The sequence below is a fragment of the Phaenicophaeus curvirostris genome, chromosome 6, assembly GCF_032191515.1.
Source record: "Phaenicophaeus curvirostris isolate KB17595 chromosome 6, BPBGC_Pcur_1.0, whole genome shotgun sequence".
Lineage (NCBI taxonomy): Eukaryota > Metazoa > Chordata > Aves > Cuculiformes > Cuculidae > Phaenicophaeus > Phaenicophaeus curvirostris.
The window spans coordinates 4,736,335-4,807,327 of record NC_091397.1 but is presented as its reverse complement, the minus strand read 5'-3'; the positions used below and the strand labels follow the sequence as shown (position 1 = coordinate 4,807,327).

General features: G+C 46.6%; 1 protein-coding gene across 1 annotated transcript; it reads left to right on the top strand.

Moving 5' to 3' along the window:
* Positions 1-26,859: 26,859 nt before the first annotated feature.
* Positions 26,860-58,233, top strand: GARS1 (glycyl-tRNA synthetase 1). The gene is made up of 17 exons (XM_069859234.1): positions 26,860-27,062; positions 31,840-31,941; positions 36,121-36,223; positions 37,190-37,331; positions 38,341-38,429; positions 39,648-39,724; positions 41,750-41,895; positions 43,182-43,331; positions 44,912-45,074; positions 45,274-45,438; positions 48,550-48,657; positions 49,700-49,845; positions 51,578-51,663; positions 53,333-53,442; positions 54,829-54,922; positions 55,825-56,015; positions 57,893-58,233. The coding sequence occupies exons 1-17, from the start codon at positions 26,892-26,894 to the stop codon at positions 58,016-58,018; spliced, it is 2,169 nt and encodes a 722-aa protein (XP_069715335.1). The 5' UTR covers positions 26,860-26,891; the 3' UTR covers positions 58,019-58,233.
* The last annotated feature ends 12,760 nt before the right edge of the window (positions 58,234-70,993 follow it).

Here is a 70,993-nt window from a genome sequence, read left to right as displayed (position 1 = left end):
CTTTATGCAACCATTCCCCAGCACTGCTTATGTTCAAGGTTTTATCAGATTCCCTCGGAAGTCGTTTGAATGCATTCCAAGTGATTACCTGAGGTTCTCCAGCCTCCTACATCAAATCTGGTACAAGTGAGCTGAGAGTGTTAGCATCACTAGCTCCAGGTCTCCTCCTCCATGTCATTGCTCCCTGAGCAATGGGACGGGAAGCAGAATGAACCCCCCACAATCCAAAGTGAAATGGTTGGCAAACCGTTAAACCACTTAGACACACACAGGTCTACGGAACCAGGGGGAATCCACCCCAGGGTAGTGAGGGAACTGGCAGAAGCGTTCACCAAGCCACTTTCAGTTATTTATCAACACTCCTCGCTAAAAAGGAAGAGTCTAGGACAATTCTCTGCAGCCAGATCTCCATGGGACAACTCTAACCCTAACCTTAATCTTAACCCTAACTGTAATAGCTCCCTGCAGAGAGTTGTAACGACACAGAGTTGGCCCTCAGAAGAGTTGGCCGTGGTGAATTGTCCTTCCCAAACCTGGGAGGTTACACTTGACTGGAAGTTAGCAAAGGTGAGACCCATCTAGAAGAAAGGCAGGAAGGAGGACACGGAACTTCGGTCCTGTCAGCCTGACCTCGGAACTGGGAAAGGTTATAGAGTAGATTATCTTGAGTGCCATCACATGGCATGAACAGGACAACTAGGTGAATAGACCCAGTCCATACAGGTTTAGGAAAGGCAGGTTCTGCCAAACTCATCTGATCTCTATCATAAGGTGACCTACCTAGCGGATGAGGGAAAGGCTACCCAGACTTTAGTAAGGCCTTTAACATCATTTCTCCCAGCATTCTCCTGGAGAAACTGGCTGGTCATGGCTTGGACAGGCATACTCTTGTGTTCAGTTTTGGACCCCTCACCAGAAGAAAGACATTGAGGTGTTGGAGAGTGTTCAGGGAATGACAGTTGAGCTGTTGAATGGTCTGGAGCACAAGCATTATGAGCAGCAGCTGAAGAAACTGGGGCTGTTTAGTCTGGAGAAAAGGAGGCTGAGAGGACACCTTATGACTTCTCTACAACTACCTGAAAGGAGGTTGTAGCAAAGTGGATGCTGGTCTCTTTTCCTAGTCAACAAGTGATAGGACCAGAGGAAATGGGCTCAACCTGAATTGGTTGTCAAATATTGTAACAAGCTTCCCAGGGCAGTGATTGAGTCACCATCCCTGGAGATATTCAAAAGACATGTGGATGTGGTGCTTGGGGACACGATTCAGTGGTGAAGTTGGCAGTGCTAGGTTAAGGGTTGGACTTCATGATCTTATAGGTCTTTTCCAACCTGATTCAATTATCCTATAGGTCTTTTCCAACCCGATTCTATGATCCTATATACCCTAGGTCCTCTGATGGCCAGGTTAGTATTTGAGCACTCCAAAGGAGGGCTAGAAGCCTAATTGTGATTTGAAACAAAATGATGCTAGCCATGCAAGTCTCCTTGCAAATCTGGAAAGTTTATTTGCTAGCCATATAGTTTTTTTCCTGGATCAACTAACAGCACAAACCTCATTGATTCCTGTATGCATTGCTGCGTGTCTATGGCTCTGAAATACTTAGGGAGGAAAAAGCTCAATCGTTGTCACTTTTGGGTTTAGGAAGAGGAAGTCAGTGTGAAAAATAAAAAATGAGAGCGCTACTATTTTTGTTATGGGCTCATGATGCTGTGCTGTTTTCCTTCTCTCTAGTAAAGCTGAACAGATTTCCCAATACACAAGTGGTATGAGGACCAGCAGCTTGCCAGCTGACTTCTTCTCATCAGAGAAACCTCTGGATGGCAGCAAGTCCGTCGTATCTCCTAAGTGAGCTCAGAGGGGCTGGAGCCTGAGGCCTGGGAAGCAGGGGGCTGCAGTTTTGTGGAAAACAAGACAGCAACAGAATACACGACTTTACAGAATCAATCTGAAGGTCCTTCCTGCCTGATGGAGGAAGCACTAGTGCGAGTTTTCTGTCCAGCAGTGACTGTAGACAGGGAAGTGTTTGGTCTCTTGCTCCCTTGAAGTGAAAGGAAATGTCATGCTTGGTATGGAGAACAAGCACAGATTTTTAGCTTATGCCTGAATATTTGGGGGGCTGTCTTTTAGGATGCTCCTCATACCTCAGAGTCACAGTCCAGGCACTGGGGTTTGGGAATTACTGGTTTAATGGAGATGATTTCAGAAACTGAAACAGAAAGTTAGGATGCACAGCATTACACAGTAATGAACTTGGTTAGTTACTGTAGATCAGCTGATATTCCTCAGTTTGTTGTCAGGTAATCTGACCTTAAATGTAAGCCTGTGGATGCAACCATGGAAAGAGTGCTTCCAAGAATAGGCTATTTATCCTATAGCTGTGCATGGATCTACAGCAAGATAATAGCTCTGGGCTGTGCTTTATTTCCCTCTTGTTGCTATGCCTTTTGGGTGCTCAAAGGAAGGCTTTTTATTTTCCTTTTTTTAAATTATTTTTTAATTCTAATGTTGGCATTCTCCTACTTGCTGACTCCAAGAGTTTCAGCTTTAAAATGAAGAAAGCTAATGAAACTGGAAATATATTAGTGCTGTCTCAGTGGTAAAGGCACCTGCCAACATCTCAGCCCTGGTTTGTTCCTAGTACCCAAATCTTATCTTCTGCCTTTGCTGATGGACTGCTGGGACTGACAGTTCATCATACAGCAGAAGCGCTGTGTATATAACCCACTGACTACAAAAAATAGGTACTGCTCTGATACAGCTGGCTGGATGTAGAGATGCTTTATTTCAGCATGCGATGGGAACACTGAAGCAGTCCCCTGCCAGGGTCTGGGGGGCTTGATTCCGATCATAGTCAAGTTCCCCACAGACACTCATAGTCTGTTATCTGTACCAGTGTCGTGCTACTGAAAAACCCAAGTACCCAATAATCAACATATAAGCAAGCACAGACATCAGCCCACCAGACAGCTCCTTACTTGTTTACATTCAACGCGTATTTAGAAATAGGCAAAATTAAAATACCATGAATGGGTAGCACTCTTGAAGACCACTTGTATTTCATAACATAACCTAATGCCACATTCAGAACTTGCCTGCAAACCTGGGAAAGGTATTTGCAAGACTAGTGAAACTTAAAGAATAGCTCCATCTGAGGGCTCTTTCTTCCTTGGGTTTTCCAGGCAGGGCTTACATAGTTGACATAGAGATCATATTTTTGAGGAAAGAGTTTCAAGGAGGAAAATGGTGGATACTGAAAGCAGTTTTGCATCCTGCCACTAGGACCCAGGCAGGATCCCTGGGTCCCTATGCAAAAATACCAGGAACCTATTGCATCTTCCTGATCACAGGGACAGTCAAGAGACAACTCTCAGCTATTCAGAGCCTGCAAAAGTGATGCTGAGGGATGCTGTCATGGGCTGCCTGCTGCTCCACCAGGCCAGCAGATGAGGGAGGAGGAGCTGGAGAAGAGGAGCAGGACAGGTCTGCTCCGCCAGGCAGAAGACATCAGGTAAGTCTCCATGCCTTGGTGACTCTCTCCTTAGTAATGGAAAAAAAACCCCAAACAAACATGCAATCCATTTTAGAACTATTAATGAAATTTATTGCTCTCTTTCATTCCAGCAGAGATGGAAGAGGGGATCTGCACAGCCCCTCAGAGCATATATATCCACTATACCTTTAAGTGCAATACTTGCAGCTGTCTTGCACATGGCCTTTTTAGTGTCCTTTTCCTCTGCAACAGGCATCTGGCTACCCTCCAGGGTGTTCCCCTTGTATGCCTCCAGCTGATGCTGGGGAGAAAGTTCCACAGCCCATCTTTGCATCTCTCACACGGTTCCAGGAGCCATGATGGAAAGATTCAGAAGAGCATCTGAGACCTGCTCTGTGCCGTTCTTGTAGCTCAGCATCCCACTCTTTATGACCCTATTTGGTTTCCAGCCTTCATATCAGGGCTTATGTTAATCTTATATGACTCTCACACCAAGAAAAGCTTTCCTTATGGCTCCCGTATGGCACATAGACTGTCCTATCAGGTCCACAGCAGGAAGAAATGTCCACAACCTCCTCACCTGATTTGTGCCTCTCCAGCTACATTAAAATAATGTCTTTTACTCACACTGACTTTCTAGCTGCCTCCACAGTGCACATGTTGGTGTAGAAGCATGAAAAATTGGGATTTTGCCATGGACTGTTACAAGAAACATACCCAAAGTATCCATCACCACCTTGGGAGCGTGCTGGCTTTTTAACAACCATTGCAGTAGTCCCTGGCATTTTTGGCAGGAAATCAGGCAGATGTGATCTAGTTATTTCTCTGTCTGCCTCCTCTTCACTGCTTGCAGACCAGGTTTCCAACCTTGCTTGATGGTTACTTTTTCAGTCTCGGAGAACTGAATCCTATGAGGTTTGCGCAAACAGGCAGCTGGGAAGAGAGGGGAGGGGGCAAGAGAAAGAGAGAGAGAGAGAAAGGGATATTTATAATTCTTTTGGCACAACAACCCCTCCAGGGGTGCAACATGAAATCTTACATCCAGGGAAGACCAGGTCACTTATCAAATGTCACATGATTTCCCAGGGAACAAGAGGGTTTCATAGAATCATAGAATAACCGGGTTGGAAGAGACCCACCGGATCATCGAGTCCAACCATTCCTATGGTAGGTTTGTTACCTACTCCAGTGTTTCCACTCACTGTACAATCTGAGGCTGATTTGAACTGGGAATAAGACCTGGACAAGAGCCTCTCCGGCTTAAACTCGGTCCTCATCAGAATCCTTGCAGGCTGGATGGATGAGAATAGCAGCTACACTCCTACACAGACAAGATAACTGAGATGTTAGGGACCACTGGCAGTGATTTAAAGACTACTGACTTCAGCTCCTGGAAAATGTATGCATGCACATGTGTAGGTGTCTGTGGGTGCACAAGCTGCTTCTCAACCAGCCTCTGTCCCTGGCACATCAATCTTCGAGTGGTGCACTTTGTTTTCACATAGAACAGCTTGTCCACCCAGGTGAGAGCATGGTTAGGTGCCAAGCCAGGCTGCAGGTACCAAGGGGGTGGGAAGGAGCAGCTGTGGGCAAGCAGCAAGCATTCAACTCAGACCATCTGCTGCTGTTGTATTAATCTCTATCCTGTGCTCTCAGATGGCCAAGGGAAACTTGTTAGGCTGAATTTATGTCTCTAGCTTCAAGTTACAGCCTGGCATGTTAAAAGAAACCAGCATTGATCATGGGTTAACTTAAAAAGACGGGCTGTAGGTTAGAGATGGAGAAGAAATCATAGAGAGGGGCTGTACACAATCACCAGTGTAGGCAGAAAGAGAAAATCTCATGCTGCCAACAGCTTCAGCATGGCCTCGGCACCTCCCCAAGAAAAAGAAAAGGATGGAAAGCTTCAAAATGAAAAGGTGACTGAAAAGAGACTTGGACCCATCAGCAAAGAAGCTATCCTTCTGTTCTGTGATTGAACGTTGTGCTCTGAAGAAGGAAATTTGAACCATTGTTTCTCTTGTTACCATTGTTTCTTGTTACTATTGTTTGTCTTGTTTTCTCTTGCAAACCATCTTCTGTCAGAGGAGTCATAATCCTGAAAACTTGGAAGCATCATAGAGGAAGGAGGAGAATTATTCTTCTAAAAATTCCCTTTTTTAAAATGTGGAATTAAAAAAAAAAATCAGATTTTTTCACTGCCATGGAATGGTGAGGACAGAAACAGAGGAGAAATGTCTGGAGAAAAGAAAAAGTTTCTCCTAGCTTTGCCAAATGCTGGAGCAGAAGCAGGCAGATGAAAAGTACTAATAAGAAAAAGTAAGTTTGAGGAGTGGACTTGAAGATGGTCGAAGAGCTTATCTGATACCTCTGCAAACCAGGCTGGCAGTCTCACAGGATGGTTTCAGGTAGCATCCAACTGAGTCTCCCAACTCACACATGTGTGAGTTTTGAGTGTATTTGAGCTGAGCTAAACCTGCCAGTCACATAAAGTTTCCTTTTACATACACAGAGGAGAGCTGGGCTGGTTGGACTGAGTGTTACAAAGCCTCTTTCTAGGAAAGAAGCTTTGCGCAACAGAAGGAAAAATAGGTCGTTGTCAAGGTTTAGGGCATTTGCAAAAGAAAGTAAACAAGTGGCACGGCACGGCTGGGAGAGATGGGAGGTCAGCCCCGTGCTGAGCAAGATCTGGCCCCTGTTTGAGACAAGGCTGTACTTGCAGGAGGGTTTGGCTTTTCCTGGTAGGAAAACCAGCCTTATGGCAGCGAGCCTCAGAGCATTACCCTGCCCACATGATCCGTGCAAGTCATTTAATCCCAGTGCCCTGTGCTGGTATGGTTACGACCCAAATAAAGGAAATTAGGGGGTTGTAACAGGGCACAGGGAGGAATCACCACCACATAACGCCCAAGGCTTTGGGTGCCAAGCTCTGTGGGGCACAGCTTACACCTGGGCATAGAATCATAGAATCATAGAATAACCAGGTTGGAAGAGACCCACCGGATCATCGAGTCCAACCATTCCTATCAAACACTAAACCATGCCCCTCAGCACCTCATCCACCCGTGCCTTAAACACCTCCAGGGAAGGTGAATCAACCACCTCCCTGGGCAGCCTGTTCCAGTTTCCAATGACCCTTTCTGTGAAAATTTTTTTCCTAATGTTCAGCCTAAACCTCCCCTGGTGGAGCTTGAGGCCATTCCCTCTTGTCCTGTCCCCTGTCACTTGGGAGAAGAGGCCAGATCCCTCCTCTCTACAACCCAGAGCAAATGGGGTCATTGGAATTGCTGTGGAGCTGCTGATAGGAGTGGGGGGCTATCAGGGGTGGGAGGCTGGTGCCAGAGTATCTGTACCAGCTATAGCCAAGTCAGTCCCAGGACAGAGCCTGCCCCAGAGAGACCCAGATGCAGAAAGAAACAAAAACAAGGCAAAAAATAACAACCATCAACCAACCACAAAAGCACTGCAAGTCCTTAAAAACACCCTTAGGCATTCACCAAGCGAAAACCCAGTGGATCTCAGCTGCCTCCTTGGATGATACTGAAGCACAGCAAGTTACCTCCTCCTTGCCCCATTTTCCGAGGCGCAGGGCTCAGTAGGAGGCTGGGGCGCACACCCGCGTATCGCCTGGTACAAGAGGCAATGGATATGCTTGTCCTCACAGCCAGGGCTGTGGTTTTGCCCTCCCAGGGAGGGCACGGGCTGTGCTGGAGCAGGGCTGTGGCACCCAGGGGGCTGCTCAGAGGCTCTGGAGCACATCTGCCAGCCGCCTGGCCCCCGCAGCCTGCCCGCGAGTACATCTTGTTTGTGTTTTTCTGCGGAGCACACTCCCAGCGGGTTATGTCAGAGGTGAGGAATGCAGGGCCACCCTGTGTCATGAGATCAGTCTTACATTTTTAGGCTGAGCGCTTACCGTATTTGCTGGGAAGCAGCATGCAGGCGGCACGCGGGGCCCCAGAGGGGTGGGAGATACCCCTTCGCCTCCATCCCTCTTCTCCAGCCCTTGCTCCAGCAGAGCCGGGTGGAGCGGATGGGGCCCGTCTGCTGGAACAAGCTCTCCCTCTGTTCCTTGCACGAAGCAAGAAAGGAAACGCAGTGAATTAACGCGAATGAAAAGGCAGCAGTGAAAGGCGTCCGGGAGCCATGCCAAGTGCTCGGAAAATGCTAGCAGAGAGAAGTGGTGGCGAGCTGCTCTCTGCCGCCACTGAAAGCATCGGCACCCTGGATTGTCCCACAGGGGCAACTCATCCAGGCACGAGTACCCACAAAATATCACTCTCCCAGGGTCCAAAACCATGAGGAGAGACGCGGGCCCATCCAGGGCCATCAAAAAAGCTGGGAAAGCTGGACTGGGAGCTCTTGACAAGAAAGACGTTAACAGGGTTAACCCAAAGCACTGCTCAGATCAGTGACCTTCCTTCAGTTTCATTGCTGGGAGCCAACTGTTCCATCCAACCTTTCTAAAATTTCTTGACTCCTTTGCAGGAGCCCTTCTGCTCGAGGAAATCTGGTGCAAAATAACTCGGCTGATGTCTTGCAGGGTTGCTGTGCTGCCCCTTCCCTAGTTTTCCCACTTAGAACTCAGAGGCTCCTCTGCACCGCTGCTTCCCATCTAGGGCAGAAAGAAGGGAGCCACTTTGTGCCCAAAGCCACCACATGGAAAGCCCACTGAGGCAGGGTTGGACTGTGGTGTGTGGAAAGGCTCCCTTTCTCTGCTCTGGTGTGGATTTTTTTCCCCCTTTTTTTTTTCTTTTCCCTTTCCTGAAATAGCTGCTGTAGTAGGCATCCTGAGATTAAAAAGCCAAAAAGCAGGAAGAAACTCTTCCACAGACCATGTCCAAACTGAATGCCACTGTTAGTTGTTTTTGGGGATTTTTTGTTCTATTTTGCCTTATGGAGGGTTTTGACACAGTGGTGTTTTTTTCTGTGTCAGAAGGAAAACAAACCCTGAAATACCAAATTCTTTCACACAATGGACTTTCCTTTCTCTAAACATCCCTGTGAGATGGGCCTCTTGCAGCTCTCTCCTCTTCCCAGAACAAGAGAACAAATACTAGGAAATTTGGAGAGATGAACTGCATGGAACTGGCTGCAGCGGAGTGCACTCAAGCCCCGCATTACTCAACGTCTCCACTGCTGGCTGGTCCTCACCCAGAGAGGGCAGGTGAACCTCCAGCAAGCATTTATGGTCCCCGTGCCACTGACAATTTTCTGCTGTGCACCTGAGACTCCTTTTTGTGTCCCTGCAGGTGGTTACAGGGTACAATTTCAGGTCCTGGATCATCTGTCAACTACTACAACCCCATCTCACCTCCATGTGCAGCCCCAAACCCCGTTTGTCACTATACCATAGTTCCAAGAGGTTATTTGGGAAATTCCTCCTTTCATAGCAAATCCTGTTTTGGGGCTTCTCTCTAGGCTTGCGGTCCTATGGAGGCACCAGAGAGAGTCCTGTGGAGATCAGAAAGGTGACTAGTAGGGACAGGAGGGACTAGGAAAGAGGAGGAACTCCAAGGAGACCTTCAGACCCAGCACTCTCACCGAGGCAAAGGGGTGGAGGTCCCACCAAAATGTGAAGGTGATGTGTTGACAGGAAGGGGCTGGTTGCTGGCTCATGAAAAGAAGGAAGGAGAGGCTATCGCACGAGATCCTGGGGAAAACAGGGCTTCATTTTCACTTTTTTTACTCTCCTTTTTCTGTCTTTCCTTTCATAAAGTTCTGCTTTCACAAGACTTTCTGTTACCATTTGGAGACTAGGAAGAAGTCAGGACAGTCTGAGAATGGGTTTTGTTTTCCCTGGATTTGGAGAGGCAGGAAAAGGAATCTTGAGGCAATAATTAGCAACAGCCCTGGACACTGAAGCAGGACCAGACAAGACCTGGAGAGGGGGTTGCAGGTCTACCTTGGCTAATCCAAAAGTCTTCTGCAAGATAAATGGCATGAAGAAAGAATCCTGGCTTTCATGATATCTTTCAGGTGCCTAGCATGCTTTGAGGAACAGAAACAATGATTAGCAATGATTATATATATATATTCAGACTTGATGTAAGTTCAGTTCAACAGCAGTGAATTTATTCGCTTCTGTTACACTCCTCCAATTTGAGGGAAATGCACTTGATTCTGCTTAGCAACCTTTAATCCTTTTAGCAGAGAACAATAATTTGGGAAGACTCTAGTTTGTATCTGTTACCCTGCCCCAGAAAGTTACTTGATCTCCCAATTAATAAGTTATCTGGCCTTGACATTTGCTTCTAATCAGCATTATTTTCTGAATTGCAACTAAGCGTCCTGAAATCACAGAATCATAAAATATATCTCAAGTTGGAAGGGACCCATAAAGATATTGGATCCAACTCCCTGCTCCTTGCAGGACTACTGTAAATATGTATTGTTCAACTTTACTATTGGATTATTACTTGTTCTGCACTGTGGCAGTGGACCATGCTGTCTTGGACAAATCCAATAATATAAGGCTGTAATATCTCCATCTGACCCTGGCAAGCAGTTGCCAGTTTGACTCGATGCTGCTCAGCAGTGGGATGTGCTATCCCTGCCAAAGCAGATACTGTAGGTTCTTTATTTCCTAATTGCCTTTTTTTTTTCTATAACTCCTTCAAACAGAAACAAGGAGCACGGAAAGAACAGTGCTTCCCCTGTCAGGGATAGAGCGGAAAAGACAGAAAAAAACCTAAAAGAAGAATGCGGTGAAAGGCATCACCACATCCAGAAGCCTAACTCTGATCTCACTTGAAGCGGTGTGAACGAGCAGGTTACAAAACCTAGGAGGTCTGACTGACGCTGGCACCACAAAAATAAGGAAAATGTATTTTAGACCAATTATGCTGCAGAACATAAGTGAAATTTTCCAAGCAGGTAAAGCCACCATCATCAAACAGTACAGTCATTTGAGTTTTAGGGCCACACCACAACCACAACAACCAGATCTCTAAACTCATATAAAAAACCTCTGGTTTGCTGTTTCTAGAGATTTTGTATAGTTTGGAAGATTCCCTACCACAAGATCTCTCCACTGCTCTGCTAACTTCCCAGCTAGCCCAGACACACTTCCTCCAAGCTTTCTACCAATCTTTCCGCTCTCTGTATTCCAGAGCTCCAGATAACTCTGTCATTCCCTGCAAACTGACTTGGGTTTGCCCTTTCCTGCTGGATATTCACCCAACCTTTCATGATCTATTGCCATATTTTGGCTACTTTTTGTGTAACCATCAGCTAAGATAAAGCTCTCTGATCATATTCAGGACAGGACTGCCCTTGTCTGTGCCCTACAGGGTAGATGTAGAGACTTGGAGGAGCACATAGTCACAACCGATCTGTCTGAAGACCAAGGACACTAGACAATATGCTGCCAAGGATTCCCTGGAACATCGCTTTATTTGGGGGCATCTGGTACCCCACAGTCCCATGAACAAGCAGACTGCCATGCCTCATGATTCATCCTTCCTGGTCCCCATAGAACAGAGAGAGAGCCACAGAAGCCCTTCGTGGTTTTGGTTCTCCCCAGCTGTGGTTCATTCCTCCAGTCCTTCTTGCTCTTGCTTCCTGCAGGGCAAAACAGAAAAGATCACAGTACAGAAACAACAGCCAATAATATAAAGGTCGGTCTTCATTTACAGTAACCAAACACATGCTCCATTGCTGTCCTACAGCTACCCAGGAGGAATGAGAAGGAATATGGGAGATACTCAAGTGTGCCTGTGTACTGCTGCACAAGCCACTCCAGAAAGAGGTACAGGGAAAGTTTCGACAACATCGTGGTGATTTAATCAACTTCAGCAGGCTTTTTGCCAGACGTATCCTGTCCAGCTTGTGTTGAACTGACTGGCAATGAGGCGAGTCAGTGGCAGCCAACTCCAAATGACCAAGACTAACCTCGTTTCAGAGCTTAGTAGCTGATTCATCATTTGTTCTTCAGCACCACCCAGTCTAGAGTAAGTTCAGCACGTCTCCCTGAGCTTTACTTTCCTGTTTTCAAAGCTCTCCCTCCTCCAGAGATCTTCCCACATTTGTGGCCCGGCCCTCTTCCACCAGTCCTCGCTGGTCTCCTGGACTGGACACCACGCAAGACACAAGCCAGCAGCTTGCTGGCTTTGATTCATCATCATCTAGGAAAAATGCTGGCTGATCCTGCCAGCTCCGCTTCCTCTTGCACCATCTGCTGTTCATGACAGTCATCCCCAGCACAAAGACTCAGTACGTATCTCCATCACTCCGTCTCCTGGAGAAGGCCACTTCTGGGGTTACTTCTCCTATATGACGGTGCTGAAGATGGCATCTGGGAAGTGGACCTGTGGAAATTACACCACGCCATGCTTTGGCAGTGTAATGGCATCCAGTCTCATTGCTTTTTACAAGGCTTCTGCTAAGGTAGTGACTCAGAAACATCAGCCTATCCTCAAATCGATGCCCTCCACAAACCTTTCCACCATGCAAGAGCACTCACCTGTTCTGGTATGGAGGGGAATGTGGTGACGCTGGCTGTGGTGGCCAGTAGTATGGACAGAGTGTGGACAGACTGCTGTGGACACTGCATCACATGCACTGGATTTGGGAAAAAAGCATGGCCATAGCATCATGGGAACACATTATATCCCACTAGTTTGCTAACCTCAATTAATGCTCGTTTGGTCTCAGTGACTTAGCTGCCTGTGGGGTGAGTTTAGAATCAAAGCCTGATGGTTTTCCATGGGACTCAGACTCCTGAATGATGTAAGCATTTGCGGTCCTTTTCCTTAAACAATTACAGAGTGGAGCCAAATGGGTTTTCTCTCCGACAGATGGGCTGCTGACAGGTGTTGTTGGAAGCTGAGAAATGGAAAATCAAAGAAGATGCCTTGATGTGGTCTGTCACTAGCTTGAAGAGAGAAGAGCAGGTGAGATCTGGTTTCCTTATTCTGCCAGGGTATTCACATGCTCTAGCAGTAGAAGAACACAAACATCTATTAACTTTTCATCTCTATTTTTTGGAAAATATTATTACCTTATGTTAAAGGCAGGACAATGGAATTTGTCTTAAAGATGAGAGGCTGAGGGTATGTCCTTTGGGACAATAGGGATCTGCTTACGTCACAGAGGCCCCAGAAGAACCAGGGTTGTGCCAGAATGGCATTCTGTAAAACAACAGAAAACAAAAGCTTTTCTTTCTCCATAAATAAGTCATTTCTGTGTTTCCTTTGTGGTTCACTTTTAAAGACTTGCTGAATTCAAGGAGGATGTGGTCACACTCATTGGAAACTCCAGATGCTACAATATATAAACACAAATCTGCACTAAATTCACAGTTCTTGTGAATTAAATCTCATGTGCTTTCACTCTATTTTTCTTGCAGGGTGATGGCAGGCTGCTATACTTTTCATGTCTGTTGAAGAGCATTTGTCCAATACCTCTGATATCTCCTACTTGATTTCTTTGACAGGATCCAGCCTTTTGTTATTTCCTGATGTCACTGTAGCCTAGGAGAGAAATCAACACAGTCATGAATTAGGAATTAGGGTCACAAAGATAATCAGGGGGCTGGAGCACCCCTGTAAGAGGAAAGGCTGAGAGAGTTGGGGTTGTTCAGCCTGGAGAAGAGAAGGCTCTGGGGAGATCTTACAGCAGCCTTCCAGTATTTAAAGGGGGCCAACAGGACAGACAGAGACAGACTTTTTAGCAGGGCCTGTTGTGACAGTGCAAGGCGTAATGGTTTTAAACTAAGGGAGGGTAGATTTAAGCTGGATATAAGGAAGAAATATTTTATGAGAAGGGTGGTGAAACACTGGCACAGGTTGCCTAGGGAGGTAGTGGAGCCCCCATCCCTGGAAACATTCAAGGTCAGTTTAGATGAGGCTCTGAGCAACCTGATTGAATTAAACATATCCCAGGTCATTGCAGGGGAGGCTGGACTAGATGACCTGTAAAGGTCCCTTCCAACCCAAAGCATTCTATGATTCTATGCCTGTAGGACACTCCACTCGGATGGCTGGAATTTTGCTTTCTCCCTGAACAACAAAACTCTGTGACTCCAAAGCAAAAGAGACTGAAGTCACTTCATTAGAAAATCACTTCAGGAGATGGTGTTATAGTGCTGTGATACAACAGCAAGGGAGGGGTGCCCTAAGCATACAGCCACCCTAGGGCATGATTAGAGGAGTCATTCAGACTTTTCCATCTGAATGCTCCATTTATTATAAATAACCACCATTTTTAATCATAATTCACTGCCTGCTGCAAGCCTTGCAGTACTGCTGTGTCATCTGCAAGCGCTGCAGCCTGGGGAGGAGAAAGAGGTAGGATGTGTTTAGTTATTTGATAGGCTCTTTCATGAGGGCTATGTTCAGATCTACCCATGTGCACAAGGAACCACAATTTGGTCAGTCTTTGGCAAGGTCTTCTTTGTACACCCAAACAGCAGCACTTCACAGGCTCCTCAAGACAAATGTGAGTGCACTCTTGCCTACCCCTGGAGTTTATAGCTCTGACTACTTGTTAAAATTCTGAGAGAATCAGGCAAACATGGAGACATTGAGTCTGAAGGATGCCTCCGCTTGGAGTTTGGACATTTAGCTTATGATTTTTAACTCCTTGACACCACATGTGCAAACCTTGCTTTGTAGTCTGATGAACCCCATGATCACCAGGCAAGTGTTTACCAGAGAGTCAAGCCCATTACTGCTTGACTCACAAGGTAAAAGCAACACCACCACCACCACCAAGCCTTAGAAACACAGCCTGGCTCAATTGCTCTGTAAAATGCCGTGATAGCACAATCAGATATGGAGCAGTATTTTTTACCAGCTGGGAGGAAAGGAGGCATAGACCCTTTTTGGATATAAAGTTAACTGGTGTTCTTTTCTAACAGATTCAGCCTAAAGAGACTTGGAGCTTACCTTCAAACTTTGGAGTTCTGTGCTGCCCTACAAGGAACTTCTCTGCTAGATGGAGTTGGTTCCATTTACGGAGCAAAGGGTTTGCATCATCTTCAGGAAAGTCCCTGTGAAGAGCAGGACAATGAAGATGGGGGCTCATCGCAGCTGTTGTCAAGAAATTGATTTTTGAGTTAACAAGATGAGGGGCTTTCTTTGTGGTGGGTGGGACAAGGAAGTCACCAAGACAGTAAAAATTGGAAAGGAATAAAATGAAAATGTAAAGAAAAAAATGCAGCATTTGGCAAAATATTTTTTGTTCATACCCTTCTATGGGGCAATGGTTGTTCACCACTTGAGCTGTGCTGCTGGTTGTGATTCCTCTCAGGATGTAAACACAAAGCACTGCTGTGTGATGGCCTGGACAGAAAACTCAGTCCCTGGGGAAGTGTTTAGTGACTAGTTGCTTTGACAAGACCTATAGGAAAACCATTCATGGTAAAGAGAAGCACTTTGGAACCCAGCTGGTTCACGTTTTATATGTAGCTGCAAAAACCCATATTATCATTTAACATCCAATCAGTAGATGGAGTAAGGTTTTAAAAAACAGAATCATGATAGGTCGTGGCCAGTCACTAATCTCTAGCTGTCACGGTCAGAGGCCCCATCCAATGCATGGGGGATTTTCCTGTCCTGCTCTGCTGCCACAAAGCAGGTGACAGCTTGGAAATCGGCTGCCACAGCCTGGTGACAGTCTTGGAGTCCCTCCTAGGCTCTGGACCCCTGCACAGGTGTGAAGGCACTGATTGACGTTCAGTGGCCTGTCCCACCAGAGACTGGATGGAAAGCGTTGATCCTTTAAGAGCTCAGAAGAGGAGTCACATTTACAGATGCAGTTGTCTCTCTCTTCACCAAACAGTGAGAGCAAGGGCTGCTGGGGCTCAAGCTTTCCGCACAGACATTGACCCCAGTGGGATGAGCACTGGATCCAATAGCACACCACCTGTATGGGGTCTTGCATTTATTGTGGGCTTGTCTCTGCTTGGAGGCAAAGGGAATACAAAGACAAACCCCCTCTCTTCCCATGTTGAAGGCTCCAGTCATGGAGCAGGGGGGTAATGCTGAAATAAGTCTCCATAACACGCAGGATCTTGTTCTTTTACACCAAAGCACAATGCAGAACCCTGTCTCCTATGCCAGCCGCCATGGGGTCAGCAAATATTAAATAAGCAGCTGTCTCCACCAAAATGACACATATTCATCCTTCTAGCCCCAAGATGCCATCTCCTGGTGCTGCTTCTAAAAAATGCCATGTCCTCTCTGCGGGATGTTTTCAAGCCAAGGTGCCCTTTCAGACCTGATCTTCAAGGCTAGGAACAAGTCACCTGGGATGAGATGTAGAGGCAAAAGAAAACATGACTAAGGAGGTATGGGCTGTTTAACCTTTTGACAGCAAAAGTGGCTCAGGTTTGTGTAGCACGTGTGTATGTATTGGTGCTGTCAGAATTGGGATGTAAGAGCATCGCTGGCACCAAGGTTCCACTGTTTTCTGAGTGCTAGCACGTGGGTGCATTTACTGCCCCACTGAGGGAGGTTATTAACCTTTCCCCTATGATTGCCTTGAACATTGGAGTGCTAAACACTTGTTCTGCAGAACCCTACACTTAAATCAGCAGCACCCAGAGAGGAAGTCAAAAGAAATGGCTCCTTGGAGGACAACCACACGCACCCACCTGAAGGACAGAAGCTCGTCTCTAGACTCCAGCCACAGTGCTACAGATACTTTGCAATTTGGGAACCTTGAGGTCAAAAGCCACTCCAGGGCACATAGCTGAAGGGGTACTTCATCTTCTCTGGCTGAAGGAATTTGTCTTCACTGAAGAGTTTCAATTAAAAGTCAAGACTGAATCACCGAAAAGTGCTGGAGACAAGAGTCATTAATACCAGAATGCGAGTTTTAAATTATTTTTAATATGCTCTGCAAGGCATCCATAAAAGGCCCTTAATCAATATGCATTTCTCTTCCCTGCATTAGGGCTTGCAGAATTTTAATTCACAGCAGTGGAAGGAGCAGAAAAGCAGCCTGAATTTCTATCAGAGATCCAAACCTCTGAGACTGCCTGGGTCCAAGATGTTGGGCCCACGTGACCAAATAGATTAGACTTTTTTAGTGGCCTGTGCCAAAATAAGCTGGAGGTCCCAGTCCCTGGAGAACCAATGTTGGGGCACATCATCAACATGGGGACAACTCTTGGAGTCCCTGAGGATGATGGCAACTGGGAGTTTTCTTGGTCATTTCAGCAGCTATCAAATACTCGTGTGCGCTATTGGCAATCCAGCTCTGGAGCCCTCAGCACAGGAAAGACAAGGAGCTCTGGTGGCTCCAGAGAAGGGCCACAAAAATGATCAAAGGGCTGGAACGTCTTCCATATGAAGACAGGCTGAGGGAGCTCGGGTTTTGCAGCCTGGAGAAGAGAAGACTCTGAGGAGATCTTACTGTGGCCTTTCAATACTTAAAAGAGGGCTTATAATAAAATTGGCGACAAACTTTTTAGCAGGACCTGTAGCAACAGGGCAAGAGGTAATGGTTTTAAACCAAAAGAGAAGAGGTTTAGACTTGATATCAGGAAGAAACGTTTTATGCTAAGGATGTTGAAACACTGGCACAGTTTGTCCAGAGAGGTGGCAGATGCCCCATCACCACAAAAGTTCAAGGTCAGGTTGGATGGGGCTCTGAGCAACCTGATGGAGTTGATGCCTCTGCTCGCTGCAGGAAGGTTGGACTAGATGACTTTCATGGTCCCTTCCAGTCCAAACTATTCTATCAGTCTATGAATTTAAGCATTACCTGATCATCTTCTGGCAAGAAGAGAGCAGAGCAGATGAGGTTGGGTTGAGCCACAGCCCTTAGCTCTCAGGACAGTGGGTGCTCATGCTCAGTGACCCCAGATCCTCACGTACAGCATTCACATGCCCTCATGGCATACACCATAGGTATACAGAGGTAACACTTTCCCTGCATAGAAACGGGGTTAATTTTGTGGCTGATCAGCCACAAAGCAAGCTGATGCTCCTGCCTGCCACTGCTGGCAGCAAGAGGGGAAGATCCATCAGCTCACATCAGGAGCACAGAGCAGCATGAGCTTTCCCAAGACAAGAAGCAACAAGGGGACACATCCAGGAAGACACATGCAGGACTTCAGGGAGCTACGCAGTTTGAATTTAAGCATACGCTTAAGCATTCGGCTGGATCAGAGCCAGGGGTGCAGAAAAGAAATTTCTGGCAAGGAGAAAGCTCTAGGAAGAACCAAACCCTAGAGGAAGCTCAGGGTGAGGTTTTAACTTCCTATTTCAGTCTTAAAAAAAGCCCAGTCTCAGGAAGGAGTGAGTTTCAGTAGCATCCAGTGTCCCAGTCCCCATGCCAGTCACCCAATTCTTTGTATCCAGGCTGGGGGGAGACAAAACCAAAGCATGTGGATGCCCCACAAAACAGATGCACCCTCACAGCATCCTTCCCTGCAAGTCAGCACCCTGGAGTCCAAGAGCAGCCCAGCATCACACTTTGAATAGGTCATAGGAGGAGGGACGCACTGAAAAGAGCAGAGGTGGTTGTTGCAGCTAACCTTACGCCCAGAGACAAAACCAGGGCCTGGGGATGGATTTTTCCCATGGTTATTTGCATGCCGCTTGCCACAGGTTTGGATGGGGCCAGCTATTTCTCTCCCCAGACAGCCCTCGGGGAAAACAGGAGCTGGGGATTGGAAGCAGCTGGTACCCTGGAAGCAGACTGGAGGCAGGCAGCCTATTTTAAAGGCTAAAAATTGCAGCCCAATATCGAAAAGCCAGGTTCAGCCACTTGGGCGCATGCCTCAGGCCCTGCTTAGTTAACTGCCAGCCTAGAAACCTGTCAGCGATGGGCAAATCATCTTGAACCATCTTAAACCATTGGAGACCTCACTGCTTTCTACAACTACCTGCAAGGAGGTTGTGGAGAGGAGGGAGCTGGTCTCTTCTCCCAAGTGACAGGGGACAGGACAAGGGGGAATGGCCTCAAGCTCCAACAGGGGAGGTTCAGGATAGATATCAGGAAAAAATATTTCACGGAAAGTGTCATTGGGCACTGGAACAGGCTGCCCAAGGAGGGGGTTGAGTCACCTTCCCTGGAGGGGTTTAAAGGGGTGGATGAGGTGCTGAGGGACATGGTTTAGTGATTGGTGGGAATGGTTGGACTGGATGATCCTGTGGGTTCTTTCCAACCTGGTGATTCTGTGATTCTGTGGCGTTTGCACATCGCTGCAGCTCAGCTTGTCTGATTTTGGTACCTTCGTGCTTAAAACGAGCTAGGGAAACACAGGCAGCGTTCTGGAGAGGGAGAGGGGGGGAAGAAAACTAAAAAAATAAATTGAAAGAAGCCAAAGGCGGGGGCGGGAGGGAAGGAAAAGGGAGGAGGCAGCCCCGAGGCGGCGGAGCCTGCGAGGACGGTCCTCGCCGTCTTCCCGCATTGCGAAAGAGCCGCTGGTTTGGGCTCGGGCGCCCCTCGGTTTTGCAAACCCTCCCGGCCCGGGCAGCCCGCCCCGCGCAGGCCCCAGCGAGCGCCGCGGGAGGCGGGAAGGAGCCGGGGGCCCCCGGCGGGGCCGCGCGGCGGGAGCGGCGCCCTCTGCCCCCTGGCGGCAGCGGGAGGAACTGCAGCCGCCCCCGGCCCCGCGGGTCGGATCCTGATCGGGGGAAAGGGGGGGATGTCAGCGGGGTCTGAGCAGCCGGGGGTAAGCGCAGTGGGGAGGAAAGGTGATTGTAAAGGGGGCGGGGAGGAGGGGAGATGGGGAGGAGGGTGGGGAGGTGGGGAGATGGGGAGGAGGATGAAGGAGAAGGGGAGATGGGGAGGAGGATGGGGAGAAGGGGAGGTGGGGAGGAGGATGCAGAGAAGGGGAGATAGGGAGGAGGGTGGGGAGATGGGGAGGAGGATGGGGAGAAGGGGAGATGGGGAGGAAGATGGGGAGATGGGGAGGAGGATGGGGAGATGGGGAGGAGGATGGGGAGAAGGGGAGATGGGGAGGAAGATGGGGAGATGGGGAGATGGGGAGGAGGATGGGGAGATGGGGAGGAGGATGGGGAGAAGGGGAGATGGGGAGGAAGATGGGGAGATGGGGAGATGGGGAGGAGGATGGGGAGGAGGATGGGGAGAAGGGGAGATGGGGAGGAGGATGCGGAGAAGGGGAGGTGGGGAGGAGGACTGGAGAAAAGACATGGGGAGGAGGATAGAGGGGAAGAGGAGATGGGGAGGAGGATAGGGGAAAAGGGAGGTGGGGAGGAGGATGGAGGAGAAGGGGAGATGGGGAGGAGGATGGAGTAAAGGGGAGATGAGGAGGAGGATGGAGGAGGAAGGGGAGATGGGGAGGAGGATGGAGTAAAGGGGAGATGAGGAGGAGGATGAGGGAGAAGGGGAGATTAGGGAGGAGGAAGGGGAGATGGGGAGGAGGATTGGAGAAAAGATATGGAGAGGAGGATAAAGGGGAAGGGGAGAGGAGGAGGAGGATGGGGTAAAAGGAAGGTGGGGAGGAAGATGGAGGAGAAGGAGAGATGGGGAGGAAGATGGGGAGAACGGGAGGGGGGGTAGAGGATGGGGAGAATGAGAGATGAGGAGGAGGATGAGGTAAAGCGGAGGTGGGGAGGAGGATGGGGTAAAGGGGAGATGGGGAGGAGGATGGGGTAAAGGGGAGATGGGGAGGAGGATAGGGAGAAGGGGAGATGGGAGGAGGATGGGAAGAAGAGGAGATGGGGAGGAGGATGGGGAGATGGGGAGGAGGATTGGAGAAAAGACATGGGGAGGAGGATAGAGGGGAAGAGGAGATGGGGAGGAGGATGCGGGAGAACAGGAGATGGAGTGGAGGATGTGGTAAAGGGAACATAAGAGAGAAGAGGAGATGGAGGATGGAGTGGGGATGGGGAGGAGGATGGGGCAGATGGAAGATGAGGAGGAGGATGGGGGAAAAGAAGACATGGGGAGGAGGATGGAGGTGAAAAGGAGATGGGAAGGAGGATGGGGTAAAGGGGAGGTGGGGAGGAGGATGGAGGAGGAGGAAAGATAGGGAGGAGGTTGGGAAGAAGAGGAGGAGGATGAGAAGGGGAGAAGAAGGGATGGTGGTGAAGGGGAGACAGGGATGAGGATGGGGAGATGAGGAGGGCTATGAGAGAGAAAGGGAGATGAGGAGATGGAATGGGTGATGGGGAAAGCGCATGTGTGAGGTGCTGGTCTTAAATATAGTTTTATGCATCTGGTATTTGAATTCTCCTTCATGAAGGGCTTTAATGGGAAATTCTGTGCTCTGTGGTACTGGTGCTTGTCACAGCTTGTCTTTTGGACAGGGGGTTGTCTGTCCTTCCTCTTAGGGAAGACTCCCTACAGCCGTGGTTGCAGAGGAAAGCAGGATTTGGCCTAAATCCAGCCCTGGAGCTCCAGCAGTAGGGGTGCTGCCCACCCCAGCACAGTCCCCAGGCAGCAGAGGGAAGACCATGGATCAGTGACAAGCCAAACATCACAGAGCCAGGAAAATGCACTGAGATGTAAGCGCAGTGGAGCATAAATGTATTTGCAATTTGACGAGCCAGGCTGAACCGGGGGGCCATGTACTCCTGCGTGCATATTGTTTTTCTTCCTCCTTATGCCTCTGCAAAGGATTCTTTTCTTCTTTTTCCCTCCCGCAGAAAAAATCACCCACAGCCAGAGCAGGGCTCTCCCCTCCCCTTCTCTCCATCCCTTCCCGAGTCCTGCAGCCTCCCTTCTGCCTCCTATTTTGTGGCCTCACCAATCTCACCCTGCTGCTGGCCCTGCTGGGGACCAGATGAAGACACAGCTATGTGTTTGTTCTCCCTTTGGTGACCTATATCTTCTTAACACCCCTCGACCTTTCAGGGGGTGTGGGTACCTCTTTGTTTCTGCAGTCAAAAGTTTGCAAGCTGAAGCTGGGGGCGGAATGCCTGACCCCCCTCTCCCTTTGGCTCTTCCTGCAAATTCCCTCATGCAGTATTTATTGCCCCCCTCATTTTACTGGGTGCTCCCCTGTTTCACGGGGCTGATACGTGCCGTTTCACCCCTACAGCATAGCCTCCCACGCAGGGAAGGAAATGGAAATGGCTTTTCAAAGGCCACCCCAGAAGAGGATGGAATAATACTCTCCCTACAATCTCGAGAGGATGCAGTAACACTCTCCCTATGATCTCGTCCTGCCACACAGACCTCCAGAGTCCTTTTTAGGGGCTGCAGAGCACAGACTCAACATGGGCATCCTCAGTGCCCCCCAGGTGCTTATCAAATGCAGTGCTACAGACTAGGAGAAGTCTGTCTAGAAAGCTGCCTGGAGGAGAGGGACCTGGGGGTGTTGGTTGACAGCGACTGAACATGATCCAGCAGTGGCCCAGGTGGCCAAGAAGGCCAATGGCATCTTGGGTTGGATCAGAAACAGCGTGACCAGCAGGTCCAGGGAGGTTATTCTCCCTCTGTACTCAGCACTGGTGAGACCGCTCCTCGAATCCTGTGTTCAGTTGTGGGCCCCTCACCACAAGAAGGATGTTGAGGCTCTGGAGCGAGTCCAGAGAAGAGCAACAAAGCTGGTGAGGGGGCTGGAGAGCAGGTCTTATGAAGAACAGCTGAGAGAGCTGGGGTTGTTTAGCCTGGAGGAGGCTGAGGGGAGACCTCATTGCTCTCTATAACTACCTGAAAGGAGGTTGTAGAGAGGAGGGTGCTGGCCTCTTCTCCCAAGTGACAGGGGACAGGATAAGAGGCCTCAAGCTCCGCCAGGGGAGATTTAGGCTGGACATTAGGAAAAAATTCTTCACAGAAAGGGTCATTGGGCACTGGAACAGGCTGCCCAGGGAGGGGGTTGAGTCACCTTCCCTGGAAGTGTTTAATGTACAGGTGGATGAGGTGCTGAGGGGCATGGTTTAGTGTTTGATAGGAACGGTTGGACTCAATGATCCGGTGGGTCTCTTCCAACCTGGTTATTCTATGATTCTATGATTCGATGAAATGCAAAGATGCACAGAGTTGAGCTGAGATTTAAAGGCAGAGTAAAAGCTGGGCTCTGGACATTCATGAGACATTAACCAGTGGTGTGTGCGGGAGCGCTGGGAGTTCACCAACCCACAGGGGTGCCGAAAAAGCAGCCAGCACTTGGTCTTCCTAGCAAATCAGTATGAGGCACAGGGCTCTCTGCTGCATCACAGCAACAGAGATCCTCTGGGCTGGAGAGGGCCTGAGCAGTTCGGCAGCTCCGTGGGGACCCAAGAGGATGGGGAAGGTGGTACGTACTGGTTCTGTGCCCTCAGACACTGACAATCCACCAGCAGTGGATGCACAAAGCCTTTCCATGCGGCCCCACACTGATATAAAGCTTTATTTTTAGCTCCAATATTAGCTTCTTGATAATTCCCAGAAATACATAGCCCTTCCCACTGAAATTGCCTTGGAGCTGGGGTCCAGCTGACCCTGGTGTTTCCAAGTTCTGTGTGTCCAGTTTGCTCGCTGCCTTTTGTTTGCAGCTATGGTTTGGTGCAAATCACTGCTCACTCTTGCTCCCTTCCTGAACAACCTAACAGGAATCCAGCAGTGTCCCCTAAGCCTGAGGACCCTAAATCACGCCGACAGCCTTCAGCAGAACGAGCAGTCAGGGTTTCCATGCGTGCTCCCTACCCACCCTCCTCCAACCTTGCTCAGGAAATGTGTCCACCTTCCCTGTTCTTCCTTTTTTTCCTCTGTTATTGCTTTGTTCCTTTATCTAAAACCCCAACATGACTCTAGAAGTTCAAGCTGACTGTACAGTCCAGTCTTTGTGTGAAGACAATCAAATGCATTGTGAATGATTTATTGAAAAGGTCAGGTCACAGAGTCATAGAATCATTAAGGTTGGAAAAGATGTCTAAGATCACGAATTCCTACTAAAACATGCCACAAAGTGCAATGTCTTCATGTTTTTCAAACACCTTCAGGGAAGGAGACTCCACCGCTGCCCTGAGCAGTCTGTTCCAATGCTTCACCACTCTTTCAGTAAATAATTTTTCCCTATATCCAATCTAAACCTCCCCTAATGCAACTTGAGTCTTTCCTCTCATCCTATCATGTCCTATAGCTTGGTGCTGCTCCATAGGTGCTTTTTGGTCCCTGTGTTGAAGTTGTCCCATACCAGCTGGCCATAGCACTGGAAACCAGTCCCAGGCACGTTTTGTTTGCAAGGAGAGACATTGCTGGGGTCAGCAGTGTGTGTGAAGAAGGATTTTATAGACGGGGAAGAGGCTCAAGGCACCAGACTGGCCTGTCCCCATCCTTGCCTGCAGCTCCGTGGTGCTGCCCTGGGGATCGAGCCCACTTTGCTGCAGAGAAAAATCTTTCAGAAGAGGGAAAAAAAGACATTTGAAGGAGTGTTGCTACCTGATCCTCCAGGTTCAGCACAAGAGAATCAAGCTGCTCCTAGTCCTAGCCACTGGGGTTTCCCATCTCTTGGGTCCTGCTCACTTTTCCTCTGCACTCCTGGCTGGTTTGCCCTCTGCTGATTTCTTCACGCGTGTCAGTTTCTTCTGGGGCCGATTCCACTGTCTTCACATCTTAGATTGTTGTGATAAGCTGGAAGAGGGATGCAGCATCCTTACATTTGTATCAGGATTGGATTAATTAAAAAGAAATAATCAGGAACAGAGAAAACCTCAGCATTAACCTGGCACTAGAACAGCTTCCAAGTAGGTGCGCCAGCGACATAAAAACAGCAATTTGCAACCCAATAAAAATAACAATTAAGCATTTGAAATACAAATATACCATTCAGAACAAGCAGATAAATGTTCAGACGCGTTCATTGCGAGGCTGAGGCTGTCTCTCAAATAAACCGACAGGTACAAAATAGCAGCCTGAATACTCCAGTTACACCAACAACATCACATCAGCACTGATGTTCCCAGCCCTGGGCAGCAGGAGGGCGTGAAGAGGGTTTGGGGAGAAGGATGGGGGAGGGAGGAGAGGAGATGGGGAAGAGGATGGGGAGGTGGGGAGAACTGGGGTGAAAGGGAAATGGGGAGGAGGAAAGGGAGATACGGAGGAAGATGGGGCAAAGGGGAAAACACATGTGGAAAGCGTTTGTTTGGTTTTTAAATTGGTCTTAATTTTTTTTTAATGGAACCAGTGTTTGGATTCTCCTTCAAGGAGGGCTTCCATAGGAAGTTCTCCTGTGGTACCAGTGCTCCTCATGGCTCTTTTTTCCACCATGGGGTTGTCCTTCCTTCCAGGGAAGACACCCCCCACCCCTCCCCAGCTCGTGTCTGCAGAGGAAAGCAGGATTTGGCCTGAACTCAGCCCAAGGTCTCCGGCAGCGGGATGCTGCCCACCCCAGCACAGTCCCCGGGCAGCAGAGGGAAGACTGTGGATCAGTGACAAGACAAACACCACTAAGCCCAAAACCGACAAAGCTTTTGGAGCTCAAATGCTGCAGTTGAGTGAAAAAATAACACACAACCCCCTCAGCCCCCAGCGTTTCCCTGCCCCTCGGCAGGGGGACACGTGCTGGGGACCCGGCTCAGTGGCAAGGGGACGTCGTGCCAGGTGGGTGCTGGTGTTGCAGAGCCTGGTGCGGTGTCCGGGATGCTCAGAGGTGATGGAGGTGCACCCCCCATGGCATCTACACTTCTGGGTGTGACAGGTGTCACCTGGGCAGGCAGAGATGTGGCCACAACCCCATGCACACCTGAGGCGGTAGCAGGTATCATCGCAGCCCCCCCCCCCAAACACAAAGGGGGCGGCAGGTATCACCCCCACCGCAAAAACACCTAGGGGGCAGCAGGTAACACCTCCAGCCCCCAAACACCTGGGGGCCAGCAGGCACCACTCCTACACTACGCACACCTGGTGGGGCAGCAGGCGTCGCACCTACCCACACACACGTGGCGGGGGGGGGGCTTCAGGACCCCGGGGGGACAGGAGGTATCGCCCCTACCCCACGCACACCCTGATGAGCATTAGGACTCATGGGGGGCAGGTGTCGCCTCAACCCCATATACACCCGAGGGGGCATTAGGACCCGGGGGGGCAGCAGGTATTGCCCCACGCAAACTCGTGGGGGGAGGGCACTAGGACCTGGTGGGGCACAGCGGGTACCGCCTCCTCGCACGCATCTATGGTCAGGAGGGCATTAGGACCCAGGGGAGCAGCAGGAATTGCCCCCCACCCACATGGGCAGGGGGAGACATTAGGACCCGAGGAAGGCGTTAGGACCCGGGGGTCAGCGGGTATTGCCCCACGCACACCCACGGGCGGGGGAGCATTAGGACCCGGGGGAGGAGCAAGCATCGCGTCCACACGTATGTGCGGGGTGGGGGGCATTAGGACCCGGGGGGGCAGCAGGAATTGTCCCCACACCCATAGGCGGGGGGGGGACATTAGGACCCGGGGCGGGGCAGCAGGTGTCGCCCCCACACTCATATGCGGGGGCGGGGGCAGGGCGGGACATTAGTACCCGGGAGGGCAGCGGGTACGGCCCCACCCGCACACAGGGGCGGGGGAGCATTAGGACCCGGGGGAGGAGCAGGCATAGCCTCCACACCTACGTACGGGGGAGGGCGTTAGCACCCGGGGGGGCAGCAGGAATTGCCCCCACACCCATACGCGGGGTGGGGGGGGGGGGTGGACATTAGGACCCGGGGTGGGCCAGCAGGTATCGCCTCCATACCCATGTGCGGGGTGGCATTAGGACCCGGGGGGGGGGGGTAGCGGGTATGGCCTCCCCCACACACACGGGCAGGGGAGCATTAGGACCCGGGGAGGCCGCAGGCATCGCCCCCACACCCATACGCGGGGGGCACTAGGACCCGGGGGTGGGGGGGTGGGGGCAGCAGGAATTGTCCCCACACCCATGTGCGGGGGGGGGGGGCGCATTAGGACCCGGGTGGGGGGCAGTGGATATCGCCCCCAAACCCATATGCGGGGGTGGGGCATTAGGACCCGGGAGGGCAGCAGGAATTTCCCCCACAACAATATGCGGGGGCGGGGTGGGGCATTAGGACCCGGGAGGGCAGCAGGAATTTCCCCGCAAGCATATGCGGGGGGCGGGGTGGGGCATTAGGACCCGGGAGGGCAGCAGCAATTTCCCCCACGACCATATGCGGGGGCGGGGTGGGGCATTAGGACCCGGGAGGGCAGCAGGAATTTCCCCCACGACCATATGCGGGGGCGGGGTGGGGCATTAGGTCCCGGGAGGGCAGCAGCAATTTCCCCCGCGACCGTATGCGGGGGGGGTGGGGTGAGGCAGCAGGTATCGCGCCCACACCCATATGCAGGGGCGGGGTGGGGCATTAGGACCCGGGGGGGCAGCAGGTGCCAACCCACTGCCGGCGGAGTGCGCTCCCGCGCGCCCCCTACCGGCGTCCTCCTCCCCTTTCCCTCTCCGTGTCGAATCTGCTGCGCGGGCGCGTCGGCGCGGCGAAAGTGCGGCGTCGGACGCCGGCGCCGCGTTTACCCCCGCGGGGGGTATTTCATCATGCGGGGGGGGGCCGCGCGCTGCCCATGCCGCTGCCTCCCGGTAGCGCTCTGCCCGCCCTGCTGCGCCGCCTCCGCCGCCTCGCCGGCCCCGCCGCCGCCGCCACCCGCTCCCGACACGCCCCGGCCGCCACCCCCATGGACGGACCGCAAGCCGAGGCGCTGCTGGCGCCGCTGCGGCAGGCGGTGCGGCACCAGGTAACCCGCGGGGGGAGGGAGGGTGGGTGGGTGGGGAGGGGGCCTTGGCTGGGAAGGAGGGTCCCACAGGACAGGGGGTCCCAGCAGAGAAAGGGAGGTTTTGGCTGGGGAGGGAGAGGTCTCACAGGAGCAGAGGAGGAGAAAGGGGGGGCTTCTGGCTTGGGGGTGATGGTGATGAGGATGCCACTGGGGGGGCCTCCTGGCTAGGGAGGGGGTCTTGGCTAAGGAGGGGGTCCCACCGGAGAAAAGAAGGGCTTGGTTGGGAAGGGAGGGGATCCCACCGGAGACGAGGACCCCATCAGGGAAAGGGAGGTCATGGCTGGGGAGGGCGATGTCACTGGGAAGTGAGGGTTCCTGGCTGGGAAGGGGAGGGGGTCCCACAGGAACAGGGGAGGAGAAAGGGGTGGCTTCTGGCTAGGGGTGGGGAGGGGTGCGGATGCTATGGGGAGGGGGATGTCCTGGCTAGGGAGGGGGTCCCAGCGCCAGAGAAAGGGAGGGCTTGGTTGGGAAGGGAGGGGATCCCACCGGAGACGGGGGTCCAAGCAGGGAAAGGGAGGTCGTGGCTGGGGAGGGCGATGTCACTGGGAAGGGAGGGTTCCTGGCTGGGAAGGGGAGTGGGTCCCCCAGGAGCGGGGGAGGATAAAGGGGTGGCTTCTGGCTGGGGGGTGGGGGTTGAGGATGCTCTTGGGAGGGGGGTGTACTGCCTAGGGAAGGGGTCCCACCGGAGAAGAGAAGGGCTTGGTTGGAAAGGGAGGGGTTCTGGCTGGGAAGGGGAGGGGAACTCACCGCGGAGGAGGGGGTCCTGGTTGGGGCAGGGGAGTGAGGGTCCTATTGGGGTGGGAGTTCCTGCCGGGGAGGGGTGTCCCGTCGGAGAAAAGGAGGTCTTGGCTTGGGAGGGTGATGTCACCGGAGAGGGGGGCGTCTTGGCTGGGGAGGGAGGGGTCCTGGCTGGGATGGAGAGGGGGTCTCCCAGGAGAGGAGGGGCTCCTGGTTGGGATGGGGGTTGAGGATCCCATCGGGGCGGGAAGGGGGGTCCCACCAGAGAAAGGGAGGCTTCCTGGCTGGGAAGGGAGGGTTTCTGGCTCGGAAGGTGTCCTGGCTGGGAAGGGGGGGTCCCACTGGGGACAGGAATCCCACCAGAGAAAGGGATGTCTTGGCTGGGGAGGGCAATCTCACCAGAGAAGAGGGATCTTGGCTGGGGAGGGGTATCCTACCGGGAAGGGAATTGGGGGTGGTCCTGACTGGAGAGGGTAGGGACCTTGTTGGGGAAGGGGTGTCCTGGCTGGTGGAAGGGGATCCCAGTGGAGAAAAGGTGGTCTTGGCCAGGGTGGGTGATGTCACCAAAGTGGGGGTCATCCTGGCTGGGGAGGGTGGGGTCCTGGCTGGGAAGGGGATGGGGTCTCACTGCAGAGGGTGGGATCTTGTCTGGGAAGGGGGTTCTGCAGGGTGGGGGGGCCTGGCTGGGGAACGAAGTTCTCGCTGTGTGAAAGCCTGGGCTCAGGTCCCCAGTGTATTCTCTTCTCCATCCTTGTATGAGGTGCTCTCTCTGGGTGTGTTCATTCTCCCTGCGGAGGAGTGTGGGTCCCTGTTTGCTGCCCTCTCACCTGCAACTGAGGGTAGCATGGGTTTGGGGGTTCCCTTGGGTTGCAAGGTCCACAGGCTTCTTCCCTTGGGGGTTCCCTGCTCTGGCAGTGGGTATGGGCACCCGGTGGTATGCCCTGTCCTTTCTGGAGCCATGGGCTGTGTCGGAGCTGGATCCATGTGTCAGGTTGCCTGGTTTCCTTCTCTTGGGCTCCGTGTGCCTCCTGTGCCCAGGTTAGGGCTGACCTAGTCACGCTCCTTGGGCCTCAGCTCCTCATCTCTGTGGGGAACAGCACAGGTTTCCTTATCCCATAGGAACACAGGACGATTTCCCTTTAGAGCAGAGTTTGTGCTGTGATTTGAAGGTAAACAGTATTCTTTAGAGCTGCATATTTGTCTGATGCAGTAAGGAAGATTAATTTCTTTGCATATTTTCCATTTTACATTCCTATTTATCTGAATATGTAGCTGTCTCTGATTAGTTGGGACTGCATCGTATTCTCTTTCCATCTGCTTCACAGATGAAGCTGTTATCCTACCTGAGAAGGATATCTTCTTATTTCCTAAGTGAATCTTGGTCTTGGCACCATCACTGTGTGTGTTCATGGCAGTTGGAGCCTCCTTGCAGCACGTGGAAGTTTCCCCTTCCTCCCCACTTTCACAGCGAGACCTGTGCGGGTGGGTTCCCCACATGTCCCCTTGCAGCATCTGAATCAGTCATCTTCTGCTTAGCTTCACGCATAGCTAGTTGTGTAATCCATGTATTTGTAGATTTGTGCATATCTTTTTTTCCCATTAAACGAGTGGATTTATGGGCCCTGTAATTATACCAATACCAGCACTTCAATGGGGTTTTATTATGAATGATTATACAGCACAATGCCTTGGCAAGAGACCTCCTTGTAAATAGAATGATCATCGCTAGAACTAGCCAATTTATTAATTTTAAAATCCTGTATCTTGGATGCTGTTATTTGCCTTTGAAACATTAACGCATCCTTTTTTCTGGGTGCCTGTGGGATTGAAACAGGAATGTGGGGTGCCAAATAAAGGGTTACTGGGTGTATTTGTATAGCTGGGACCGTGGATATTGTGTCGTAGAGCGGACAACATTAATGGATGGAGGTGTTCCCAGAAGAGGAAAGGGAGGGAATAATGAGGAGTGGGGTGGTTGATGTCTTACGATGCCTCAGTGTCTGTCAGCTCATGGGGAAGAGCTGTATTTCAACCTAAGGGGCTCTTAACCTATGGAGAGGAAAGTGAGCAGCGTCTCTTCCTGCAGCAGTGCCTGATGCAATAAGCTGCCGTGATCCAGGGGTGGATCCTTCTCTGTTTTACTGGTCTGTGGGACGAAGCTGCAGCAGAATTTGCCACATCGAGTGCTGCTGTGCACTCCTCCTCTGGGTTGGGCTCATGCTCATAGCTTTAATTAGATTGAGCCCTGTCAGCAAACATAATTATTTGCTTCAGTTGTGGTATTTTTTTTTCTTTCTCCTTATATATATCTGAATACTCTTGTGCTTATAGATCAGGACAAAGAGTTGCTGTGTGCTTTTTAGATGCTCAGCAAGGAGCAGGGTGATAACTCTGCTGAGTCAGCAGTAGCTGCTTTGCTCTTGCCTTGATGTTTTTTTTTCCACTGTCGACCCCAGGCTCAACAAAGGCAATTTGGACTTATTACTTTGAAAGGGGAGGTAGGGGGGGAAAGAGATGAGATCCCTCCCTCTGCCACGTTTCCCAGGCAGTTGAAGTCCTCAGCCCTGGAGTAAAACTTCCACATTTAGGTAGAACTGGTTAATGGGAAGGAAACAGCGGATTTGTTCCATTCTTGTAGCCAGCAGGGTATGGGAGCCTGACAGGATTCTTGCTTGTCTTTGTTTTCTTTGTGTGTTTTTGTTTTAATGCAGTCTTTTGAGTCTTCCTTCTTCCATTAATAAAATTAGCCTTTGAACCCCTTAGTCTCTGAAGCCCTTTTAGCTTTTCTAATCTGATTGCTCGGTGGCAGTCTGTGTATTCTATTCTCTTTGGATTCTCAGTTGCCTGTATCATTAATGTCAGAAAAGCTTAGAATTCATGAAAAAGCTGGTATTTTGAAAATGTACTTGTATCTTTGGATTGTTTTTTTTCCTTTTTGTTTTAATGGAGAAGTGCAAGGAAAAAATCTGAACTTAGAGCATCGCATTCTTAGAACATCCCATTTGAGAAGGCTTTGGCACCTCTGTGCTTTTTCCTCCTGGGTCAGCTCCTTTGTCCTTCCCACTAACTCAAGATAGAACTTGATTTTGGCTGAAGAAGAGTGAACTGTAAGGAAGACATGCAATTAGTTTATCTCCAAGCACAAGCTAGGCAGGACTCCTGAGGATCCTGTTCAGCAAAACATGCTGTTGGGTGTTTAGGCATTGAGCACTTCCCTGGGGTGAAGAGGGAGTTGTCCCCATAGGGCAAAGAGACCTTTGTGGAACCCTAACAACTGATGGTTTGAATTGGGCCAAGACCTCGATGTGAGCCCACTGCAGCGTTTTGCTGCCCTTATATATTTAGGCATTGGTGTTTTTTTTCCCTCCCATCCCAAAGTTAATGAACAAGTTTTAAATGTTGTTAAACAGTTTTTACAGATAAGGCAAAGCCTTCTCTGCTCAGCTTAGGCTACAAATGCCTGTCTTCTGTGAGACCTTCTAAAAATGTGTGTGCTTCCTAGCCAATTGTGAATAGATTTGACAGAGGAAAAGAGGTCTGAAATGGTCATAAATTTTGAAGAAAAGGGAAGGGGTAGAATGTTGAGAAGCCTTATTTCAGAGAAAGAGAACACAAACTGAGTATTAATCTGAGAATCCACTTGGTTTATCCTCCAAGTCAGAAACCTATGATTCATGGATATCTGTTGAGAAGCAGTGCATGCAGGAGACTATTTGCACACTGGAATTTAATAACAGGTTTGAGGTTTCACAGGAGTATGTGGGAAGGTGAATTTCCCTAATGATGTCCAGTTCTGGTAACTCTCAAATGCACGAGTGTTTGTTTCTCGCTTCTAGCGATTGAAGCAGCCTCTTGAGACCTGCGTAGAGAGTGAAGAGGCAGGGCAAACCCCTCATTTTGGATTGCCAGGGAGCTGAAAGGAAGAGAGATTTTGTCTATGATATTCAAATGATATTCTGTGATATACAGTACATCTTGTATTTTATCTCTTTTCTTCTAGGGAGAACTGGTAAGGAAGCTGAAGGAAGAGAAAGCTCCCCAGGTAGATATAGACAAAGCTGTAGCAGAGCTCAAAGCTCGGAAGAGGATCCTAGAAGCGAAGGTGAGTCTGGAAATTAAACTTGAGTTCCACAGTTTTGCCTGAAAAGCCTTTAAATCTCGACGTAATGCTTTTTTACAGTATTGATTTGGGCTAAACACTCATAGGAGGGTAGACTGCCTGAATCACTTCTGAAGTAGCTTGTGAGTTTCCAGGTAGTGACAATGTCATTCTTTCTCTGTTATGGTACTATCTGTTAGCGTTAAATCACAGTGTGTGAATGAAGAAGAGTTCTGGTTGTTCATAGTCAGAGCTGAAATTCATTGTGTTTGTTTCTAGTCACAGAATCATAGAATGGTTTGGGTTGGAAGGGACCACAAAGATCATCCAGCTCCAGCACCCCTGCCATGGGCAGGGACACCTCCCACTGGATCAGGTTGCTCAGAGCCTCATCCAACCTGGTCTTGAACAGCTCCAGGGATGGGGCATCCACTACTTCTCTAGGTAACCTGTGCCAGTGCCTCACCATCCTCACAGTATCACAGAATCAGAGAATGCCAGATTGGAAGGGATCTCTAGGATCATCTGGTCCAGCCTTTTAGGTGATACATAGTTTAAATGAGACAGCCCAGCAGCCTGTGAAGCTGAGCCTGAAAAATATCCAGTGTAAAGCAGAGATTATTCCAATGTTTAATGTTCTCATAGAGAAAAATTTCCTTCTGGCATCTAATCTTTATCTCCCCAGGAGCAACTTATACCCATTACCCCTTGTCTTTTCCATGTGACTCCTTGTAGAAATGGAGTCTCCATCCTCTTGGTAGACAACCTTTATATGCTGCTACATGGTAATAAGGTCTCCCGTAAGCTGCCTTTTCTCAAGGCTGAACAAACCCAGTTCTCTCAGCCTCACTTCATATGTTAGATTTCTTAGTCCTCTGATTATCTTAGTGGCCCTTCTCTGGATCTTCTCCAGCCTGTCTGCATCTTCTTAGTGTAGTGAGGACCTAAACTGAATGCAGTACTCCAGTACTTTAGTAAAAAATATCTTCCTCATATTTAAACTAAATCTGACCTCTTTCAGCTTAAAACTGTTCCCCCTCATCCTATAACTGTGCTCCCTGATAAAGAGCCCCTCACCAGCTTCTCTTGAGGCCCCCTTTAAGTACTGGAAGGCTGCTCTAAGGTCTCCCCAAAGCCTTCTCTTCTCTAGGCTAAACAAGCCCAACTTTCTTATCTTTGTTTACTGTATAGATCTTTTTTCTACGCAACAAGAGGATATGCTGTTCACTTTGGTGAGTTTCATTTTCAGGTTCTTTGTACAGCATTTGAATTCCCGGACAGGAACATGTTTCTTTAGAAACCATTGTCTTTGCTACAGTTTAAATAAGTTTTTGGAGATGTTTCAAATATCTTACGGTTTTCCTCAGCTTTAGAGAGAGGTTTGTATTGAAATTGTGGCCCTTTTTTAAAATGTGATTGTGCTCTGAAAAGTCTTTCTGCAAATGAAGTGATGGAACTTCCAAGTTTTTTGTCTTTAGATCAATAAACAAGTGAAAGTCAACTTCCTTATCCTGCGAGCTTCCCTCCTCTTCTCAGGCTGAAACAACAAAAACTCCTAAAGCGCAAAAGCAGTCAAATGTGCAGATTCACCCAGGAAGCTGCAAGGTTCTTTCTAATTTGTAATTCATATAAATACAATTATAGTTGTACTTTGGTGGTACTTTTAAAAATAAGTGAGTAAATAAGTAAATACATCAGTGCTTGCAACTAATTTACTGTGACAATGTAGATATCCCTGAAATGAAACCAGTTGACCTTATTTGTCCCGCAGATTCACGTGAGCACTCTTGGTCTGGTCTGGTGTTGTTGTTTACATACATTTAACTCAAGCAAAAAGATCTAATTTTTACTTAGTACTCCATGTAGAATTGTGTTGTGAAACCCGGATTGATAGCTAGGTCATCCTGGAGGAAGCAGCTTCTAAATGTTTTCCCACTTCTCTTTCCCAGCTCTCGGAAGCTTGATACAGAGAGATGTAGCAAGGCAGGTTAGGAGTGTTGGTATTGCTGTGAGTCCCGCCTTTCTGTTGGAAGAGTGCCTGGAGGATGCCGTGTAGAAACATGCTTGCCAGTTACACAATTTGCGGCGAGCTGCATCCCCATCAGTGGAAGAGCGACCTTCCAAATGCAGTGCCTGCCCTTGTGAGTGCAGCACGCTGGTACAGTCTTGACCCTGTTTCCAGCAATGCATCACTGTCACTTGCAACTTTAGCAGAAGGCAGCAGTGTGAATGCTCATTAGCTTTCGCAGTTGCTGGTGCAGTTTTTCTGTGATTCCACTTAAAGATAGCGAGCAACTCTGAATTTGAAGTTCAGAACAGGGCAGAGCACTTGATTGTTTAAAATGCTTTGGCCTATGTCCTCAAACCATATTAAATCAGTACATGATTCTGCTCATGTACAGGCTTTGGTCTTTCTTCATCTTGCAGGCTAACAATGGCATTTTTCTGCCTTCTTTTTATGAATGTATCTCTGTTTATGAGCGTGTGCTGGATAGAAGAGACTGGTTCTTTGACTTCTGCACCAGTTCAATAACTCTTCTCTTTAGGCAGTAGAAGAGAGGCTCTATGGAATTCTATCTACTCCAGTTACTCCTGTGCTGCTGTTTCTCCCTGCTGGTTCACAACTGGGTGGTGTCACTGTATGTGTGGGCAAAAGCCATCTTTGCTCTTAAGAAACCTCAGTCATTGTGAAATGTCATTCTGTGATTTTTAGGCAGTGTGCCAAATGGATACCCTTTCGGTGCTTTGTAAGTACTGTTCTGGTGCTTGCTGTCCTTTGTGTTCTCTGTCTGTCTTTGGCTCCTTCTGTCTTTTGAGCAAAGCTAGTCCTAGGCTTATCATAAAATGGCTTGGGTCAAAAGGGACCTTAAAGATCATCCAATTCCAACCTTTCTGTATGGGCAGGGACACCTTCCACTGGGTCAGGTTGCTCAAAGCCTCATCCAGCCTGTCCCCCAGGGATGGGGCTTCTATGACTTTTCTGGGCAACCTTCACAGTAATTTCTTCCTAATATCTAATCCAAATCTCCCCTATTTCAGCTTAAAACTGTTCCCCCTCATTCTGTCCCTGCACTCCTTGATAAAGAGCCCCTTTCCAGCTTTCCTGTAGGCCCTCTTTAAGTACTGGAAGGTTGCTGTAAGGTCTCCCCAGAGCCTTCTCTTCTCCAGGCTGAACAAGCCAAATGGTCTCAGCATGTCCTCATATGGGACGTGCTTCAGGCCTCTGATTATCTTTGTAGCCTCCTCTGGATTCACCCTAACAGATCCATGTCCTTCCTGTGCTGATACATGGAGCCCCAGAGGTACAGTGCTTTTAGAATTAGAGCATGTTTATTTATCTTTATAGATGCTAAAAAGAGGGAAGTTTGAAAATATTGGTCATGTTGTACTACCAAAAGGCTGTTCAAAATGTTCGTGTTGGCCACTTAATTCAGATCCTCCTAATTTATTAAGCTTCTTGTCTTAACTCTGCTTTAATTATCAGAATGTCTTTGTTGAAGAAAATCTTTCAAGTCTAATGATTTCGCTGATGGAGGTGGTTGCAAAAATCATAGGTTTTCAGATAAAATAGTGAGTTTGCTGTAAAACCATTCTATGAATCTGGTTAGGGCATTTAGGCACTCTGGAAATACATTTCCTGAGGGCAGGGGGCTGTGTTCATGAATGCTTATATTCTTTGTGCAAGTAGTTAAATACACATCTTTAGCAGAGTATAGGGATGGTGAGGTTCATAATCTTCGCAGTCAGAATTCTTTCATCTGAGGAACATTTTATTGAAAGCTTCATCTTTACTGAGAGTTAGATGTTTATATTCTGAGCTCATCACTTTAAGCTCTTTTTATAGTTGGGAGGGGGAAATGGGTCAGAAGAATTGCTTTAGAAATTGCCATTTCTCTCCACTTATGGTAAAGAGACCTGAGGATAACTAGCTCAGACTTCGATGTCTGAAAGTTGGGGCAGATGAGTCTTATCTCGAGTGTCTAAAATGCTGCATTCAATCATGTTCATAATTGAGCGCTGAACCCTCACTGTGACCATTCCACTTTGGAAAATGAGCATGTTGGCAGGATACCTTTGCTTCAAGATAATCTTCACAGACTTTTGACTTATAGGTGAATGGAGAGATTTCTCCTCCTGCCAGAAATGGGAGCTATTTACTGTTTTGGTTTGCTTGAATTACAGGAGTTGGCCTTACAGCCCAAAGATGATGTTGTGGACAGAGGCAAAATGGAAGACACGCTGAAAAGGAGGTTTTTCTATGATCAAGCCTTTTCCATTTATGGAGGTACTTACTTGAAGAAGTTTACATTTTAACCCCTTCAGGCTAACGTTCTGGTCTTTGTAGCTGTGAAGTGCTCTACTCTGGCAATGTTATATTAATGCAATATAAAATAATTTTTTAAAGTTGGCTTTAAACTTTCCTACTCGAGTCTGTAAGCCTTTCAGAAGTTCTTCCTTCTTGAATTCTTTGGGTGGGGGCTCAAATTTAGTCTTTAGCTTCCTGAATGTACATAATGAGCTTCAAAGTACGTGTTCTGAGCATTACATTGTTGAAGTTGATTGCTTTCCACAGGGGTAGGGTGCTTTGGCCTTTCAGGGGTGATCAGCTTATTTCCTTGATACCATTCATCTTTATCTGTGCTTTCCTAGGTGGGATAATGCTCAAAACTACTGTGAACTTTAGAATGTTTTACCTGAATGAACTTTGTCAATGAACTTTATTGAACAAGTGAACAAATGTGGCTGTTAAACCTCTTCAGGTGGCTGATTGAGCTTGGGGCAGGCAGGGGCAGTGCAGTGCCTGTATGGTTACTGCTCTTTCACCTAAGATACTAAAATAAATACTATGTATTGTTTTACTGGCTTTTGCTGTCTCTTTTTTTATTCTTTTTTTTGGTGTCATTGTGCAGATATCGCTGACAATAACACATTGCTTTAGCTTATGCATTATCACTTCTGTATTCAGATTCCTCCTTCAAATGTAATCCCTAAGTGGAGGAAGTGTGGCTTTTACAGTTGTTGATTTTACTTTTGGCCTTTATGTCAGGAACCTTTATGTAAAAAGCTTTCTGCAGTGAGCCATGTTCCATAGTCTATGCAGCACAGAGAAGCTAATGTTTCCTGCTCAGAAAAGGACCTCAGACTTAAACCAACTGATGGAAACGCTGAGAAGGGATAACATTCCCTCCAAACAATGCAGGTTCATATAATCTCACACCTACTAGGTTTTTTTACCTTTTTCTCTTTGCAGGTGTCAGTGGTCTGTATGACTTCGGGCCTGTTGGGTGTTCTTTGAAGAACAACATCATCCAAGCATGGAGACAGCACTTTATTCAGGAAGAGCAAATCTTGGAGATAGACTGTACCATGCTCACGCCAGAGCCTGTTCTGAAGTAAATATAGGTCTTTTTTTTCTGCGGTGTGTAATTTCTGGTCATAGTTGCTTTTTACAGTCTTCTGTGAAATTACCCACAGGGATCTTGAGACTGGTCACCCAATTTCATAACCCCCATTGCATTACAAAATAATTAGATATCAGTGCATAGGTCTATGTGAGAAGCTGTTGTTCCATAAATGGGGGAGAGCAGTGGGACTCATGTCTGAGACACTAATGTCTTAATGTCTCCTAGCAGTCCCATTAGGTAAGAAATTGCCGTTATCCCTTTTTCTAAAAGATGGAGAAGACAAGACGAAGGTTCAGGTGACTTGCCTAGGTGTGGGACAGCTGGGTTGTAGTTTAGGACAGCTGCCAGGTTGCTTGACCACCCTCCCCTTCTCTGTGGAGGGATGGCAGTAAGCAATGTGTTAATTGAGGTCTGAATGCAAGTGATGCTTCTGTAGCCCTGGGAATCGAAGCCCTCTTTTATCCACAAACCATGTAGAGGGACCATCTTCTGAGTTGAGGTCGTAGTTCGTACTCTGGACACTTTCACCTCCAAGTATCTTTACTAAGACTGTCAGCAGGTTTGCTAAATAAGTCAGGAGCTTTCAAATTGAGAGCCTGAGCTTTGCTTCACTTTGTATGGGTCATGATATAACAGGCAGAAGCTTTCATGGATCACTGGTATAAAGTAGTGGGAATCTGTCTACCTGAGCTATTGGTTACTCCTTACAACTTCATCTGTGTCTTGCTTGAATCATGATGTGGTTCCGAAAGGCATTAACTGTCATCTTAGTGACGTGTTTTAGGATGCAGATGTATTGTTATTTTCTTAGAGATCACGTTTTCTGTAGGAAGACACTGCTTAATGTGAATCTATAACCTGAAGCAAGAATGAGCCTGCACTTTGAGCATATAGTTGGAAGGACTTCTAGATAATGGTCTGTCCACTGAGATCACACAGTACTTGGGGCTGTCCGGTGGCAGTTTTCATGTTCCCTTTTTTCTGTTATCTTTTCTAGGACTTCTGGCCACGTAGACAAGTTTGCTGACTTCATGGTGAAAGATGTGAAAAATGGGGAATGTTTTCGTGCTGATCATCTCTTAAAAGGTTTGTTTTGTTCCAAGGCTTGGTGGGCTCAGGGATTTTCTTGCAGTGGTACAAACATGAGAAAAGGGTGTCTTTGTCTAGGAAGGCCAGTTGATGTGGGTGGTCATTCATATTTGTTTTTGTTGTTCATTAATCTTACCATACTTAGGATCTAAGTTTTCAGTTCCACACAAATATTGTTTTAGTGTCTCAAATGAAAACTGTTTTGTGTGTAGCTCCCTTGTGAAAAGAAAGATTGTCCCACTCTAGATTTAAGTGAGTTGTGTTCCCTAGTCTTCTAGCTTTTCCTTAGAAGTTAAGTATATAGAAACAATCGATATTGACATTAAATCAGTTTTCATAGTAGTCAGTTAGAATTTTTGTTTTATTAAATTTTATTGTTATTACTTGCACTGGGGAGGTTTAGCTTAGATATTAAGAAAAGTTTCTTTACTGAAAAAAGTGTTGAAGTACTGGAACAGGCTGTCCAGGGAAGTGGTGGAGTCACCATCCCTGGAAGTGTTCAGAAAATGTGGGACATGGTTTAGTAGGCATGGTGGTGTTGGGCTGATGGTTGGACTTGATGATCTTAGAGGTTTTTTCCAATCTTAACAATTCTATGATTAAGGAAGCCCATCTAACCTTTGCCCACTTTGCACACTGAATAGCATCATAAAGTGTTCCCATCCCTTCCACAGCCTGTCACTCATGAGCAGTACCTGCTGTTACTGCCACTAAAAAGTCAGATTGCTTATTTCCAGTGTGAGTGGAAATTCTTGGCATTGCCGTCTGCCTTTGTATCTCATGGAGGGTGCTGTGCTTTAAAGTAGAATGCAGTCTAACCCTACTCTACCAAGTCAGTACGTGCCTCTGAGTGCATTTGGATAAAATTAGCATTGCTGGCTTGGGATCAGATGTTGCTTTTAATTTCCAGTCTGCATAGAAAGAAAATAAGGAGGAAGGGACTACAAAGCCATTGCATGGGTTTAGAGGAATGAGGAGTGGAAAGAAAGTAGGTAAGGACCTGTTGTTTTCTCTGTGCGTGCCAGTACAGCAGAGTGGTGCAGCTCCTCACCTGTAGCTTGGTGCTTCCCTGATGACATGAGTGGAATTACCCTGGTAGATACTGCAAGAAACAGTTTGGCATACACTGAGGATCCTCCTGATTTGTTTAACTTCAGATTGGAGTCACTGGTGGTGTTGCAGTCTAAACTCACTACATGCTTTTCTTGTTTACAGCTCACCTGCAAAAACTTATGTCTGACAAAAAGTGCACAGCAGAGAAAAAGGCAGAAATGGAAAATGTCATCACACAGGTAGGTGCCTGTGTGGGGAGGGGAATGCTTTGGGGATGTGTGTGGAACAGAGGAAGTGCGATGCAGTGAGTTCAGAGGTGATGTCCCCTCTGTGTCTGTAAAGATGCTCACAAGTCTTTACCTCAGAGATTCATGTACTCTGTACATGCTCCTAAATACTGAAAACTTACTCATTAATAAATTCTGTAAACTTCACTAATCACATATTCCTCCTTCTATTTCAGGGGGTTCTGTATTAGTCTACAGTATTGCTACTGTATTAGTCTCTTGAGTGTTGGATTGGTAGGGCTGAATCGCTGTCCTTGTAACTGATGTGCTCTGTTCCACTTCACATCCTAGGAAAAAAAGGCTCGTTCTTCTGAATACCCCCCTGTACCTTTGTAAACCTCTCCCTGCAGGGTTGCAGTACAAAAGAACAGACACAGATGAGAATTTTTGTCAGGATTTTCATAAGCCCCTTAGCACTTAACTGGTATATTTTAAAGTTGTCTTGACTTTGAAGCTCTTGAGATTTGTTCCTCTGTCTGTAACACCCTACACAGATTTTTCCTGTGTTTACTCTGAGAATAGTTGGTGCTCCAGGCTGACGTTCCTGAGCAGCTGCATAGACATTTGCCTTTTTTCTCTTTGTTTGTTTTTATTACTTTGTTTTTAATGTTTTTCTCATGACTTCTAGGATAAACGGCATGCATAGAAAGAATATTTCTTTCCAGAAAGAACAGCTTTTTATTCAGTGTCTTGCAATGCTAAGCAGCTGTCATTAGGTTTTTCCACACTACAACACTGAACTTTGACTGTCCTTTAGGGGAATCTTGCTATTAATAAACTCTTTTTATCTCCTGGCTGGAGTTTTCTTTGATATATGAAGGATCATGACAATTAATGCTAGAAGCAGATCATTTGATTTTAAACTTGAACGTTATATCATAGACTCATTAAGGTTGGAAAAGACCTCTTAAGATCATCCAGTTCAACCATCAGCCCAACACCACTGTGCCTACTAAAGCATGTCCCGAAGTGCCACATCTACACACTTTTTGAACACCTCCAGGGATGGTGGCTCCACCACTTCCCTGGGCAACCTCCTCCAATGCTTGACAACCCTTTCAGTAAAGAATTTTTTCCTAATATCTGGTCTAAATCTGCCCTGGCACAGTTTTCTTTTCTTCCTGTTGCTAGTTACTCTAGGAGAAGAGACCAGCAAATCATTGCTGTACTGTTCTGTGTAGACCCTTTATGGTACTAAAGTCTAGAAACTACATTTATATGTACATGTATTGAAAAGGCCTGTGCATAAATGCACAAAATCATGCCAGAAACAGCAGCTTTTGTGTGGTTGGCTTGCAGTTAGACCTGTGGTTCTACTATTGCTTGGTTCACACCTTCCAGAGAAAGGGGAAGGTGAGGTCCCGGAAGGGGCTAACGCTATCCTACTTGTGAAAACATCTGATCGTTTCCAGATTGTTTTCAAAGCAAATGGAAAATCTTTCCCCAAGAGTCCCTGTTCTGCAGATTTGCTCTGTTTAACTAAAATGCGGAACAGCATAACCTCAGTATTGTGTTCCATGCAGCAAAAGAACAAGAAATTAATGTAGATAGAGCACTGCAGAGATTTTAGCTTTCTTCTTATTGCTATATTTTTTTTCCCCTTCCCAACACACTGCTTCCTGTGTTTTAGCTGAAACTGCTTGCAAGAAGCTGCTGGCGGGTGGTGACATTCTCAGAGACATCTCTTCTGCTTTACACCCACTCTTCTGCTCAGTGCTTGCATTTCTTTCTAGACTTCAGAATTTCTGTGGTTGCTGAGTTGTAGACTTGTATTACTAAAATGAGTTTGCAGATGTGCAGTGTATTCTTCATATCATCAGTTCAAACTTCAACTTGCTTGAGAATTGAGGTTAAAAGGGACTGTCTTGGGCAGGTGAATTAGAGCTGGGTCATGCTAAGTAAAAGATGAAGTGGACATAAGTCATTCCTCTTATCTTGTCTAGTAATTAAAATAATTTTACTGTGTTTTGATATTAGTTGGACAATTACGGCCAGCAAGAACTTGCAGATCTCTTTGTGAACTACAACGTGAAATCACCTGTCACTGGGAATGACCTGTCCCCTCCTGTTTCATTTAATCTGATGTTCAAGACCTCCATTGGACCTGGAGGAAACATGCCTGGGTAGGTAATGATATTATTCTGCTTACACTTGCCCTTCTTTGTGTTCTGCATCACTTGGAGTAAAAATCAAATCTCAAAGGGATTGAAATATGGAATTTATTCTTATCACAGAATGGGTTTAGGTTGGAAAGGACTTTGACGATCATCTACTTCCAACACCGCTCCCATGGGCAGGGACACTAACTGTAGTAGCCCTCCCCTGCCTTTCAGCCCCAGTCCTTGGCAGCTTAGCGTTTCTTGTACTCTTGGTGAGAGGTGAGAGGAAAAACAAGGAGCTGCTGCAGAATCACAGAAACACTTGAAGTGGCAGACTATTTGGATTACAGCTACGCCTTGCTGGTAGGAGTTGCTTCCATAAAGCCAGTTAACATTGGGTCCCCAATTTTCAGTGACTTCATGACTATGCCTGCTTCAGGATGAAGTTACTTATCAGGCTAATCTAGTGGCAGCATTATTATAAACCACTACTGGGTGTTTGTAGTTAGTGCGTGAGGATGTGTGAGATTCTGGTTAAATATTAGGAACACATTTTTTACTGTGAGGGTGATGAGGTGCTGGCACGGGTTGTCCATGTAAGTTGTGGATGCCCCATCCCTGAAGATGTTCAAGGCCAGGTTGAATAAGGCTGCGAGCAACCTGATCCACTGTAAGGTGTCCTTGGCAGGGGGAGTGTAACTGGATGATCTTTGAGGTCCCTTTCAACCCAAACCATTCTGTGATTCTATATGGAGGCTGTGATCTTGAGCTGGGGTCTCCAAAACTAAAACTGCAACCCATATTGAAAGTGGAGAATGTGATTCTTGCATATCTTCTGGGATGGAATCAGATAATCCGTGTAGGTAGTATTTGCCATGGAAGTCTTGAATTGCTGTAGGGATGGTAGGGGGCCTTACGCTAAAACCGCTTCACAGCTCGTGTAACAGGTGAGGTGTAGTCATGGTTTGCCTGCAAAATCCTTGTCTGTAAGCAGCCTGGTACAGCTCAGGCCTGCATAGGAAAGGCAGGGAGGGTGCATTCTTTCTGACCTCTGTGATGTAACTGGCCACTGTATTTCATTCCAGCATCTCTCTCCATTCCATGCTTGTATCTCAAAGTAGCCAAGTCATCCAGTTTACCTTTGAGAGTAATGGTAGAGTGCTGTGTTTGTCATTGTTTTGTGCCTAGAGTTAAAAGACTAGAGGAAAAATACCACCTTTAAGTTTTGTCGTAACTGTGTTTTTCTTTTCTCCGTATTTCCACCACCCTTTTATTACTCTGATTTTTTTCTCTCCCTTGTCGCCTTTCAGCTATCTGAGGCCAGAAACTGCACAGGGAATATTCCTCAACTTCAAACGTCTTCTGGAGTTTAACCAAGGCAAGTTGCCTTTTGCTGCTGCCCAGATTGGAAATTCCTTCAGAAATGAAATCTCACCCCGCTCCGGCCTTATCAGAGTGAGGTACTTCAAATTTCTTCTTTCAACAGAAGGGTACCTGGGAGCAGGTAGCACCTCCCTTTTGTTCCAGTGGTTTTGTATGATTGTTTAGCTTTCATGCTTTGTTCCAGAGGGCTCCTGATAAACTACCTGGTGAGTCTCAGGGTTCATGGGCAAAAGATCATTTGGTTGAGGTTTTAACTACAGTATTCTGCCTAAGCTTGGCTTAGAAGTGAGATCTGTGGAACAGCTGCTGTTTTAAAAACACCTGGGTTAAAGTCAGTTTTACTAACTAAATTTGGCTTCCATCAGAATCTAAACGAATCATGTTAAGGGTAGCTGTGTTCTCCACAGGACAAGCAGCTTTGCTTGTTCAACTATGCTCATGCAATTTACTTTACAACTGAAATGTGGAATCAAAACGTGATTGACCTTGCAGCAGTATTTCCTTGTCTCAGTTCTTGGGATTCTGCAGTTCTGCAACTTAACTGCAGGGAGGAAGTTGGGAGAGAGCCTGGCTCAGGACATGTCATTGTGTCACAAGATCAGGCAGTCAGGAAAGCTCAGTGTTACTGAGAGTTACTTTCAAAGCTTTCTGTCTCAAGCTAGATGTGATTATTGCATTTCATTAAGGATAAACCCTTTGTTTAAACTGAACAATTCTGAACAGAAGTCTCTTCCATCTAATTTAGAACAAGAGCTCCCATGTACAGTCAGTGTGGTTCTGCCACATGCACAGGCGGGATGTGTTGTAAACTCTGTAATTGATTAATACAGTGCCAGAAACGTCCCCAAGAGGCTGTGGCATTTTTAGCGCTAAAGGAACTCTTTGGGATTTTCGCAGTCCTCCTGTTCTCTCTTGCACATCTGGAAATAGGAACTTTTCTCATTGAAATGCATTTTCAGTCATCTATAAATTATATGCTTGTGGCACATTTATTGGAGACCGTGTTATTATGCTATCATAGCAAATTACATTCTGATGCCTGTGATTTAAAGTTAATGATTACCTAGAGCTTTCTTAAAGTTTCTTGTTAACAAGCTAATTTAGTGTAAAGTGATTTCAGACAAGAAGGCTAAGAATGGGTGTATGAGTATAGATGTATTAAAGACTGAGTTCTTGAAACAGAATGTACAGTACTGCTGGATGTAACGTCATACTTATCTTCAAGAAATTATCACCTTACCTGGCTGTTTTAGGCACCTCTGATATGAGTTAAGGCTGCTGAATCAATCGGTGGTTTACGCTTCATTGATCCTGTAGGAGATGTATGCTTCTAATATGGGCATCACAACAGTCTGGGAAAACTCCAGAGAACTTCTGAAGGTATTTCCAAAAGTGGTGGTCTCTGCTCTGAATCACAGTGGTGGCAACCATGGCCTGGAGATCTCTAGATGAATTTGTAGAAAGTTTTATTACAAATTTGAAGGTGGAAGTAAATCCTGTATCAGGACCTGTTCATGTTCCAGTCTGTACCTTGCCTTGGCTCTGAGTTTGTGTATATTTTTAAGCTACTGACTTGCTTATGAGGGATTAATGCCCAATCATTTATTGTTGGACATGTGAAATATTTCATATGCATGATTGTTTGTGTCCCCCTTAGGGAATTCACCATGGCAGAAATAGAGCACTTTGTGGATCCCAGTGATAAGAACCACCCCAAGTTTCAGAATGTGGCAGATCTCAACATCCTCCTGTACTCTTCCAAGGCCCAGGTCAGCGGGCAGTCTGCCCATGTAATGCGGCTGGGAGATGCTGTCCAGCAGGTAACGTTCTTCTTGTAACCACATGGAGCTTGCTTCCTTAAATATTGTTCTTGAGTCTAGCAGTGACTTTGAAAGATTTAACTGTTTAAGTGGAGATGTAGTACAGCTGTGTTGTCTGCAGAAATACAACAAATCATGACCTTACCTCCTTAGGAATTAATATCTATGTGGGGTTTTTCTTCTTTTTTTCCCTTTCTAGGGTGTGATCAATAACTCCGTTCTTGGTTACTTCATTGGCAGAATCTACCTCTTCCTTACAAAGGTTGGTGTATCCCCAGAGAAGCTGCGCTTCCGACAGCACATGGAGAATGAGATGGCTCATTATGCCTGTGACTGCTGGGATGCAGAGTCCAAAACATCATATGTAAGTGGCAAAGTGAAACAGCAAGTGGCACTCCCTGTTAGATTTTTTTAATGGTACAGGAAGGGGCTCTGTTCTATTTCTTGTTTTTTTAGGGCTATGAGTCTTATGTTTCTGTTCAGGCTCACGTTGGTATGAGCACGTTTACTGCAGTGGAAATACTCTGAGCCCAGGATAAGGGCACAGGTTAGCTCCCTGCAATGGGCTTACGTGAAGTTTATGAGCTGTTCATGCCTGTAGGTCCATGCTTCAGGCTCCTTTGGTGTGGAGCTTGAAGTTTCCTGTGGACATTGTACTGGTTGAATTTCATCTAGAATGAGAGGAAAGGTCCTGGTGCTTTCCAAAGGCTATAACCTTTGTAACAGCAGTGGGGAAGGATTTGTTTTGCTGGAGGAGTTACTCCAGGGCATATTCCTTCCTGCCAGAGCACTTGCTCTGCTTTTCCCACTTCCATGCTGTGAGAGAATTCATTCTTGCCAGTTCAGACAGCTGGTGCTGGGAGAAAAATTTCCCAAGGATTTTTTTATCTTCCTGCTGAGTCACTAAGAGCTTTTTGGTTTGGACGTTGTTGGGTGCTTTGTTTTTCTCTTATATCATTGGCCTGATTTTGAAAAATGTGTCATTTTTCTTTGAAGTAAACCAGCAGTAGGTAGCTAGGGGCAAGGCTCTCAGACTAATTTGAGATGCTCTTGGAGAGCTTTCAGGCCCTTTAAGTCTCAGACAAGTATATCAGTTGGAATGATCGTTTCAAAAACAACGTATTAGAAGGCATAGTATCTAGACTGTAGTGATTATGAGGTCACTCTCCTCTTTAAGGACACAAAATCTACTGTTTAGGTCGACTCTGAGTTAAAAAAAAAAAAAAAGTTATTTATTTATCTGCCCCTCGTGTGTAGTGAAGCACACGTTGTACTGCCTGGTTTAGCCTTTCCAAGGCCTCAAGGGTATGTTCAGACACCTGAAAACAGAATCCTAGAATGGTTTGGGTTTGAAGGGACCATGAAGATCATTCCAACCTCCTTGCCGTGGGCAGGGATACCTCCCGCCAGACCAGGTTGTTAATGTCCACATCCAACCTGGCCTTGAATGTGTTCAGGGATGGGGCATCCATGACTTCTCTGAACAACCTGTGCCAGTGCCTCACCACCCTCACAGGAAAATATTTCTCCCAATATCTAATCTAAATGCCCCCTCTTTCAGCTTAAAACTGTTCCCCCTTGTCCTATCCTTGCAATTCCTCCTCAGCTTCACCATCAGCCCCTTTTAAGTACTGGGCGGATAGCTAGAGAAATCTGTGTGGTCTAGTTTCAGTAAGGGAGTGAAAGATTGAAGGGTTTTTGCTGAGGTCTGTGGGGTGAGCCTGTGGCATTGCAGTGACCCTTAGGTGCATAGACCTCATCCATGGTCCTGACCAGTTTGATAACCAAACTGGTAGCATGCTAAACCCACAGGCTGTCCACATGAGGAGTGAGTCAAGCCTTCATGTGGTTCAGATAGCCTTATTTACAGTCAGGGAGAACCTCCTGCAACATAGTGCTGAGGAGGTTGTATATGCTTGGTGTGTTTTGTGTGTGTGGTTTTGGGAGTTTGGGGTTTGCTTGGTTTGGTTTATTTCTCTCTTTTTTTGTTTCTTTTGAGGGCTGAATTAGGTTTATCACTAGTAGCTTCCATTACAGGTAGTTAGAACCACAGCAGCCATTAAAATTCGACCAAACTGTGGAGAAAAAAAGTCCTGCAGCTTGGATAAGTGTTTTGTCTTCGTATAGAAAAGACCTGTAGAAACAATGGGAGGAGTGGTTTCCTCTGAATGTAGATAGCTGATCGCTTCCGTAAGTTCACAGCTTGTTTTCCTAGCCAGCCTTAAACAGGCTGGACATAACGTGGGCCGCACTACGTAAATAAGTTTAATAAATTTTGCAAGCTTTGTCATGGATCAGGACACCACTCACAGGGCAGTTATGTCCAACAGCCGAACCCAGAGGAGAAGAGAGCAATCCCAGAGGCCTGACACAGCTGTCTTGTGAGCTAATCTCACGCTTCAGTTTGTCACTTAACTGAACAAAAATATTTATACCAGCTTGCAACACATAAAAATATGAAGTTAACTGCACTGAATGATTTAAAATCCATTCTTTAAAGTTATTATGTAAACCTAGGAGTAGCCGTAGTAATCTGGTGTTTAATTTGTGTAAAAATTTATCAAGGTGTTGTCGAACACTGTGTTTTTTCCTGTACTGGGATTTCTTCTGTGCACGTACCTTTTCTGACAACCTGCTATATCACTGTGGACTGGAAAACAGCACAGCATCTGGCTGCCTTTATATATAGAATCATAGAATTATAAGGATTGGAAAAGATCTCTAAGATTATCCCATCCAACAGTCAGCCCAGCGTCACCGTGCCTGCTAAACCATGTCCTGAAGTGGCATGTCTACATGGATTTGGGTGGTGACTCCACCACTTCCCTGGGCAGCCTGTTCCATGCTGATGTAACAGAATGAAAGTAGCTGATGTGCCTTTTCTTATATGGGATTGTCCTTTAGAAATTCCAGGTGGCTATTGTATTTGCTGCAAGTGTTGGAAGGCTTCATCGATTCAGCATGTATGAACGGTGTTTTGAGATTCTTCGTTGCCCTACATGCTGAAATATTGAAAGGAGTGCTTCCCTTGCATGTGATTTGTATCTTACTAGCTTGTAAGCCAGGCTTCTGGCCACTTTAATGCGGCTGGTTGCCTGCTGTCTGTTCCATGCTTGTGGAACAGTAAAGCCCCAAAAGCACGATGTCTTGTGTGCCCTGAGCATGCGAGTGGTAGGATGTGTGCTCTGGCCCCAGCCCCAAGCTGTTGGCCCAGTGTTGTGTTCTGCCAAGCCATGTGGAAAACCTGGCCCTGAGCACAGGCACTGGTTAGATAACTGGTCATTTCCTCTGGAAACAAATGGAATCATTCAAATGAAGGAGCAAGCAGTGAGTGAGGGCTGCTTATTGTAACAGAGCTAATTATGTAGAAAAAACAGTCATGGCAGCAGGGAGGGCTTAAGGGTGAATAAACATATTTGATGGTTAAGTGGATAACAAAGTGAGTTGGTGAAAGCTTCCGCTTTTGTTTTTTCAGGGTTGGATTGAGATCGTTGGCTGTGCTGATCGCTCCTGCTATGACCTCTCCTGCCATGCCCGTGCCACCAAAGTTCCTCTTATAGCTGAGAAGCCTCTCAAAGAACCCATATCCTTTCAGAATAAGCCAGATCCTCTTGCAGTAAGAATGATTTGGAGGGCTGTGCAGCTCTGTTTTAAGTTACATCTGTAAATTTTACAGAGAACCTAAAGGTGCAGACTAGCATGACTTTGGGAAGTAGTCTGCAAAGAACTGAGAATGGGGTGACTTTACTCAGGTGGGCAAAGGGGATTTAGTGTTGTGCTTGGTTTTTTGTAACCATTTTTTAATGCCGTCCAGAGGGACTGTGACTGGTTTGAGGAGTGGGCCTGAGCCAACTTCAAAAATTCAGCAAGATGAAGTGCAAAGTCCTGCACCTGGGTCAGGGCAATCCCAAGCACAGTTACAGGCTGGGGGAGAATGGATTGAGAGCAGCCCTGAAGAGAAGGACTTGGGGGTGCTACTGCATGAGAAGCTCAATGTGAGCTGACAGTGTGCGCTTGCAGCCCAGAAAGCCAATTGTATCCTGAGCTGCATCACAAGTGCAACTGGCAGGGCAAAGAAGGTGATTCTGCCCCTCTGCTCTGCTTTCTTGAGACCTCACCTAGAGTTCTGCATTCAGTTCTGGAGTTCTCGGCACAGGAAGGACATGGATCTGTTACAGTGAGTCCAGACGAGGCCACAGAGATGATTAGAGGGCTAGAGCACCTCCCCTAATGAGGACATACTGAGAATGTTGGGGTTCAGCCTGGAGAAGAGAAGGTTCTGGGGAGACATTATAGCAGCTTTCCAGAACTTAAATGAGCCTACAGGAGATATGATAAGATTCACTGTAGAATGAATCTTAATGGAATGTGGTTACTAACCCTGGTTACTCCTTGTCATTCCATGGTTTTGCTGCTAGCTGTATTTGTAAAGAAAATGGTATTATTTCAAAATTTGTAACCTTCTGCCCTTCTATATTTTTTTATTGATCCTTCCCTCTGTGGGAGGGAAATTCCTTAATCCAGTAGCAGAGGAGATTTCTTTGTGTTGTATAGCATTAGCTTTGACATAGCAAAAGAACCAGGCCACACTCTCTGTCATCTCCTAATCCTTAACTGCTTTGTACAGAACAGTCAATGTTGTTCAGTTTGAGGCAAATAAGGGAGCCATTGGCAAAGCTTATAAGAAGGATGCAAAGGTGGTGATGGAATACCTCTCTGTGTGTGATGAGTGTTACATCACTGAGATGGAGCAGATGCTTAACGAGAAAGGGTGAGTCGGCTATGTGCACGTAGCATCCTTCTCTGACGCCTCTGAGGAGGGTTCCCAATGTTTTAGTGCTATCCCATCTGCCAAGTCATAGCTGGTCATCAGTCAACCTATTTCTTGATATATGCACATAAATGTTAACCATGGTATCAACTATTTGTTTCTATGCATGGGAAGGAACTTCTGGCTCTAGAGGAATCATTCCATAAAAGACACACCTCAGTGAAATGGAAGCGGTTACCAGCTTCCCTACTCTGATTTGAGAGTTTATCAAGGCTGGCAGATGGTTTTGAATTTAATCTTAAAATCAATCAAATAATTCTGTGACTGATGGAACAAAATAACTAAATGAGATCCAAAACTTGTGAGTATCCTCCAAAGTTTAGAGATTTACTTTAGGACCTGTTACAGCCTTTGACTTACTGGGGCAGCAATTTGGATGTTTTCCATTGACCTGTCTGCCTGTATTCTTAGCACGTGCAGAAACTGAAAATATAAGAGATCACTAGAGTTGTCAAATCTGGCTGAAGCAGGTCAACAGCTGTGCGTGTTATGAGAAAGCTAATGGTCCAGTAATAAAAAACAAACTTTATTTCCTGCTTGAAACGGTACAAGGTATTAATGCGGTATTAATGGAAACAGTATTAATGGACGTGTTCCAGAGTGGTAACATTTACATCTTTTTTTCTTTTCTTTGTTTTTCTTTTTCTGTGTGTACACACGTCAAAATCAGGAGAAAATGAACTTGGTTTATCCAGAAGCCCATTAAAATGATGAATTTTATATATATATTTATATTTTAATGTATTATTTATATATATTTATTATATATATAAAATTGATAGTAGACTGCAAATCATAACTGTTTAAAATCAGCATCCAGTTTTAGCTGAATTCAGAGCAAAGCCTTCAGCTCATTTGGTTTTGGGTCCAAATGTAGGCAGTTAGCACATGCTTTTCTTAAACACATTGGGTTTGTTTTATGCCACTCTGAATGCTTCAGCAAGGAGGGTGTCATTGCTGAGTACATGTTGACAATGTCAGTGTATTACACCTGCATTTCGTATGACTGTGACTGTATAAATCCATGGTGTGAAGTCCTCAGGCTTACAGTACCGGTGTTCTGTTGGGATACATAATAATGAAGCCTTTTGCTTCCTGTAAGTGGGGTAGGTCAATACAGCCCATAACCTTCTTGGCCAGGAGCGTGTGCTAATTGCAAGTTAGCAAGGAGCAAGAGAAAATACTCAGAAGACCATAATATCAAAATCTTTAGAAATAAGCAATAAAATAACTCTGCTGTGTGTTCCACTTTGTTTTGGTATTTGTGAAAATGCATGGTACGTTCTGACACAGCTCAGTTTTCATGAAGCCCACGCACTCAAAAAGATGTACAATCTGCAGCAAATGTCTGTTCTGCATGCCTGCCTTTTTTTCTTTTAGTGTATATACTTCTTCCTGAGTTTCTGCCATCTCCTAATTGAGTTTGCTTCAGGCTATTCGCCACAACCAAGTTCACTGTGATTATGAAAATGGTTACTTTTGGTGTGCATGCAGTAATTTTATTATTAACTTAAATTTCTTCTGGGTACACCGTGTGTTTCTTTGATCTCTGGGGTTTGCCCTGGCTTTTGTCATCCCACTCTTAAAACCAAGCAACCAATGCAATTAAGGAACTATCACTTGTTTATTGATTGCTGTAGCTTTTAAGTGACTTTTTTTATTTCCTTTCCAGGGAATTCACTGTTGAAACTGAAGGGAAAACTTTTAAGTTAACAAAGGACATGGTTACTGTGAAGAGATTTCAGAAAACATTACATGGTAAATTTTTGTCTTTTTTGTTTGATCATTAGAAATGAGGCAGATCACATACGCTTTGAATGTGAACTTTATTGATTTAATTGTCCTCTTAGTGTTGCATCATGGTAGGGGAAAAATGCCAAATGTTATTTCCTTGAATTTTGACAATTTAAGAGAATTGGAAAGCTTTCACATAGTAGTGGGTTTTGGTGACCATTGATGCAGGCCTGTCTGCCAGCTTCTCACCTCTTCTCTTCAGTAACCCATTTAACAGTGCCTGGGTGCTAGGTTGTATTCACGTTGCTGAAGCTGTATATTCGAGGATTTGTAAGGTCCCACATGATGCTAAGAAGCAGCTGCTGTAGTGGTGGAGTTGTTGAGGAAGGTGCATCACCTTTGGGAGCTTTCATCTTCCAGTCCATTGCAGTGCAGCTGATGGGTTCTGGCAGTCAATAGTGTTGTGGGCTTATCTCTATGCTCGCAGGGCCTGTTATCACTCCACTAACTGGAGTCAAGTCTTATGACGTGTCAGTTTTCCATGCTGACCAGACTCCTTAAGCTGACAAGTCCGATCAGTTCCTCGGATAGTCAATAATTGCATTAGATTTGGTCAGCGACTGTACCTCCACAGAACTTTTGTCCTGATGTGGGAAATGGAGCTAGAAGGTAAGTCTTCCAGTACTTAAAGGGGACTTACAGGAAAGCTGGGGAGGGGCTCTTAATCAGGGTGTGTAGGGATAGGATGGGGGCATGGTTTTAAGCTGAACAAGGGGAGATTTAAATTTGATATTAGGAAGAATTTTTTTCCTGCAAGGGTGACAAGGTGGTAGCACAGGTTGTCCAGAGAAGTTGTGGCTGCCCCATCCCTGGAGATGGCCAGGTTGGATGAGGCTTTGAGTGGGAGGTGTCCCTGTCCATGGCATGGGGGGCAGAACTAGATGATCTTTGAGGACCATTCCAACCCAAACCATTCTGTGATTCTATGAAAGCACATTGTATCTTCTGAGAATTTTTGCAAGCACTAACTAGTTGATCTTCGTTCTTTTCCACTCTTGTGATGTGTTGTGGGGGGATGGAAAATAGGGAGGGTAGCAACACTGAAGCAGGCAGCTGAATGACTTAGAAATGTGGAGGGAGTCTTTCCTGGAATTTGAGTTGGATCTGAAGCTCCATGATTCTCCGCTCAGAATTCTGGGTACTGAGGCTGCGTTTGCACATTCAACCAAAGTGGGCCAGGAATTGGGCATTGCCCTACCATCATTCAGTATATTTAATTGCTAGCATGTTCCCTGGCACAGTTTTGATCTATGCCAAGTCATACTCTCCCAGACAATGCTGGGACATAGTTTGTGGCTTGGTATGGAGCAGGCGCTGTTCCCAGCAAACAGTTTGCATGAGGCTTTGCCGTTGTGCAGTGGAAGATGGTTTATCTGTGTGGATGCAAGCTGTGTTGTGCTTTTTGCTCTTGGGGCCAGGGAAGGGGCCCTGACTTCTTATTTACAACCTAAATACAATTTGGATGTGGACTAAGTCCAAATATCTGCTGCAGGTATTTGTATTTAAAACAGAAATGTTTAAGCTTTTATTTCCATGTGCTCAGCTGCATATTAGCACAAAGGCGGCTTCGGTAAACACATCTTTTGTGTATAAATTCTTCTTTAATGATGACATAGGTTCTTTTGTATTCCAGTGGAAGAAATCATACCAAATGTAATTGAGCCCTCATTTGGTATTGGGAGGATCATGTACACAGTGTTTGAACACACATTCCGCATCCGGGAAGGAGACGAGCAGAGGACGGTGAGCTTTCCTGTGGCTTGGCCTCAGCTTAAAACCAGCTGCAAGCGTTTACCCTTTCCCTAATATCCAGGGGAAGGGCTAAAGTAAGACTACACAATGCACAGCAGAGACAGAAAAACCCAGGTGGGCTGTTGAATTGCTGGTTTTGCCAGTGTAAGTGTCATTTATACATGCGCACTGAGAGTGTTCTGAGGCTGCATGTCCATGGGGCTCTTGCTATATTACTGGCAAAGGGATGAGAAATTCCTCCTCTTGCATTAACACTTGGCAATGTCCCATCATTCAGAGAAAGGCTTCCCTTCAGTATTTATTTCCTCTTTCTTTGCTGCTTTTCCTGGAATCACAGTTCTGTGCAGCAAGATAGACAATAGAGTAACTGTTTCCGCAATCCCCCATGAAATTCAGCCTTCTCTGATTCTGGGCATCCCTAAAATCTTGGCCTGAAACTTTGCTGTAACAGGGCCACAGGGAAGTGTGTGTTACATATGGAGCACCAGCCTATTCTAGCTAGTGGCCAGACTGTGATGGTCTGCACCATTTAGCCCATGAGAAGCTGGCTGTGAACTTGGTGCAGGCTCCTGTTCGTTGTTTTTGGCCGCTAGACTGGGTTTAGAGAAAAGAATAATAACAGTTCTCCTTGTTGTCTCTGGTTGCTGCAGGATGTGATACAGTCATGAGTGGATTGGGAGGGGACAGGATTCAGGAGCCCAGAGTGAGGACACAGCTGACTTTCAATCACAAACTGCTCATGAAGTCTAAAATACTGATTGGACTTACCTTCCTTCTAGTACCTATTTACTTAGGTAGCCTGGACTGCTCTGTATTGTGATACGTCTCAGTTGTGTTACTTCTGTAACCTACAGGCCTCGTTGAAGACAAATAAGATTTTTTTTTCTCCTCCTTTTGGAATATTTTTCTTTTTTCAGGGTGTTTGTGGAGGGTTCATCTTTGAAGTCCATATGCTTCTTGTGTATGTGTGTATGTGTAGTCTCCATGGGAATCACATGGAGCAAGATGATTGTGAGAACTTGAGACTGCATAAGATTAAATCTCCTGGAAAGGCCCCTTTACCCTTCATTTATCTGCAATTCAAATGAGGCTCACTTTCATCAAGGAGTGCTCTGGTAGACCTCTTTTGGTGGAAGGTAATGTTTAACTGTCAGGAGGGAAAGGAGAGTGGAAGACGGGTAGAGAAAATCTATCTTGCTTCAGTGGTGTGAGGTATTGCTGCTGGAGCCCTGAATGCTGATGTCTTACAGAAGGTCAACTACTCCCCTGGAACACTCACCCTGCCTCCAACCTCAGCCAGGGCTTATTACTGCCTCCCAAGTATCTGGTCTAACCATTAAGATTGTATTTATTTGTGCTTTTTCTTTTTTTCCTTAGTTCTTCAGCTTCCCAGCTGTTGTAGCACCATTCAAGTGCTCTGTTCTTCCTCTAAGCCAGAATCAGGAATTCATGCCATTTGTCAAGGAATTATGTAAGTGTATTAAATACTGTGGCTCCATTGGGGATGTGCACTGAGAAGAGAGGTTTATTCCTGAGTGCTTGGCATCACACGGCACTCTCACATGCAAAGAGAGAGCCATGGAACTAAAACAACCTAGCTGGTTGGTATCAGTCATCATTGAGGGTATCATACTCCTCAGTCTTGCCTCAAAAAACCCAACTCCCTGCCCTTCCCTGTGTTGGATTGCAGTGTAAAAGACTTCCGTTTTTTTTTTCCTTCTGTGTCAAAAAGAAATCTTGCCCACTGCTTAAGAGAACCTGTGAGGAGCAGCGGTTTGTTTGGTTTGTTTGGTTTTTTTTTTCCTGTTTAGTTGGGTAGTTGTTTTGGGATAAAGTTCTTTTCTTGGCTCTTGTTGGCCATCTAATGTATGTAATTGGTCCTGGAGCTACTGAGCCTCCAAGCGTTCTGTCAAAATGCCCACTGGTACCATCTAAAAATGGATACGTGAAGTATAGGAACGTAGGCTGCATGTCAGACAGTGACTTTTGCTGTCGGCCTCGGTTCTGCTCCAGACCTCACCTCCCCGTGCTGGACATGCCTCTGCACGCATGTGAAGCTGGCATGTTTTTGGGTTAAAGCAGAGTTGTGGGATTGTAATGGCAGGCTGAAGAAGTCATTGATTTTGCTCTTTGGGTGAGAGTCGAGTGATGCAATGCGAAAGTAGTAGGGTGGATTTGTAGTCTTATCAGGGACTGGAACATTGGATCTCCTGTGAAAACAGAAGTAATGTGTCTGATGCTGCATGGAATGAGAGCGCATGGTGCCTCACTTCACGTAGTGCTGTGAGGATTTGGGAGGCTACTGCTAGGACCTTGTTCCCTGCTGAGTATGTAATGAGTCCTGGTAATCCCCCCTCTACTCTCTTCTTGCAGCTGAAGCACTCACTAGGAATGGCATCTCTCACAAGGTGGATGATTCCTCTGGATCCATCGGCCGGCGCTATGCCAGGACTGACGAGATTGGAGTGGCCTTTGGGATCACAATTGACTTTGACACTGTTAACCGGACGCCTCACACTGCCACCCTGAGAGACCGCGACTCAATGCGCCAGATCCGAGCCGAGGTAAAGGGAAGGCAGACAGATTTAGCTGCTGACAGAGGCAATTCTGTTTCTGTGGTTCAAGGGAGAGCACTAGTTGCCATTTCTGATTCAGCAATGACTCTGGTCTACGTGGCAGCTGCATCCAGCTCTTGTAGGCAATTTAGTTATTCTGCGAAATCCCAAGGAAGAAATACTGGTCAAACAGAAGATGCTGGCACTGATACTGAAGTGAGTCATGGAATGGTTTGAGTTGGAAGGGACCTTAAAGATCATCCAGTTCCAACACCCAGGGGCATCATCCACAAGATCAGCACTAACTCCTCCTGCAGGAGCCAAGCTGTTCCTGGGTGTGAAGAACAGGGAGAGAATGGCACAACAGTGGTGCCGAGACTGCATGTCCATGTCTCTGAGCACGTTTTGCTCACAGACGATGAAACCACCATGGGGTTTGCTGTTCCAGTCTCCGTATTATGACTGTACTAGCAGAGCATGCTTGAGGCAGATGTGGCTTTTGGACAGTGGTTCAGCAGCATTATTGATGCTGTGCAGGCAACATGAGTAGGAAGTGAGCTTTGAGAAGTTATGTCTCTGCTGTGCTCTGCCAGCCAGCCTGCAGTGGGTAAAAGTCTGCCTTTTGGTGCCTTTGAAAGGCAGACACAGTCCAGCAAATGCAGTAACTCAGCAGCCTTCACTTGGAAAGAAGCTCACTAAAGAGCTTTGCAGTCAGCAGAAAGCATGGCTGTCAAGCAAGATCAACACCTCTGCATCCCAGGAAAACAAAAGCCTCTCCTCAGTGCTTTCAGTTCTGGAGTGCTTAGCACAGGAAGGACATGGATGTGTTAGAGCAAGTCCAGAGGCGGCCATGAAGATGATCAGAGGGCTGGAGCACCTGCCCTATGAGGACAGGCTGAGAGAGTTGGCCTTGTTCAGCCTAGAGCAGAGAAGGCTCCGCTAAATCCTTACAGCAGCCTTCCATTACCTAAAGGAGGCCTACAGCAAAGCTGGGAAAGGGCTCTTTATCAGGGAGAATGTTTTTGAGCTGAAAGAGGGGAGGTTAAGATGTTGGGAATGAATGTTTTCCTGTGAAGGTGGTGAGGCATTGGAACAGTTTGCCAGAGAAGTTGTGGATGCCCCATCCCTGGAGGTGTTCAAGGTTAGGTTGGATGGTGCTTTGAGCAGACTGATCCAGTGGGAGGTGTCCCTGCCCATGGCGGGGGGTGTTGGAACTGGATGATCTCTAAGGTCTCTTCCAACTCAAATCATTCTATGATTCTGTGATTTGCTAGGCTGAGTTGTAGCTCTGCTGTACAAAACCACCTGCATTGCTTGGGGCTCCTGCACTGGCTGTGGGTTTTGTTCAGTGTAACAGGCAGTGCCACGTCCTCAGGGCACCCATCTGTCTCTATATCACCTTGATGGAGATGAGACTTTTTTTATCCTTCAGTTTCTGCAAATTTTCTACTTTATCTAGCTGGTCCTTTTGCCCATGTCAGTGTGCTGTGAGGAGCAAAGAAAAGACAGTTGGCAGCTTTTTTTTGTTGATCTTACAGCAAATAGGGCCTGGCTAAATCCCAGCTTACAGCATCTCTTGGATGTGTGTAGTTTTCTTTCCTTTTTGAAACCCTAACCTAACACTACCAGGGGTGGCCCTTGCTGTGGTTCACCACAGTGACAGTTGCATTTCCCTCATGAGTCACCCTGAATAACTGAGCAGTTTGCTGAGATGACAGAGTCTGATTTAAGATGTCCTCCTTTTTCCTCCCCCAAAATGATCTTGGAAGAAGATATCTTGTACCTATTCTGTTGCTGATGTTAAAATTACCCATGTTCCCTGAGTATCCAATGGAGCAACTTGATTCTGATGACTATCTTTCATGTCTTTGTGACTTTGCCTGCAGGTCTCTGAACTTCCTGCCATCATTCGTGACCTGGCAAACGGTTATCTAACTTGGGCTGATGTCGAGGCCAAGTATCCACAATTTGAGGGACAAGAGACTGGCAAAAAGGACACAATAGAGGAATAAAGAAAAGGACCTGAAGTAAACTCCTGTCAAATGTCCACTTTTTACTGTTCATGTTAATATGAAATAAACTTATCATGTATTATTCAAAGCTGCATTGTTTGTGCACACAGGGACTATGGTTTTTTTTTTCCTCAATTGCTTCCTGAATTTAACTTTCAAACCTGAAATAATTGAGTCCAAGTTAAAGGTGTTACAAATAAAAACGCCATTATATATGCCTGCTTCTCTGTGTTCATGCAGCCTTGTACTTTCTTCAGAAATGTCTTTTTTCTCTTTTTTTTTCCCCTTCATGCTTATGGCTGTGGCTGTTACAGGTTTATCATAGCCCTTGAAGAAGGCAGGGACCATACGCTCTTTCATCTGGGTTCAGATCACCTTGGACTTCTGTGCAAGATAGCCCTGGTCGCTTGGCCTCGTGTTTATGAAGAAATGATTGAGGCGTCAGTCTTCCTTTCACCACTGTGCAGTGCTTCAAGCAGCTGCCTTAGGAGGTGGGCTCAGTGCTTTCTTTTGGCTGCAGGCGTTTAATATCTTTTTCTGTGGAATTGGGAGAATTTGATGCAGGAGAACAGAGAGGGGGTAGAAAATCCTGTTCTAGTTCTTGCTTTTGCTTGTTATGGATGGTTTGCTTGGCTGAGTGAGCAGCTAGGGAACCTGGAGAGCAGGACCTCTGGCAAGGTCGCTTTTTCATTAAGTGTCTTCTGGCAGCAAGGACTGAAACCAGAGACTGCCCTAAGCAGGTGGGCAGAGAGCCAGGTACCTTATGACTTCCCTCAGTGCTGCAGAAATTCAAACCTATGTGCTGTCACAGTGCCTTGTTGCAGCTGCAGGTGAGAATGGCACCGTAGTGTTTGGGGAGCACTAAACCCTGCCTGACCCAGAGTAGTTACGAGCAGCATCACACTTACTTATGCCTCAGGCTCTTATTCCACCGAGGAGAGGCAAGTTCTTAACTCCTTCCCTATTTTTTCATCTCAGACTGCTTCAGCTGTCCTGTATTCCTTGGAGAGGGCTCTGGTACTGCCAGCATAGGGATTTCCATCCTTGCACTACAAACCTCTCCTTCAGAGAATAGGGAAGAATCCTCTGAGCTTTTGCTTGGGTTTAAAACACTCCTTTTAAAACAGGTTAGAAAACGTGAACTCTAGCACTGTGCTGCATGTTGCTGACTGGAGATCTGCAACGGTAGGTGTTCTCCTGGGCCGGGAGAGCCCAGCTTGAGGACAGCTTCGAGGACACTGGCAGCAGGCCCAGGACCTCTCCCTATGATATACCTGTGGCTGCCTCCCACGAGTGACTCCTGCAGGGCTCTGTTTCTGCCGCTACCACAGGGCTGCAGGGGAAGCTGAGCTGGAAATTGCTACACTGGCTGAGTCTTTTGTACATCTGGGACACATCTCTTTAAAATGCAACTGCAGATAATGCTGCTCTGTGAAAACCAATGATGACCTGAGAGATTTAGCTGAAATAATAACAACTAAATAATAAATAACTAAAATAACTAAATAACTAAGTAAGGCCTCTGCATCACAAAGCATTAGATAGTAAATAAACTGGATGCTCTTGAGAGGCTCTCATCCAATGCCCTCAAAATTTCCCAAAAATCCCAGTGGGGAGAAGCAAAGTTGGTTTTTCAATGGGAAGAACCTGTGCAGTGTAGCTGCAGGTTGCAGTTCCCGCTTGCCCTGTCTGTGGTAACTAGGTTTGAGGACTGATCGCAACTTGTCTTCATCCCTGGTGTGAATAAGACATCTGTCAGCTGCAGGTTCATAAACCTCTAAGCAGCTTTAGCCATGTTTGAGACTCAGCAAGGAAAGGCTTTAAAAAAGGAGTGCAGAAGAGGGTGCTTGAAGACACTGACTGATTTGTGTGATTGGAAGCTGCTTTCTCTGTGCTTGCGGCTGTTACCTTCTCCAGATTGGCAGGCAAACAGTAATTAGTATTTCTAAGTAATTTCCTTTAGTTTTAGCTAAACTGCAGAAGCAGATGGACTGGGGCATTGGAGAGGGAGAGGCAGACATGCAGGAGGGGAATGGTGTTTTCACCATGGCTGTAAATCACTGCGCTGCTGATTTTGTTTTGTTTTGCTGGGCTTGGTTGTGGGAATTCATCCTGGTGGTGCCAACAGGCATGAAGTCACCGCTTTCAATTGTCTTCTCCCTCCTTCCCTTCACAAACAGGATCCTTGACTTAAACTGCAGTTTTATGGATCTGCCTTGTGCTTGAAAGGGAATAACGGGAAGAGGTGCCTGACCTGGAGCAATGTGAGTGTGCTGAGGTGTTTCTTCAACCTGGGGATGCTCCAAGTGCCTGCAATGTTTAAGGTGTGGACATGTGTGCATGTGGAGGCTTTCCAGGTCTCAATTTCTTCTGTGTTGGGGTGAGTGAGGGTCGTAATGTGTGGTAAATGCTCCAAGATGAACGTTATAAATGAAGCCTGGTTATTAATTTGAGTGAAACACGGACTAGGCAAGCCGAGGTTCCTGCCTGCCAGGGCTGAACAAACCCAGCCAGCAGCCCACGGGTGGGGAGAGAGGAGTATGGAAGGCAAGAAAAGGTTTTCCAAAGCGGTCAATGCTTTGAGGTGTCCCTGTTCCAGAGGATCTGAGCAGAACACTGAAATGACTTGGGTTTTGGGCTGCGTAGAGGGACCAGCCTCTAAGCAAGTGTCAGACCCTGTCACTCCCAGCTGCTCCCACTGCTCACCGTGGCCTTTCGAGCAGTGGCTGGAAATTCAGGTCAGCTTCACGTTGCCTATGTCCCTGTTGCTCTCTGTGCTTGAAAAAGGTATTTAAAACACCTCCTCGCTACCAGCAAATGCAGCAGTGCTGTTTCCTTCATGTAAGAACAGATAGAAGCTTGCAGCCATGAGTGGGAAACCATCACCAGGGAACTAATTAGCAGATTGTGTCTCAACTTCACTGCTTGGCCTTCAAAGGGAAGTGTTAGCCCAGGCCACAGGTAAACCTTTCATGTGGTTTGTAGTTAAAATGTTGTTATTTAAAATACAAACATGCCCTGGAACCAACTGCAATATGTTAAATCCATTCAAGTGGAAACCTGACCAACACTAGCCACAAGTGAGGTGCTCCTGCTGTTGCAGAGGTCAAGGGATGAGGATGATCTTGCAGGGAGTGCAATCTGGACCCCAACCAGATGGATGCTGATGGTTGCTGCCCTGGCCCTGCCTGGCATCCCCCAGGCAGCTGAGCTGCTCATCCCCTTCTGAGTTCACAGTCTGTGCGGCTATTAGATGCAGCCAGCTGAACACACAGCTGCATCCCAGCTTCTGGGAGCTTAACTGCTGGTTTTTCATGTCTTCTCCGTGTGCTTCTTGAAAAAAAAAGAAAAAGAAGAAAAATGAAGGAACTAGAAGTCAGTAAGCCTCATTGTGTGGCATCGCATGTAACACTCATGGCAGGAGGGGGCTGAGATTTTTTTTAGCTTGCTTCTATGGACTAGCAGTGCAGTAAACTTGAATACCTGGGCCAGGCATGCAGGGGCAGAGTGTCTTTTTTGTGTGGCTTCACGGTAATTTGTGCCTACCTGTGTTTCCACTCTTGGATCTAAAGTGATCCTACGCATTAAAGGGTCTGGTTTGCTCACCTATGTTTCAAGCAAACAAACAAACAAAAACCTGGGACATATCTGAGGACTTAGCTAATTTAAAATTTTAGAATGGTGCAGATTTTATCTGCTGCTCCAGCAATGCAAAGCAGCAATTTTCCAGGCTTTACCAGTGTCTATGCCAATTCCTGGCTGCTGGGAGCTACATCCATCAGCGAGTGGGTACCAGATAAAAACTTACTGTGACTTGGACCAGCACCCGATCATGCAGCAATCTTCAAACTCCTTGAAAGGGAACAGCAAAAACACAGCTGAGAAGAGACTACCTAACGCCAATCTGCTTAAATTCACCTGGGGGAGCTCTGTCTGCCCTTTGCTTACTGATGCTCAGACACTCAGGAACTGATGGGAGCTGAGCAGGGTGCACCCTTCAGCGAGCAGTACCTGCTTCCCAGAAGAGGGTGCTGTCAGGCAGAAAATAGCAGGCGCAAGGAAGATATTTAGACACTGAAATCATACGTTTTGTTTTTAACTCTTCTGCATGTTTCAGTTGTGCTGCAGCCCTGGGTCTTCAGCGCTGCAAGGCTCTGATGCTCTTTGTTACGTCAAGAGCTGGAAATGCTCTTGCAGCCTGGATTTTAATGCACGAGAGAAAATGATCCTAGGAAAATTTTAGAAATGTGGTTCATTTTCAGGGGAGTGCTTAGTTGCTGTACAAGAGTGAAGTTTGGATCCCCCTGACATGAGGTTATGGAGCGGTGGGGCTCTATCTGATTAAATGCAATGATTTACTGCCCAAATGGTTGTAGCCTCAGCAGCAGCTTCTGTGATCATTAGAGTTTGGGGCACTCCAGTCTCAGTCTTAAGTGGCCGTTGCAAGCCAGCAGCACAAAGTCACCAGATTTGCTTGGGTGATGGAGGCAGATGCTGGGGAGAGCACAGCCGACACCTGAAGGTAGCAGCGTGAACCTTACCTAGCCTGCGTGTTGCAAAAAATCCCCCTGATAAAGAAAAAGCTGAAGGGGATGGGATCGTCCTACCAAAGATGACTCCAACAGATGTACTTTGGAAATTCAGGTTAAATCTTTTTGATTCCTATCTTTGCTGTGACCTGTAATTCACCCTCTGCACTAGATAGGCAGAGTTTAGTATTTATAAGAGGGAGCTGCTGAACCTCAATCTAACAGTGCATCACTGCCACACTCATTTCCATGTTCCTATCTAAGCCGATCATGTAACACTGTGCTTTCTGCTGTAATCTGCAGCTATCTCCTCCACAAGAGGATAGGAGAACATTGCTCATTCATTTCATAAAGCTAGGAATAAAGGAAAAGCCACTGGCAAAGCCAATTGATCTTTTCTGAGTGGTATCTCGGCTTGCATTGATGGGACTCTAGCTGTGGATTCAGACTGCATTTAGGGTCATCCTCACTTTTAGGAAGTGTGTGAAGAAGGAGAGTAGAAAAGAAAGATTCATTTTCTCTTCTAGTATAAGACGTGGTGAATAATCACTAAAATTAGCAGGTGACAGCTTTGAAACAGGCCCTGGGAGGAAAGATCACTTTGTATTTGTGCTGTTCTTCCTCGCTTTGCTTTGCATCTTCTGGTGGCCGTTTGTTGGTCTGTGAAGACTTGGAGGTATGTGAAGAACTAGAATTGTAATGAGTTGTTTTCTGCACGGTCAGCACACAAATCAACTCACTCAAGCTAAATCCACGCCTGCCAAACTTGAACTGATATAGAGCTAAGAGGAGCATTTAAGCCAATTCATCCTGTAATGGGGTTAAACATGCACTGCTTCACACCAGGTGTATGTCTTCATTTATAAATTGATGAGAAATGCAGCTGCTCTGCAGCAAGAAAAGCAAGAAACCCTCAGCGCCTATTCCCAAAAAGCCAAAGAAAAGAAAGCTTGTCAGGAATTTTTCACTCCAGGAACACAGCAAAGCTCTGCTCTTTCTTCAAAAGCTTGATGTTAATGAAAAAGGTATTTACGTGAAACATGTTGTTACAGCAACTGAATAGGAGACTCAGAATAAAGATCCCTGATCCTTACCCAGGTAAATAATTCCATTTTTCTTAGCTTTTGTCTCCTCCAAAGTTAGGCAGCAATAGCAGTATTGTCTGGAAAGTGCCTTTAGGGCTTGTTGTAGTGGTGGATATTTGCTACCCTCTCACTAACCCCAGCAGGTCCTGGCTGAGGTCCTACATGGGTTTGCAATCATCCTGCAGGCAATTCCCAGTTGCATCATTCTCAGAAGACATAAAAAATGAGCTGAGGTCTTGTCTGCCTTTGCTAACTGTCCCCCTCCTGATCAGGAGCCCCTTGGTAATTTTCCAAATCCCACAACCCCATTTGCAAAAATATAATGATGAAAAGAAAAGCCCACGATTAATTTTCTGGCTCTTGGGGGAAATCAGATATGAAATAATAAATATATATTATATCCTCCAGGCAAAACTCTGCTGGTCACTAATACCTACAGATTAATTGTACTAATCCAGCGTGATCAAGGGGAGATGGTTGGCTACTTGGCACTATTTTGGTCCCTCTCTTATGAAACTCCATCTCTGTGTTTGAAGGAAAAGTCTTTACATAACCGTAATCACTCAGATAAGAAAAGGACTAAACTGTCCCGAAACATTTTATCTTCTGCACAGATGCTGCCTATGAATTTTGACTTGATTAAATAACACAGCAACATAATATTTTGTTCTGAATAACAAATGTCTCTCTGCAGGAAGGAGCAAGTCTGCTCTCTTGACCAGCTGTCTGGTGCAAACAGAAATGGGGATTGATGGAGGCTGGGGGATCTCGCAATTCACTTGGTCAGTGAGACCTGCTCAAAAAATTGCTAGGAGGCATCAGAGATAAATGTCCCATTGTGTCATTGAACGGCCTGTTATCCACATCTGGCTCGGAGAGGTCCCCAAATGTGTAGCCTAGGTGTCAACACTAACCACAAAGCAAAATTAAGGACAGGGAAAGGAACCGAGTGCCTGGGGACAGCATCCTAGCTGAGTGCACCAGCAGCGGTTTTGCTAAATAAACATTTTTGTATCTTTCATACCATGTCTACTTCCCACTTCTTAAAAAAAGGTCTTCTCAAGTTCCAGGAAACACAGCACTGGGCTGGCACAGAGAAGTGTGGCTTTAGGATGCTTGTAATGTAAGGTGTGAACACAAATAAGAAAGATGTGTCCCTTGTTTGGTGTCCTATGTCTCATTCCCCACTGATGAGCTCCTGTTTTTAAAGTTATGATCACCAGCAAACTGTAACAATCTGAGGAGGAGACAATTAGGATGCATCAGGCACTTGGAGACCACTCATGAGTTACAGTTTTCACCTGTATTTTCCCTGTGTTAATGATGGATTTTTGCAGACTGATTTACATCAAGATGAGCAAGGACCTTGCATGTGTTGTTCCAAATGCTCGTAGAGAGACTTGCAAAGCCAAATCCTTTTTCAGTGATTCTTATAGTGAAACCTCAGTCTCACACAACCCCCTGTTCAGACCTGCCATAGGATGAAGGATTAAACTGAGATAAAGGTGCTGGTGTCCTATTCTCAGGTGGATGCTTCCATTCCAAGCTCTCACCTCCATCCCATTTGGATGACTTGAATCCAACAGCACAGAAGCACAGCTTTTTTTAGTGCATCTTTTATTAGAAAAACAGAGGCAAACCATCTGCAAATCAGAGAAAATACAGAAAAAAATCTAGAGAGAAGAGATGAATTTCATAGCTGGAGGATTCTATGCAGCAAAAGTATGCTGGCACATGATATTAAAGAGGAGGACAATAGCAAAATGTACTTATTTTGCTTTATAAAAAGAAATGTACAGAAGAAGAGCAAATAACATTGGATTATATGTTGATATATCAGTGGGTGCCCACAACTCCTGCTAGTTCTCCCTCTCCTGCACAGCCGCTTTCTGCCTACCAATAAATAAAAACAAATTCATGAAAAATATACCTGGGAAATAATAATTTCCCACCGTGTGGATTATATTGGCCTTCCCACACCCCTGTCTGCACCAGTTTGCACTTTTGGGAAGCCACACACAGCCTAGACCATTTACAGACAGAGCATCATTAGCACAGCACAGCACAGTGAACAAATTGTTAATAGATGGGAAGTTTTTGCAGCAGAGGCATCTATAGCACTGACTCTGTGCACCAATTATGTCTAATAACTGCAAGCTATTGCAGCCTGTGTCCCTACAGCCCCTGTTATTTTCCCAAATAGATTGACTGCTGCTGGCTAAAATCCCCGTGAACCGGTGTCGATGCCTCCCTCCCACCCTCACTCCCCTTTGCAGCCCATGGAGGTGTAGCCAGTAGAGTCAATGAAGTCCTGGAGCCTCACCCCAAAGAAGACACCTAAACAGGGTAGAAAAATCAATTTCTCCTTTTCTCTGCTTCTCTCCTTGGATTTTAAACTGGGGATGACTGGCTCAAGTGTTTACATCTGTGCTGTAGAGACATGAATTCAGGTGAGATCAAGCCAGCCTCAGAGCATGATGGATACACAACCACTGAGATAGGGAAAAAATTAATATATTCCCAACTTGATGTATTTTTTTACTTGGCATTGGGAAGATTTGCAGGTGAGACACTTTGTTAGACTAAGAATTCATCTTCATTAAAACTTTCATGAAGCCAGTGGAAAAATACCCAGCCACAGGTCATAAACAGAGAGCTGCTCCTGTTGCCCAAATGAGGGTCCAACCTGGCTGTGCTCATGCTCTATAATTTGCCCTCCTAGGTCTCGTTTGAAAGATGCTCAAGTAAAGCCTTTTCTTCTTGTATCTGTGCTGTGGTAATATGGGCTGTTACTCATCATTCATAATCCCCTTGGCTGGAGAAGAGATCACCTAATCAGGGCAGGAGTCTTGCCTTGCAATGTACGTAGCTGCTTTCCAACTTTCCCCAGCTTGAGTTTGTTTATATGCAGCGGGATTACTAGCAAGACATGATGTGAGTTAAGGAAATCAAGATCAGTTAGAAAAGGGCAGCTGGATAATTTATTCCTCCCTGTCATTCAATTCCCGAAAGAAAATCCCCAAACAAGGGGACGAGGTGGGGGTAAAGCGCTCAGCAAGGGCTGAGCCTGCACGGCAGCTCAGTCTCTTTTGTTTGTTTGCAGCAGTGTGGACATGGGGGTGCGTCTCACCATCTTCATGCAAAGATTACTGGAACAAGAACCTCTTGCACAAAAAAGCAATTCTCTGCTTTCAATGTGATAGTTAATGTACTATTATCACGGTCTGTTATCAGTCTACTTATTTGGGGCTATCACCTATCAAACCAATGCAGGGGAAGAAGAGCTGATTGAACCAACAGAAATGCTGAAGGAAATCTTCAAAAATCAAACAGTTGTACTTGGGGAAGCATTGAGTAGAGTGAAAATGTTTTTTCATCATGAGCAACTATTTATTTGGCTCATCTGTTGACCACACCGGGTTGAAGAGAAGCTGGCCCGGTTTTTAGAATCGTAGAACGGTTTGGGTTGGAAAGGCCCTCAAAGATCATGCAGTTCCAACCCCCCTGTGGTCACCTAGTGCTGACTCACAGGAAGACTGTGCTGGTGATGTAGGAACTATCAGGGACAGGAGAGAAAGAAAACAATCCTAATACCATTAAGGCATGAGTGGGGGGTCCCCAGCCAGTGCTGCTTTCCTGCCATATCCCTGCTTTGCTGCCCAGCGCCTGGTGCCTGCACAGTTGCTGCCTAGGCTGCAGGCTCCTGGGGGCTGTGGTCCTCTTGGGGATGCTGCTTATCCATTTGCTTTGGAGGATGCCTACCTTTGGCGGCTGGGGCTTGTTTTAGGGAAATGTAGCACCCAGACTGCAGCAGGCTGGAAATAGCTTTTGATTTGCATTAGTTCTCCTGTTTAATTGCTGGTTTTAGGCAGCTGAACTTCACTTCTTTCCATTAGAAGTCCCCATTTTGTACCTCCAAGCCGTTTGCTGTGGATGCTTTCACTCTGCTTCGTGCAGCTGACCCCTTCTTAGAGTTGGGCAAGCAAGGAAAGCCATCTTACTCCCCTCTTCTATGACTTTTTTCCTCTGTGAATCTCAAAACACTTTGCAAAAAGGAAAGAGGGTGTTTGGTGAGACAGTGACAGAGCCCAGATCTGCATCCTCTGCAAGACACAGCACAGAGGGTCTCCAGTTCTCGTATGAAAAGTCATTACCTGGCACGCAAACAGCCAATCTCACATGCCAAGCTGAGACATTGATTTTATTACAGACTTGCACAAGTCTGGGTGCTAGGTGGGCTTCTACAAATCTTAGCACACCTGACAGGATCCTCTGTGCTCAAATTATTAGCAAAAAGTTACGGAGTGAATCCTTGCCAAGTACTTCCCTCTGGAAATGATTGGTTAGTGATTACATAAAGTTACAGGTGATTTTATCACGCATGCTCAGTGAGCAGGGGGTCTGCTTCAGGAGGGGGTGTTTCACGGGTGGACAAGGTGCTAAGGGGCATGGTTTAGTGTTTGATAGGAATGGTTGGACTCAATGATCGGGTGGGTCTCTTCCAACCTGGTTATTCTGTGATTCTATGATTCTATATGTTCCTTTGCCAAGTTGGCAGATCTGATAACAGGACCTGCCTCCCCTAATGCAGATGTCCAGGTTGTTTTATATCAGATCTCCTGGGTTCTTTATTCTCTCATTAGTACAAGTCCCAGATATGCAGGACTTACTTTATCAGGATGTACTTTATCAGATTTTCTGGGTGCTCTGCTTTTTTAATTAGCATAACATTTTCTATGCCATTTGATTAACATTAACAAATGTTAGTCTGTTCAGTTGATCACTTATCACGGTGTTTAGAACAGCACTTCCTTTTGCAGCACACCCAGTGAGTCCAAGAACATTGTCCTCTCCACGTGGCTGGGTCTTCTTGGGAATCCTGGTCTGCCCATCGCTGGGTGCTTTGTGGCAGTTAGCAGGCTGCCTGGATTAGGCGATGGCCATAACCAGCAGCACTGATGTCTACGAAAATCCTCTGTACATCCATGATCTTGCCAGTGTGGGTCACACAGCTGGTCCTGGAGCGTTTGGTGGCTTCTGAACATGTGCTATTTCAGGGTGATTGAAAACACAAGCTATGTCTCTGAATCAAATGGTGATGTTTCTGGTCACCAAAGCACAATTTTCCTCAACTCCCATGTTTTTAACCAAAGCTTTTAGCCTGAATCAGAGCTGGAGACAGAGATGAGTCTCAGGGCAGAGCTGGATGATGCCATCCTGAATGGAGTTTAGCTGTATGGATGCAAGCCCACTTGGTGCCTTCATAGGTGAAGAAGTGTCCTTGGCTCAATGGAATTGCTCATACAGACATAGCCACCTTGCAGATAGCAGCATGGGTGGTACAGGTTAAAGTGTTAGGGGGACACAGACTCTGATTTAGCACTTTTTAAAAAAGGATCCTGGATGATCTTTGCATTTGTGTTTAACCTGGCCATGCCCAGCCCCCTCTGGTCATACAGACATTGCGATCATGGAAAAGGGAAAGCACAGCCTCTTGCAGAAATAATAAGCCTGAGTCACTTTTCATGGTGATTATTTTAGTCTACTATATCTTCACTCCTATCTGGGGACCTGCACCACTTGGTACACCATGGTGAAGGTTTTGTAAGGCTTATCTTTGGCATGTGTCTCCCTGCCATGGGGAAGGTGCCTCCTTGACCTTGCTTGTCTTGCTTTCTGCAAAGGGTACTTCTTGGTCCTGGTGCATCTCCTTCCAACCCTGGAGACAACACTGGACCTTCCTCCAGTGAGCTATAGGATTGCTCTTCTTCAAGAAGTTCTCCTCGCTTGCACCACACTGATGCACTTAAGTGTCTTCAGTGTATCACCTCACAATGATTGTTTTTTTTTCCTTCTCCTTCTTGCTTTCCCCCTGGAGGCTTTCCTGGTGAAGTGTCCTTAATGCGTCTTTGCCTTTGTTTTTTCCCATGTGAGATATACAGAACTGCATAGGTATCTAGAGAGTCTGGTGACCACATGATCATGTTCTTGGTTTCCAGCTTTCCCCTGAAGAGCAGGCTGATGTGCAGAGCCAGATGCTTTGCTGCCAAGAAATGAATGTTTACAGCTACTGCGCTTCCAGCCAGCATATGTTTATTCTTGTCTTTATTGAGCCTAGCTGAGATGTTTTTGGGGGTAAGCTCTCACTTGCCTTCCTTACTTCAGTTCCTAGTCTGGTTCCTATTTTTAGCATCCCTTTCATGAAGCTTCTCCTTTCTTCAACCCCCCACACTGTAAATCTGCTAGGCAAGTCAGGAAATAAAACTGCACCTCAGTGCCAAAGCTGGAGAAAAAACCACATCCAGAGTTAACATTTATGGAGGAAGTGCTTGAATTGCCCCAGCTAAAGAGCAGGAACTACCTTCATGTAGGTAGCACCAAACAGAGATTGATATTGGGACTCCAGTGTTCAGCTTTGAGCCCTGGCATCTGCTCCCACCTCTGCTTTAGTTAATTTTCAAGTTTTGCCAGTGTAAAGGATTATGTATTTATTTTATTTGGAGTGGAGAGTGATTGCTTTATTCCCTCTTTCATTCCTGACTGCTACTTTGGTTGCGGTCAACCATGGGAAATCAACCAGCTTGGTCACATTCATTCTTCTGTTGCACTTAGACACATGCATGCTGTTATTTCCATCAAAAGCACTCGTACCCCTTATTCATTCACCCATTTTAATTTAGGCACTTAGGAAATCTCAAGAGCCCCATATGTAAAGTAGTCCTGGATGAATATATGGCAGTATCTGATCTGCTGTCAAACCAAGAGTTTGTTCCAAGCAAACTGACAAAAAACCCAAACATTTTTTCAACTCCTTTTCCTGGAAAACAAACACAAATCTAACCAAACTTTTGAATATATTTTTCTTTCACCCCATAATGAAAGATTTTGATTTAGAAAAGAGCTGGCTCCTGCTAAGGGAAATATGTAACATGATATAAAGCCTGAAATTATTTTTGAAGAAAGAAGGTTGAAAAATTTACTAACGTTTTTGCTGGCTTCACAAATACTTGTCCTGATTTCACCCTTTTCCATCAGCTTGAATAATTCATGAATTTGTAGTAATGTGAAAAGACTTCCAGAGGATCAGAAACTTCCTTTCTCCCTCCATATTAAAATCTTTTTTGGCCCCTTCCCCGCTTCTGGCCAAAGACTCTTCCAAGATGAACTCAGGCCTTTGGCTCCATGGATGGGCTTCAGCTCAGAGGTAAGAACCTTAAATTTATGGATCCAAATTATACCGGTAGAAACAGGAGACTGTAACCGAGGGTCAAGTGCTTTAATCCCAGTTTAACCCACCATGGCCTAAGCCTTAACACAGCTGAGGAGCTGAAGCCATTTCCAAGAAGGCACACAGAGCTGGG

Excerpts from the sequence above, each read along its gene's own strand:
- GARS1 (XM_069859234.1), top strand. The coding sequence starts at position 26,892 with ATGCCGCTGCCTCCCGGTAGCGCTCTGCCCGCCCTGCTGCGCCGCCTC. Across the intron at positions 31,942-36,120 it reads AGAGGATCCTAGAAGCGAAG|GAGTTGGCCTTACAGCCCAA; the intron begins GTGAGTCTGGAA and ends CTTGAATTACAG. Across the intron at positions 45,439-48,549 it reads CAGAGTCCAAAACATCATAT|GGTTGGATTGAGATCGTTGG; the intron begins GTAAGTGGCAAA and ends TTGTTTTTTCAG.